The sequence below is a fragment of the Salvia splendens genome, chromosome 9 (assembly GCF_004379255.2).
Source record: "Salvia splendens isolate huo1 chromosome 9, SspV2, whole genome shotgun sequence".
NCBI lineage: Eukaryota > Viridiplantae > Streptophyta > Magnoliopsida > Lamiales > Lamiaceae > Salvia > Salvia splendens.
This window is the reverse complement of record NC_056040.1, coordinates 18,300,020-18,370,993: the sequence shown is the minus strand read 5'-3', so window position 1 is coordinate 18,370,993 and position 70,974 is coordinate 18,300,020. Positions and strand designations below refer to the sequence as shown.

The window sequence follows — 70,974 nt, the reverse complement described above, 5'->3', positions numbered from 1 at the left end:
ATCTACACAAACCATCAATCTCTCGGTTTTGACAAAATAAACAGAAAACGACCTACAGATTGTGGAGCGATCTAGGGTCTAACTACAGACCTTCAGAAGTTCTGATGGACGGAAACCACCAATCCATAGAAAACACCTCTCTGCGGGAGTCTTCCACATTCCCGATAAGATGTGAAACACCTCCGCCTTGGCTGCGTTACCTTTCAGCGTGAAGATCTCGTTGAAGTGTGCCACAGTGTTCTCCACAATTGTAACCAGCTGTGCATCACCCACATGCAAGTTTACAGCTGCCCTCAGCTCGTTTATCCTTCTGTTCTGCTCTTCCACCCACCTTGCATATTCCATATCGAAAGATAAGGTCCCTGCAACGACAGAAGCATAAGCAACTAATCCTCATCTAAGTTTTCATAACTCGGCCACAGAGAGAAATGTAGGAAGGGCCTCCATGGGAACAGAAATCACACCGTTTCCAGTTCCTGTGCTAGATTGTTCTCCATTACTTGAAACGATCACGCCATGCTGGCGTGCCTGCTGCACCTCCTGCTCCAGCTGAGTCAGCTTCAGACGGCTATTCTCCAGCTGCTGCACGTAGGCCTGAAATATACGTCAAAGGTTACCTTAATTTGCTCAAAAATAAAAACACCAGTTGAGATACATACATAACTCGAACATTAAAGGTAACCTACTTTCTTCCTCAGTCTGCTCTTCCTAGCAGCCTCTCGATTCTGAGCAAGCCTCCGCAATGTCTGGTGTTGTACCATAAGAAAAGGATCGATAAGATGATAATATATAAACTCGCAATGTCGGGTAAATAAAATCATTTTTACCTTCGATCTGTCACTGGAATCTCCGGCTCCAACATCCGCAGACTCAAACTGTACATGGAGCACAGATACATCAGTCAATTCAAGTACACATCTACAGATGAAAAAATAGAAAAGAAAGACAACTCACCTTGTTATTTTTATCATCAGGATCCATATCTGTTGAGGTTTCTGTGTGTGAACTCGAATCTGCCATGTTTGACTCTCTCCAGTTTTCATTCTGAGCTCCGGTTACAGACACTATATTTTTCTGCATGCCCTTCTGCAGTTGCCCTGCCCCGGATCGAAAGAAATTTGCGTTTGTTGAAGCACTAGACTGTACATACTTTTATCAGTCATAAAACATTACAAAGGCTATGAAAATCGAATGAAGTAAATAGAGACGCGATACTGAAGGAGATGCTTACCATATTGAATGCACCTGACTGATTATGATGATCCAGACTAGTCGCTTGGCTATTCAGAACTAGATTAAACACTTCCACCGCGTTAGAACAACCGCTTCCTAATAATGTGAAGCTTTACTAAATTTCTTTCCGTGCCAAAACGAGAAAGTTAGACTAGTTCATAGTTTCACACGATTTTACGTTCATTGTGCTCAAACGACCTAATAAAAAATGACGAGTACCTAATCTTTCTTGCAAAGTTAGAAAGGGCACACATGTACACACACAAACCAACTCTACAACCTGTGAAACTCACCATGGGTGGCATTACCGGCATCCCCTACACGAAATCCAATATACTGTTCGAGACCCCCCAAATCAGGCCACTTAGAAGTCTGTGTAGCGTTCGGCTCTCTACCTCTGCAAACACCAAGTTACACTCACATATAGGTACTAAACACACATAGAGCACAATAATGTTAAACTTCCATAACTCAAACACAAAAAGCACAATAATGTTGAATCCCACGAATCACAGAACACAACCAGATCATACGGTTCGAGACAAAATCCAGTAGAATTGAGACTTGAGAAGGAGGACCACTTCAATCAATATATAGTCTAATACCAATAAAGCAAATCCAAGAATAACTTCATCTGCAATAAATTCATTGAAGTAAAAACTCTCAACTACAAGTGCAGAGAAACAAAGGGCTCCACAAATTAAGCAAGCTGAATCCATTTCAACATTAAACACCATTTAACTAAGCATTGAAGATTTAACAAATTTCACCCCTCTCACAGTCTCACTTTCTTTAGTGCATTCATCTCTTTTTCTACCTACTTACTGCCCATCACCTTTACTTCTTAACCTACCCTCAACAGCTCTGATTTATTATCATAGCCCAATTCAGTTTTTACCAAGGGGGAAATTTCAAAGGTCCAACTTTGAAGATTGAATGAAAAATTCACATTTTCTGGATTAAATTTCATGAGAATTACCAAAGGATGGAGATAGACTTACATGGTATTGGAAACTGGTGCTTGGGAAATAAAGCTTGGCATCCCTGAACTTGCTCTACTATTTGCAGCACCCCCAATATTTACAGTTGCCCTAGCCATGAATACACCATCAACACCTTAAATCTCCCAAACCCATGTGTATTGACCTAATATAATCAAAGTTTCAGACCCAAATTGACCTAATAAAATCAAGATCTTATAGAGGCCTTTTCACAAACATCTTCAAGGCACGGATTACAGAATAAGGATAAATTTCAATGGTTGGATCTTTGGAGTTGGAGAAAAGGTAAACTGATGATTGACCAGGAAAATCGTATGACTTTGATTTTTGTCTACTAGAGAATTTGGTGGTGTTTAAAGAGTAATGTCTTTCAGCACGAAATTCAAGGGGACCAGCAGATTATTGTAATCAAGATTCCATTTTTCAAATGATACAACTTCAGAATCTGTTTATTTTAAGTTTTGTTGAAGTTAGGGAGGTGCCATTCCGATGATGTCATTTTCAACTGGAGAATGTTGTCCACTTTCCAAAATCCTCTCATCATTTTTGGCTATGCTTTTGTTGTTGCCCAACTTTTAATTTGTGAGTGGAGTGCAGAATTGTGGTGGAAACGAGTTCCCCTTTCTTGTTTTGGAATCTCTATTTGATAAAAATGTTTTAGCCTTTCTGTCGGTGACGTTCAGCGGTTCAGGGAAAGAAGATGAATCAAATCTAAATTCCTTCATTTTTTTCTTCTTTTATTTGGAAGCTTTCATTTGTGTATGTTATAATCTTCAATTGAGTGTTTTCAATAACCTTATAAATGTTGCGGCAAATTATAATTTGTTTTATTTAATTGATCATGTGTAACACAATTCATCATCCCCATTTTCAATATTTTTTAGAATTACAAATAAATTTTGAGATGCTAATTCATTTACATGAATCGAAATAGTGGACGCTCTTTAAGATTATTTTGTAACCAAATGAGGCCAATAGAGCTTGTTTTTCCACATAAATATGATTTCGTCCAAAATATGCCAAGCGAGAGAGAGCATTTATCAGTCATATTGGACTAAAAGATCTGGACAGTACGAGGTACAAGGATATACTCGCTGACGTCATGTATGCATATTACATTGCACAATACAATATGATAATCAAGAGAATATTTGTAATTGGAAGACTAATACATAGGTGACACTTAGGCCATTCACAACGCTGTAATTATACCGTCCCTTAACCATCCCTTAAAACACTATTTGTGGGTCCCACTGTACTTTATACTTCATACCTTAACTAAGGGACGGAACCTGCAACCCTCCGTCCCTTAGCCGTCACTTAAATTATTATTGCGTCAGCGTGACGAATCCCACTCGCGGGCCGGCGAGTGGGCGTCACGCATGGCGCAGGGGTGTGCCGTGTCGCCATGGCGCGTGGCGAGACAGCCCGTCTCTTGTCTCGCTGGGACGGGTCGCGGGACGGGCCGGTGTGCCGCAACGTGTCGCGCGAGCGTTCCGTCTCTCCGCGACGGAACACGGGACGGTGGCGCGCCGCGTAGTGGATGACCTTAGAGCTCCTAGACCAAAAACAAAACCCGAACTTGAAGTGCGCACACCACATTTCAAGATTACCGATAATTTATTCATTGATGTGCGGCCATTGAAGCCCACATACAAGTACAACAAGATTTAGTTTAAGAAATATAGGATTGATTTGTAGGAATATTTATATTTCTATATGTGAGCTATGTAGATATTGGTTTAATATTAAAGTTTAAGTTCATACTTAAAGTTGGATTCTAATATAAAAGACAATACCGTGATGGATCGGTTTCGATTAAAGAGTTAGAATCGGGTGTATTGATAACCCTCCTCTCTTACCTCTAATTCTATTATTATTATTATTATTATTATTATTATTATTATTATTATTATTATTATTATTATTATTATTATTATTATTATTATTATCATGGATATATAAAGAACTCATTACTATATATATATATATATATGATATGTACGTAAGGTATATAGTATGTATATATATATATATTAAAGTAATGGTAGTTAGTATATATGTATATACATTGCCGTCAGGGGCGGAGGGAGGGTGGGGCCAGGGGGCCCAATGGTCCCCCACTAATTCTTAAAAAAAATTCGGGGTATTTTAGTAATTTCACAATAATTATAATTTATAATAAATATAATATTAGAGATAGGTTTCAGCAAAATATATATGAATCGTGCCTCTTAATTTAGCGTATTCATTCTGTCATTCCAAGTCTGAAATCTGGTAAACTAGAACTAGGTATATTCAAAACTCAAATATAATTCAATTAATTTTTCTACATAGGTTGTTTTTTTGTTTGGCTGCAATAATAATTCAAAGGGGGAGAAAGAAGATAGCTTATGTAATTCAATGGCTACGGACTACGGTGGTTCTGTAGTTGGAATTTTATAACTCCAATTCTTTATTTGATGTGTGTGTTAATAGTTTTGCATACAGAAAATATCAAATATTTTGAACTTAATCAGTGTTGACTATTTTTGTAGGTATATGGATCGTTATTTCAAGAAACTTTCTTCCGTTGATTCTTCATCAGTTGAACCTTCACTTCTTCAACCTCAAGAATTATCGAATGAAGATAAAAGTAAGGTTGATTTAGAGAATCTTCCAAGTGATCCAGGAGAACGACCTGATATAATGAGTTATCTACCAAATTTAATAGAACAAGTTCGCAGAGCTTACTTACTTAAAGGTCCGTGTCAACCACGTAATCATGATTTTCGTCCTACAGTAGATGGAAATCGAAAACGTAAATTTGTCTCACATTGGTTTGATGAATTTAAGGATTGGTTGGAATATAGTGTTACAAAGGAAGCAGTTTTTTGTTTATATTGCTATCTTTTTTCAAGACTCCACGGAAATGGACAAGATGCTTTTGTATCAGGGGGATTTACGGTCTGGCGCAAGAAAGAAAGATTAAGAGATCATGTTGGAAACCATAAAAGTGCTCATAACAGGTGCAGATTAGCATGTGAGGATTTGATGAATCAAGCCCAACACATTGAGGTCTCTTTGGAATCAGTGGTCTTGCTCAAAAGATGGTTTCTACAAGGAAACATGAAGTTTTTCCAATGGTTTATTCATTAGTTAAGTTGTCATTGATCTTACCAGTTGCCACTGCATCAGTAGAAAGAGTCTTTTCAGCAATGAAGATCATCAAGACTTCTCTACGTAATAGCATGGGAGACCAACTATTGAATGATTGCTTAGTTCCTTACATCGAAAAGGATGTGTTTGTTAAAGTTACCAATGAAACTATTATGCAGCGGTTTCAGAAGATCAAGAATAGAAGACAAATGTTATGATGTGATTGCATTTGACTTTTACATTTTGAACCTTATAATTTAATTTATGTAATTTTTTTTTAAGTTTAATTTTGGACCCCCCATTATGAAATCTCTGGCTCCGCCACTGATTGCCGTGATTAAATTGAATGGCGGTTACTTATGAAAACCACCACCAAGTTAGTTATTCAATTTCAACCATTATGTCTTTTGATAAAAGAATCAGTTGGTGTATAATTGGAGTTATATATGAAGAGACACAATCTCTTATAGAGGCATGTGATTACTATATATATGTGTATCCATGCACATAAAAAGACACAAGAAAAGACATGCACAATACGTGAGTTGCATGACAGAAATCCACATGTCTCTCATATACAAAGTTCACGGTATTATGTATCTATATAGTATACATTAAAGTTGATTCTTTATCCATTAAAAGAATCATTAAAGGCTTGAGGTCAAAGAGGGGATAACATCAATTGGAGAATTCAGTCAAAGAAAGGACAAACATCAACCGCAGCTTTTAGGGGAAACATCAACTCGTGGAATTCCACCCTACATCAAATAAAAGCTATGGATGGAGGTTGGTAAATCATCTCTTTGATGTGGTATAGGTTATGATTGAATTAATACAAATCTAGAATGTGATTTCGTTATAGAAATCGGTAAAGCATCGAAAGATGGCTAACATGATTCAATCCCCGCAATGGCTTATTAGCACTTTTATCACTTGTAATTTCACTTATATAACTTTTTTATTTCAATATGCCAATTTTAATTTTAACAAAATTATTATTATTCAAGTATTCGCATATGAATTTTATTATGTAATAAAAATACGTAATTACAAAATTATATAAAATAAAAGGATGAGAGAGTGCCACGGTGAATAGTAATATACTTTGGTGGCGTTCGATTGCCTTGACTAATATCATGAGACTATCCATCTAGGATTAAGTTGTGGGATTATTTTAGTTGGATGGGGGAGGCTATGACTAATTATCATGAGACTATCCATCTAGGATTAAATTGAATGGTTCAATCTTATGAACCAAACACGATACATATTTAATCATGTGATTTAATCTTGCCAACCGAACACCCCATTTATGTATTAGTTTCAAGTGGTAAGGGGTCATAACTCATGAGCACATTCACAACGCATGGAGCTCTATTGAATCACTTACTTTGCATTATTTAAAGGTCTCACATGTAGTAGTACTATTCCCTCCGTTCCATAGCAGTGGAAGCATTTCTTTTCGATACGGAGATTAAGAAAAAATTATGTTAAGTGAGTTAAGTAAAGGAACAATAAAGTATGAAAGGAAAAAGTTAGAGAGATGAAGAGAGAGTAAAGTAAATGAGAAGAAATGTGTTGATTTTTACTAAAAAAAGAAATGACTCCATTATTATGGAACGTAACAAAATAGCAAAATGACTCCACTACTATGGAATGGAGGGAGTACAAGTGGGTTAGACCATCACAATCCAGGCTATGCCCACTTGGTAAGTGATTTTAGGTTGGAATAGGTTTTCATATTTTTAATACTAGGAGTATAATAATTTTACAAAAGCAAAAAAATTTAGTGACCCCTTTTATCATAGTAGTAGAAGCTTATAGATTCAGAATAAACTTCAAAATTACAAGTTCAATTATTTATAGCTTTATATATTTAAATTTTTAGCATTGAGCATCCCAATATTCTAACGGGTGTGGATCAGGGCTGCTCCCGAATTAACAAAAGACCCAATTGGAGTTTGCTATAACTAATGAGTCTGATCCGCGTCCATTTTGTTTCTATGATGGGCCCATCTTGGGCCAAATCATGACATGCCTGGGCTAAGTCAACACGACCCATTTGACACGCCTCAATTCCACAGTCCACAAACCTATCGTAATCTTATGAATATATTTAAATTTTTCTTATTTGCAGTTGTGTACTATTTTCAGTGGCGGACTCAGAAATATTTTCTGGGAGGGGCTTTACAGTAATTTTTTTTAATTAATACTCATTTCGTCCCATAAGAATAAGTACTATTTCCTTTTTAGCTCATCCCACAAGAATATACATTTTCTAATTTTGGAAACACTTTTCTCTCTAATGAATTGGGTTCTCCACTAACAATACTTTAATTATTTTTTCTTTCTATATCTCTTTTACTTTACTAATTTTGCATTAAAATCCATGCCGAATCCAAATTACATATTCTTTAGGGACGGAGGGAGTATATACTTCTTCTGTCATTTAAAAATAGAGATTTCTGCAGCGACACGAGTTTAATAGTGAAATTGATATAGTATGAAACATAAATTGATAAACTAGTTGAAATAGTATTAGTTGCAGTGGATGGAATCCATGCCATTAATAATATACTATATGATAAAAAGGTTATCAACATTTTAAAATGACTAATGAATCAAAAGATAAATATTTGAACTTACTATATTTAACTGTATTTAATAAGAGTAGTGAAAACATATAATCTTTTAGTCTCAACTAAGTTGAGTCGTATTCCTCAAATGTCCTAACTAAGTTGAGTCATTTCCTTTTCTAACAAAAAAATAAAATATTCAATCAGTCTTACTTTATTCCACCATCTACTTTACTTTTCATTTATATTTCCTACTTTATTCCTTATCTCATACTTTTAAACACAATTTCTTAATCTCCGTATCCAAAAGTTTTGTCTCAACTTAGTTAGGACAGATGGACTATTATTTTTTAATTACAGTGCAACAATTAAACATTTGTAAAACACTAAAACGTACTAATAAATGTAGAACACGTGGTATGGGTGTAGCCTATAGGTAGGGGACTTGACATTTGCAAATTTTACTATTATTATTAATTTAATTAGCCTTGATTATCTCATCATCTTCTTCAAGAAGCAACGATATCCATTTTTTAAAAAACTTTCTTCTGCAATTTCAAGTTTCAGCCCCTCCTTCTTATTCAATCTTTTACATTTTAGACTTCAGATACAGTAGTTTAGTGAGGGCTAAAGATATTTTTTCAGACATTTTAAAATTTTTTAAGTACAAAATATAAAAAAAATATAATTTGGGGAGGGCTTAAGCCCTGCCTCCCTTGATTGTGTGTCCGCCACTGACTATTTTATCTTAATAATATTCAAATGCAAATAATCGAATATACGAATTTTATTAAAATTAAAAAATTACATTTTTGATACAAAAAAAATCACCCTAAAGTGAATGTTAATGAAAGGGTTTATGGTTTAGGGTTCGAACCATAAAAAATGCGAATTTTTTATAAAAGTTATTGGGTTCGAACCCAGACATCTTGGAGAGAAATGAGAGTTTAAAGCTTTAACATGTAAGCTAACACAACATTTTTTATGTAATTATTTATTTATATTAAATAATGAATTGAAGTCGAAGAATACATCGTCGTATGCGAACATGGCGAGATCGGAGAGGTTAACGTGGCGACGTGACCTCCGCTGAACCATTTTTTCAAGCTGTGTTGCAAATGCTGAATAGCAAATAAATTTACAAAAATAATTGGCTGGATTGTGAATTGCAGAATTCAGGTGGAGTTTTCAATAATCAAGACGCGTGGAGTTTTTCACTTTTCAATTAACAATCAATAATCAATAATCAAGACGTGGGGTTTTTTTGTCAATAAAGAGGAGCACGTGCTTTTACTAACCACTCAATACAATTCAGATGTTTAAATTCTACTGGTATTTGGTTAATATTAAATGATGACAAAGTTGGTTTGTCCTTTTATGGAGTGTATATTGCGTTTCATAATCACCTATCAAAATATCCACCTAACATTTAGTAAATTCTATCGTCGATGAGTGCAACAACGAACATGATCTTTGCACTCAGTTTGATTCAAAAATATTTCTATAGTTAATATTCGAATTCATAAACAAGTCATTCATTCCATAATTTCCATTACCTAATTTACTATTCAACGTCTTAAGGTCATCCACAACGCTGTTCCTATACCGTTCCTAAACCGTCCTTAAACTACTATTTGAGGGCCCCACTGTACTATTTTACTCCATTCCTTAACTAAGGAACGGAACCTGCAACCCTCCATTCCTTAACCGTTCCTTAACCGTTCCTTAAATTACTATTCATTCAATTTCATTTTTTATTTTTATTTCCAACTCAATTCAATTAAAAAAACACACTTTAATAAAAAACACACACACTTTATTAAAAAACACACAACATTAAAACAAAGTTACAACTTAAACTTAAAAAAATTAAAAAGCACACAATTAAAATCCTAAAAAAATAAAAGTACACAATTTTAATAATTTCATCCGCCAAAATTTGTCCAAATGTGCTCAATTAGATCCTGTTGGAGTTGGGTGTGGGCGCTAGAGTCGCGTGTCCTTGCACGAACAGATAATCGTTCTTGTATAGACGGATGCGCTCCACTTCGAGGCGGACTACTTGCGGTTGAGCTTCCGGGGGATTCGGGGTCGAACCAATTTCCCGCCTCGGGTCCTTCGTCTTGGACAATCATGTTGTGCAAGATTATGCACGTATACATGATGTTGACCATGTTCTCTATGAACCACGTACGAGCGGGGGCTTTGATGATGTTGAAGCGCGATTGGAGAACCCCGAACGCCCTCTCCACATCCTTGTGAGCAGCCTCCTGCTTCTGCGCAAAAAGAGCATGCTTTGGGTTCGTAGACCCACTGCACGTCTTCACGAAGGTAGGCCACTTCGGGTAGATGCCATCGGCGAGATAGTACCCCATTTTATAAAGCCGGTTGTTGGCGACGAAGTTGATCGCCGGCGCTTTACCATCCAAAACTTCGGTCAAGAGGTCGGACTGTTGGAGCACGTTTACGTCGTTGTTCGACCCGGGGACCCCGAAGTACGCGTGCCAGATCCAAAGGCGGTAGTCGGCAACGGCCTCGAGTATAACGGTTGGGTGGGTGCCTTTGTGGCCGCTCGTGTAGGACCCCTTCCACGCCACCGGACAATTCTTCCATTGCCAGTGCATGCAATCGACGCTGCCGAGCATCCCGGGGAATCCGTGCACTGTTTCGTGAAGGTTGAGCAGGAACTGACAATCGGTCGTGCTTGGCCTCTGGAGAAATTCGTCGGTGAAGGCTGCCCGGACGCCTTGGCAGAATTTGAGCAAGCACATTCGCCCAGTGCTGTCTCCGATGTGGAGGTATTCGTCGAACATGTCGGCCGTTTGTTCAGTCGCAAGCTGGCGGATTGCTGCAGTACATTTCTGCAGCGTCGTGTGGCTGGGACGGCCGACCGCGTCGAACCCTTCCTGGAAGAACTCTTCCCGGGCTGCCAAAGTATTCGCGATGTGGAGAAATAACGGTTTCCCCATGCGGAAACGGCGACGGAAGTACGTATCTCCCCAAACCGGGTTATCGCAGAAGTAGTCGCGTACTAACCTTGCGGCGGCTTCCTCCCGGTTACGATGGATGTACGTACGGGAGCGTCGTTGGGGAGGCGCGGCTTCTTCCGCCTCCCGTCGTCGATCTTCTTCAAGTGATTGTGCCAATATTTGACGCATTTGTTCAAAAGGATCCATTAGTTTGATTAAATTTGGGAGAAGAAAAACAGAGTTGATTTGAGATGAAAATTGGGGTGGAAATAGAGAGGATTTGAGAGGAATAGATGTGTGTTTGTGAGTGGAATGAGTTTGAAATAGGAGTATTTATAGAGTAAATAAATTAAAAAAAATTAAAAAACGGATACAAAAAAACGGTCATAATACCGTTGCAAAAATATTTTTTTTTTATTAAATTCGAATTTTAAAAAAAAATTAATTATTGCGTAAAAAAACGAAACCCACTCGCGGGGCAGCGAGTGGGCTTCACGCGACGAATGGGAGGCCGCCACGTCGCCTCGGCGCGTGGCGGAACGGGTCGTGCCGCGTGCCGCGGCAACGACCCACGGCACGGCATAGGCACGGATCGGCGACGGTTCGGAGGCTGCAACGCTGGTCCTTGGCGGGACCGTTCCGGCGGCACGGCATCGGCACCGCAACGCTCCAGCGTTGCGGATGCCCTAACTCTACCGTCTAGATCTTTTATGCGTATAAAGGAGTCTTAATTAAAAAAAATTTGCTAAATGAATGACAATAAAAGACAGTCTTAGGTTGCGAAACCTTTACTTGAATTGTCTTTTTATACTACATACGTGATTTAGTGAGAGAAAATTGATAAAATTTGAAAAGAAAATCAAAATATTATCGGTTGAAGTATTAAACAAAAAGAAAAATGAAAAAAATAGCATGTAGTAGTATATTATAAACATAAAATATTATAAATGGATAGTAGCATTTACTCCATCCATTACTCTACTAGACAATATTTGAAACGACACGACTTTAATATGCAATTGTTAATGTAGGAGAGATGTAGAAAGAAAATGTAATTAGAGTATTGTTAGTGTAGAGAATATAACCTACCTCGTTAAAGAGAAAAAAATATTTTAATATAATTGGTTTTAAGGAATGTTCCAAAATGGTAAATGGAAAAAATTGGCTATTTTGAATATAGGCTTAAATAAAGCGATAAAGAGATATGCTATATATCCTAAGTACTTCATCTGTTCCATGTTAATAGAGTCATTATTCTGTTTTGGAAAATTATAAGATAATTAAGTTAATTTTATTTTTGGTAAAAAGTAACTCTCTCTTTTACTTTATTACTCCATCCGTCCTAGATAATTTGTCCCATTTTACTTTTTACCATTTTTTGTAATGGACCTCATATTCCACTAAATCATTTCTACTCACATTTCATTATAAAACTAATATATAAAAGTAGGACTCACATTCCACTAAATTTTTCAATTAACTTTTCATTATATTTCTTAAAACTCGTGCCCGATTAAAGTGAGACAAATTATCCGAGACGGAGGGAGTATTTCTCAATATATCTTACTTTTATTATATTTCTTAAAACTCGTGTCCGATTAAAGTGAAAAAAATTATCTGGGACGGAGGAAGTATTTTTCAATATCTCTTAGTTTATTCACTATTTATTTAAGACACTATTTTTAAATTTGTGCTAAAAAGAACTACTAAAAAGGTAGGGAGAACTACTAACGAATTATAAAAGGCTAGGTTGTATCAGTGTCATTGTGTGCTGGCAGGTGGGCCACGAGGCCAAAGCTGATTGACGGATGACGTCATTGACTACATCGACGGTGACGTCAGCAACACAAGTTCATTCGACAATTTTGCGCCATGTGGCACACACACTTACACATATAAGCTTGGGACCATTCGCAGTTCTCGATACTCCCTCTTTCTTTCACTCCATCCACAATAGGAATAGCTCAGCAATAGCTCAGCCATAGACTAGCGACAAACTCCTCCGGCCACATCATCAACACTAAAAATCCTCCTGCCACATCATCAAAACAAGCAAATAGCCCAACCATAGCCTAGCCACATCACTCAAAATTATATAAAACAAATAATTAACGATCACACAAAATACGGAATTAAATTTACCACACAGATACGGAAAAATTCAATAATAATATTAAAATTTAAAAAGTACATTAATTAAAAAAACACACTTCATTAAAATTAAAATAACATTACAACATCCTCATTAATGAGTTTGTCCCACATCGAAAGTGGAACATAAAACATTCACGGATGTCTCTATAAAAGAGAAACAACCAAGAATGAGTTTGTCCCACATCGAAAGTGGAACATAAAACATTCAAGGGTGTCTCTATAAAAGAGAAACAACCAAGAATGAGTTTGTCCCACATCGAAAATGGAACATAAAACATCCACGGATGTCTCTATAAAAGAGAAACAACCAAGAATGAGTTTCATAAAAAAAATATTAAATAAAAAAATTAAAAAATCCGCTGGGCGATGCGCTCGGCGTTCCGGAGCGCTGCAATAGAGCCGAGCGGATCGCCCAGCCCATCGCCTAGCGCCGCGAAACCGCCGAGCGCTCGGCGGTTTTTAATTCCAAAATCCTCTGGGCGGTTGCAATGGACCGCCTAGCGGACCGCCTAGCACCGGCGCTCGGCTAGGCGGTGCACTAAGCGCCATTGCGGATGGCCTAAAAACGATGTGTATTTTTATTTTAATTTATTACATAAAAATATTATTTTTTTCATTTATACCAGTTATTTCAATTTATTATTCATATAAGTCAAGTTATTTACTACTGATACAATTATTAAAATTCTATAATAATGTTGATCTTACTAGCCATTAATATTACTTTAATTCATGTGTTATATCATATGCTCATATTTTTATGGACGGAGGAAGTATAATACTCCACCCGTCCCACTCTAAGTGAACCATTTTCCTTTTTGGGACGTCTCACTCTAAATGATACTCCCTCCGTTCCATTAAATATGCAACATTTGTGAATTGGCACGTGTTTTTATGTAATGTTGTTTTGTGAGTTGATGAAAATAGAGTAAAGTAAGAAAGATGAAAAAGTAGAGATAAAGATATTTCCATTTTAAGAAATGTTTAATTTTAGTAGGACAAAGGGAGTACATTTCTAAAAATAGAAACATTATTCTCTCTACTTTTTCCATCTCTTTTACTTTACTCTCTCCATTTAACTCACAAAATAAAACTACATAAAATTTCGTGTCGGAATAAAAATATTCTACTTAGAGTGGGACGGAGGGAGTATTGTAATTATGAGTTAATTAAAAGAGAATAAAACAAGAAAGGAAAAAAAGTGGTAATGATGTTAAACTCAAATGTGATTATATACTACTCATTTCGTCCTAAGAAAGATGACCTCTTTCTTGGGCGGCATGGAATTTTATACAACTTTATTTTGTGTGTTAAGTGAAGAGAGTAAAGTAAAAGAGATGAAATAAAATAAAGATAAATATGAGTCATCTTCACTAGTATGAAAAGAATAGGACATGTTTTGGCATTGGAAAAAATTGTCATTTGATGAATTTTGAATTGTTGAATAATTTAATATGTTTGCCATATACTAAGAGGGATCTTCAGTCTATGTAAAAATTCTAATTAATTTAAGAGAAATGAAATGTAATCTATTTCAATTAATTTATACTAGAATATTTAAGAATTGGATTATTATTTCTTATATTGAATTTGAAATTTTTATTCTATTTCTTTGTTATTAAATTATATTACTACTTAATTAGCAAAATATAATGCATATATACACTAAATATTGGTAAGATTTTTATAGTTATTCATTTAATCATATGAAATATTGAAATAGGGGTCAAATAAACAAAAAAAATAGATAATAATATGGATTAACTGAGTGTGGTGAAATCAAATTAAATTGCAATCGATCGAATTAAAAGTTTTCAACTATAACCCAAAATATAGCTGGTCACTACTATTTTTGAAAGATTTATCCATGACCAACTAGCTAAGGGAAGTACCCAACCACAACATTTATATAAATATTTTTAAGCATGAAAATGACACGTATCAAAAAATGAAAAATTATGCAATGCTAAAATGCCAAAAAGTAAACATAGCAATAAATATAACAGCTCTAAGAGTATACTTCAAGTATCTCAAAACCCTACGCAGAGCTTTCCAATGTTTATTGCTTGGGTTGCTCGTAAATTGGCTCAGCTTATTCACCGTACACGCAAGATCTGGTCGGGTGCAGTTTGTGATAAACATCAAACTCCCTATGATCCTTGCATATTCTTCTTGGGCTACAAGCTCACCCGTGTGCTTACTCAAATGCACGTTGGGTTCCAATGGAGTCTTAGCTGGCTCACAATTGAACGAGTGAAATTTCTTTAGCACTTTCTCAATATAATGAGATTGTGTCAGAGCAATTCCCTCATGATTCCTTTTAATTTTGATTCCGAGAATCACATCAGCTAAACCCATATCTTTCATGTCGAAATTTCTCTTCAACATATTTTTAGTTTCGTTGATAATGACAATATTGCTGCCCATAATCAACATATCATCTACATAAAGACACACAATAATGTCATGATCTTTCATGTCTCCATCTCTAGCCTATATAAGGCATGGATTTGTAGATGGAAAAGACACCAACAACAAACATTCTCTCTTCCGATTGTTAGAAATAGTGGGAAGAAATTCCCAAGCCGTGTACAGGCGGTACTCTAACTAATACAATCGAAAGAAAACTTGCAACAAAAAGAGGAATGAAAATTACAACGGAAATAAAGCAAACCAAATTTATAAGTCGAGTCGAGGAAAGCCCTCTTTCCGCAAGACAAATTACGCCCCGGCTAGTGCTCACGGAATAGCGTATTGCCCCCAAAGTTAAAACGACTTCCTCCTAGCGTGTAGAAGCACCTCAAACCCGCTAGGCACCGGCGAACTTGATGGAGTTCCGAGAATCGAGCTAGACAATGCTCCTATATGTGAACTAGGATGTAGAGAGCTAGAGAAGAGAGAATGCTTGTTGTGGTGTTGGTATATTTCTCATCTCTCAAACCCACCTATTTATAGGATAGGAGAGATCACTTCAAAAGTCTTGGCATTAAGGATCCCCATAAACCACATGGAGGTTACCTTAAGTTGAAAAGCCAAAAGACTTAAGAAAATGAAAGGCTTTGAGACCCTTCCAATTTCTCACATTTTCCACATGATTCCAACAATCCCCCACATTGGTTAGAGCACTGCAAGCTCAAACCAACACAAGACGTGTATGCATGCATGCAGACTCTTTGCTCAGTTCTCGAGAAACAATATTGCATTTGGAATAGTAGCTTGGGGCTTTGAACTTTCCATAGTCAACACTATCGGGCATACCGACGGCCTGGTAGACGTGATGCCTTGAACCATTCCTCCTTGGTGTATACCGAATTACCTAGACAATAATATTGACACAATATTATTCACAAACTCATCAGTTCTCACGTTTGTGTCCTTTACTGGCCATGGAACACCACTTTGGACTCATAAGTGATTCACATGTTGAAGCGGCCCACACTTCTTCACTTACATATGTGATTCTTTTCCAGGTATCCTGCAATACTCATCCCCTCGAGGTTTCCAAGAATCATTAAAAGTCAAAACTTAGCCTCCTACCACATGCATGTTACAACACTCAATGCTTTTTAAAGAATGGGTGAAGATTAAAAATCTTCCGAGTGTTACAACTAGATTCATATAGCTTCATTTTCCCATTGAACCAAGCCCATGGGATCTCCAATCGTATGGTTGGGTTACCACTATAATCATCTTTTTAAGATGTGGTTTTCAGTCTCATTCCTTTTAGCAATTTATGCATTTGATCACGGTTTAAACCTTTTGGTAACGGATCCGCTAAGTTATCAACTGACCTTACATAGTCAACTGTGATAACACCACTTGTGATCAATTGTCTGACGGTATTATGTCGCCGACGAATATGTCGAGACTTACCGTTGTATAAGCCACTATGTGCTCTCCCTATAGCTGCTTGGCTATCACAGTATATCACTACTGTCGGTACTGGCTTCTTCCAACATGGAATACATTCTAGGAAATTTCTGATCCACTCGGCTTCTTCCCCTGCTTTATTCAATGCATAAACTCAAATTTCATGTTGGAACGAGCAATACAAGTCTGTTTTGTTGATTTCCACGAGACAGCACCACCCCCCACAGTGAACACATACCCACTTGTCGAAAATGAGTCTTTTGAATCAGAGATCCAATTTGCATCACAGTACCCTTCAAGTACTTGGGGATATCTTGTGTAATGCAACCCAAAGTTAATAGTATACTTTAAGTATCTCAAAACTCTACACAGAGCTTTCCAATGTTCCTTGCTTGGATTGCTCGTAAATCGGCTCAACTTGTTTACAGGACAAGCAAGATCAGGTCGAGTACAGTTTGTGATAAACATCAAACTTCCAATGACCTTTGCATACTCTTCTTGAGCTACAGGATCACCTGTGTGCTTACTCAAATGCACGTTGGGTTCTAATGGAGTTTTAGCTGGCTCACAATCGAACGAGTGAAATTTCTTTAGCACTTTCTCAATATAATGAGATTATGTCAGAGCAATTCCCTCATGATTCCTTTTAATTTTGATTCCGAGAATCACATCAGCTAAACCCATATCTTTCATGTCAAAATTTCTCTTCAACATATTTTTAGATTCATTGATAATGGCACTATTGCTGCCCATAATCAACATATCATCTACATAAAGACACACAATAACAAAACCGTTAACTGTGTTCTTAATGTAAACACACTTATCACACTCATTGATAGTGAACCCTTTTGACAACATCACATTGTCAAACTTCAAGTGCCATTGTAACGACGCTTGCTTCAACCCATATAATGATTTTACCAGTTTGCATACTTTATGCTCTTGCCCAGGCACAACAAACCCTTCGGGTTGTTCCATATATATTTCTTCTTCCAGATCACCATTCAGAAACGCAGTTTTCACATCCATTTGGTGAATCTCAAGATTGTGCAAAGCAGCTATCGCAAGAAGCACCCGAATGGACGTGATTCTCGTAACATGTGAATAGGTATCAAAAAAGTCATGCTCTTCTTTCAGCTTAAAGCCTTGGACAACTAGGCGAGCTTTGTACTTATCTATAGTACCGCCGGGCTTATATTTCCTTTTCAGAATCCACTTGCACCCTAAAGCCTTACAGCCTTCAGGCAAATCTACTAACACCCAAGTGTTATTTCTCATGATGGATTCAATTTCACTATTGATAGCTTCTTGCCACCACGCTGCATCTGGGCCAGACAAAGCTTCCGCCACTGACTTTGGTTCGTCATCCAACATAAAAGTTATGAAGTCGGGACCAAATATCTTAGCAACTTTAACCCTTTTACCACGTCTTGGTTCTATATCCTCAGGACTTGACCTCGTCATTTTTGGAGGATTAGAACTAGTGGATTCATCCATCATTCTTTCACTAGAACGATCCTCCTGCTTCTTGCAAGGGTACACATTCTCAAAGAATATAACATTTCTTGACTCAATTGTTGTTCCTTCAGCCTCGCCAAGCACAACTGACCTATGGACTAGGAAACGATATGCACTACTATTATGTGCATGGCCAATAAAGATGCAATCGACTGTTTTAGGGCCTATTGCAACTTGTTTCGGAGGAGGCACTTCTACCTTCGCTAAGCACCCCCACACTTTGAGGTATGAATACGAAGGTTTCTTGCCTTTCCACAACTCATAAGGAGTCACATCCCTATTTTTTAGTGGAATTTTGATCAGGATATGATTCGCTGTTAACACAGCCTCCCCCCACATGTTCTGGGGTAATCTTGAATTAATCAACAAAGCATTCATCATCTCTTTTAGTGTTCGATTTTTGCGTTCAGCAACACCATTTGATTGAGGAGAATATGGAGCTGTGGTTTGGTGAATTATTCCACTTGCATGACATAATTCTGCAAACGGCGCTACATACTCACCACTTCTATCACTTCGAACACACTTAATTCGACAATTAAGTTGATTTTCATCTTCATTTTTGAAGTCTTTGAACGCTTCAATTGCCTCATCTTTACTTCTTAATAAGTAATGGTAACAATACCTTATGCAATCATCTATAAACATGATGAATACTTTTTACCACCTCTTGTTTGCATAAATTTCAAATCACATACATATGTATGGATCAATTCAAGAGGTTTTGTGCTTCGCTCTACCGAATGGAACGGCAGTTTAGCCATTTTGGCTTCAACACACACTTCACATCTTTCTTGTGAGTTAAACTTACCTACTTTTAGTAAATTAAGATTTACTAATCTTTTTATAGCATTTAGATTTACATGTCTCAATCTATTATGCCATAAATAAGAGCTTTCAAGCAAATAAGAAGATGTGTCATCTTCCTTATTGCTTATTCCTTTTCCACGGTGAATGACCGTAACATTTAGCTCAAAAAGCCCATTCACTAGGTGACCTTCACCTATAAACTTTTCATACTTGGTCAATATAACATTTTCACACTCAAATTCTAGTGAAAATCCATGATTTACTAGAAGTGAGCCTGACACCAAATTATTTCGGATGTCTGGGACATGCAGTACATCCCTAAGGGTAAGAACTTTTCCAGATCCTAATTTTAGGAACACATTACCACACCAACCACCTTAGAAGAGGCTTGGTTTCCCATACGTACTTTTCTACCTCTAACAGATTTGTAGGTAGAAAAAACGCTTCTTTCAGAGCACACATGACATGTGACACCTGTATCAACAAACCATTCATTTGGATTGTTACCATGGTTCACATCGGAGACCATTACGACCACCTCGTGATCATTGTAGTTTATAACAACACGTTCAAATAATTTGCACAATATTGTCTCCACCAATAAGTACACAATTATATTGAACCATATATGCATTGGTATATTCAACAACCCATGCATCCCAATTACTACTACCAAGTCTAAATTGGTCTTGCTTGTCAAATGACAAACGATAAACACAATTCTCAAGGAATTAACCATTTCGTAGCTCATGACATTGGTACTGTTCGTTTCTTCATTCCAGCTTTGAAGCTCATGTTTTCTCCAACTTCAATTGATATAACCCTGTCTTAGAAGAGTACAATAATTTGTCTTGCGATTGTTAGAAATAGTGAGAAGAAATTCCCAAGCAGTGTATAGGCGGTACTCTAACTAATACAATCGAAAGAAAACTTGCAACAAAAAGAGGAATGAAAATTACTACGGAAATAAAGCAAGCCAAATTTATAAGTTGAGTCGAGGAAATCCCTCTTTCCGCAAGACAAATTACGCCCCGGCTAGTGCTCACGGAATAGCGTATTGCCCCCAAAGATAAAACGACCTCCTCCTAGCGTGTAAAAGCACCTCAAACCCGCTAGGCACCGGCGAACTTGATGGAGTTCCGAGAATCAAGCTAGACAATGCTCCTATATGTGAACTAGGATGTAGAGAGCTAGAGAAGATAGAATGCTTGTTGTGGTGTTGGTATGTTTCTCATCTCTCAAACTCACCTATTTATAGAATAGGAGAGACCACTTCAAAAGTCTTGGCATTAAGGATCCCCATAAACCACATGGAGGTTACCTTAAGTTGAAAAGCCAAAATACTTAAGAAAATAAAAGGCTTTGAGACCCTTCCAATTTCTGTATAAGACACCAATGCCAAAAAAATTGCAAACTAAACTAGTTACGTGAAAAAACTTTTGCATTTCAACAAATAGGGAAGAATATATTTCACGTTTTATTTTTATCACCCATTAACAGTGAGTTGCCTCTTCTTGCATTACGAGAATATGAAAATTTCACTATGAACATTTTAAAGATTACGATAATTAACAACCTATGGATTCCAAGAAATTTTGAGAATTTAGTAAAACAATATTGGATTCCTAACAAAATAGGAAATGGGTGAAACACTTAGAAAAATAGAATATTTTAGTTTGTATTTTAAATAAAAAATCTTATTATCTGAAAAATATGTGAAACCAATTAAATCATGCTAAGTGTCATCATTTGGTAAGTGGCCAAATTGTGTCCACCCTCTACCGCAGCGGTTCTGTCCAATATTTATATACTGATGTGTCAGTCACCATTTACTAGTAATATAAAAATTGAAATTATTTAATGATATTACTAGCCGTAATCAACATTTTGTAAATATGAAATGCCCACCCTTATAAATAAACAATTTTGGGTAATAATTAAACCTAACTAGTTAATTTTAATCAATTCTAGTGAACTATAGTAAAATTAAACTAAACCATGCACGTGAACCGAAATTAAAATAAAATGGACAGAAGAATACATATTTAACGATATTGTGGCGACTAATACTATTTAGAAAATTGTAAAAACTTGTTATTTGAATTATTTTTGTTATTAATTAGTTTGAAGTTTTGATCCCATTTACCTACAATAAATTTTAGGCAGACTCATGGACTTAAACTGTGTAACAAAAACTGTACTAGATCATTTAATGCCATTATAACAGCTATTTATACGTCACATAATATTGAAAATTTTGATGCAATACTATTTCAATACTATACTTGACATGTCGGCAGAGTAACTTGAACAATACCTTTACTAACCAATATTATTTGTTATATATATAGATAATACTACTATAAGACATGTCACTTTCTTCTTCAAGAAACTTGAGAAAAAGAAAGAAAAAAAGATAGGCAAGTCTCTTGACTTCATTTCTAGGTTTTCTATATATATAAACAAATCCCACTTCATTTCTTCATTTCAGAAAAATGGAAAGAATCCCAAAAAAGACAAACAAGAGCCCAAAGATAAAGAAAAGACAGCCACTTAAGGTTGTCTACATCACAAACCCTATCAAGTTCGAGGCAAGTGCCTTGGAGTTCCGGTCACTTGTGCAAGAACTCACCGGCCAAGATGCTGACGTGGAGGCGGTGAAGGCGGCCGCGGCGGAGGAGGGCAATGTTCATGCAGCCTCGGAGAAGGGACAAGTCACAAAGTTGGGGCAGTTTAGTGGTAAAGTGGATGAATGGGAGGAGTCCGACCCGGCGGCCGTCAGATCCGCCGTGTCGGACTACGATGACGTTGCGTCGCCGATGATGATTGAGGGGATTTCCCCAAACCTATTTGATATCCTTCAAAATCTAGATGCAATGTATTACTCCAAGTAAGATTCAGCTGCAATGTAATTATTTCTTGATTTATTTAATTTGGATATTTAAGTGTTTTATTGGAGTTTCCACTTGGATTTCATGTTGATTTGCTTTGGTTGTAGTGTAATTAAGAGGTTAATTTTCATAGTTAAACCCTGTTTTCAACCTAATTCATTTATTTTAAGCTCACGAGATATTTTGTTAATTAATATATAGTACTATCACAGAAAATAAAACAATTTCAACGTGTAGTAAACACATACCGATAGTATTCATATTCATAAATGTAGGTCCATCAACTCAAAAAAGTTCGCAAGTCATATATATTTATGTAGTATTAAACCATGTATTAATCACAATATACCAGGAAACTACAAATAAGTTGTTGATTTTGATCAATGTTTTAATTTATGGTTAATCTAGTCAAGTCAGTGAAGGGATCTTAAACCAATGAGCTGTGAACTTTGAAGAGATTAATTTCTAACTAATGGAAGATTAGTAGTATGAGTGTGCACAAAAATGGAGTCATCTTTTATCTTATTTATCCAAGTAGGAGTTTAACATCTTTTTCTTGTGACTCATTTTTTGTGGATAACTGGTGGCATATCAATTTTCACATCTTTTAGGAAGTCACACAGAATTTAGTCAAGATAAAGACGTGTGTGCAATTATTTTTTGAAATAATGATAATAACAATGAGTTTTACTTTGGCTTATTTTCCATAATTTACATGAAACAACGGCCAGGTGCAATCTGTAGGTATGGCGCTTCTTCTCCAATTAAATATCGGAGTCCAATCACTTAAATATTAGTGTGAGTGTGTCTGTTTTTGTTTATTTGTAATATTAATTTAAAAGATATATATATAGAGAGAGTAAACATTATATTGGGATTGAACACCAGATGCTATTATATGCAGCATAAAAAAATAACGATAGTTTGGTCAAGTCATCAAATACATTTTTCTTTTAAAACATTTTTCTTTATATTTATAAGATTGAAGCATGCTCAAATCATGAAAAAATGGTGAGCTAAGACTCCAAAAGTACAAACGAACCAGAGACACACCAAAAGAAAACTAAGAAATGCATAGGTTTGGGGGCTATTACAAACACCCCACAAACCTCACAAAACAAACAAAGACCTAAGGGCATCCACGGTGGGGATGACGATAGTCCGCCCGATGCATCGGGTGGACTATCGTCCGCCACTGTAGCCATGCGGACGATGGCACATCCATCGTCCGCGCCCTATGCTTCATCCGCATACGATAGGGCTTCAACCATGCATCGTCCGCGGTATCGTCCGTCCCACTGCGGGCGAGGCGAACGATACCGCGGACGATGCAACACGTTTTCCTTATTTTATTTTTTTTAATTCTTCAAAATTTTTATATATACACCACCATTCCTTTCACTCTTCAACATTTCACTCTTTCATTCATCATTCTCTATTTCACTTATATAAAATGAATCCCGGTAATTACCCAAGTCTGAATAGTTTGATGTTCAGTGGTGGTGCACGGTGGCCGGGTGCAGACTCTGAATACCGGCCCTTTGACTCCAACACCCAGTACGATCCCGATTTTAGTACGGATTCGTAAGGGCTGTCAGACATGGAGTTGGTGGCGGCCGCCAACCGGAGGACGTTGTTGGACACGCACCACGCCCTCATGCAGTGCCAGGACCCGGCCAAAGCCGAATACCTCAAGTGGATGATCGATGATCTGCGCCGCAAGCTGGGAATGAACTAGTAATGTAGGATTTAGTGAATTTTGTTTTTTATTTCTAACTCTTGTAAAAAAAATTTATTAGTAATGTAGGATTTGCCTTTAATCGTAGTGTTTTTTTTTATAATTTTGCATGACATATTTGAAAACATAAAAAATTAATTAATAAAATAGTAGTGAAACCTATAGGGCGGACGTTAGGGCGTCCCATTGCAGGTGGAAGGATATGAGGATAGAATGCTGATGTGGCGGAGCATAGGGCACCCTATAGGGCGGACTATAGGGCGCCCCATTGTGGATGCTCTAAGAAGCAAAGCACAGAGAGCATCAACAAACATGTGCAGTAAAAAGATGTCCCACCAACAAGAACAAGAGAAAGCCAAAGGCAGCAAAAGCAACTGCATTACCCAAAAGAAGGGTGAAAGAGTGAAAACATACACCGACACCTCCAATATGTCACTGAGGTATGCTTTTTCTTGGATTTTTTGGTTCTTTCAACCTTCTAATGTTGATAAAATCATCTACAACCTGATTAGGTGAAAAAGGAAAGGTCGAACATCAACCTCTGATCCACATACCAGCTGTCAAAATAGACGCTTCTTTTCCTTATTCCAACTAGGGTTGAGTTTCTGGAAAATCACTATGTTCCGAAGGTCCCATATCAACCATGAAAAGACATAAAATGTAGACGGCCACATCTTTTTATCAAACTTTCAGAAAGGAGAATTCATCCAGGTAAGTAAACACAACCTTAGCTTTCTTGAAAAATAATTTTCACAGTATGAGCAGTCTGTTAAATTAAAATTAGTAAAATATAAAAGAGAAAACGGAAAAGTGATTGAATTAGTATTAATAATAATGAGATACAAATCATTAGTGTGCAATGAATTCTTTCAAAAAATACCTACTAATTTGATGAGATGTATCAAAATGGCAAATGATTTTACTTTGAAATAAGAGTGAGTATTATTTTTCTCATGATACACGTGTCCCCAACTTTAGTACTATATGACATGATCTTCAAAATTTTAATAGTATCAACTTTTTTCTTGTAGAAACGAGAAAAAGATTAGAAGCAAGAAGTTCCCCCATCACGTTTTCTCCCTGATGCTCACATGTGTGGGTCATCAATTTGGATGTATGTTCATTTATTTCATCAATGGAATAATTGCATTTTATTAAATAGAAGATTAATCATAGAATGTATAATAGAGTTGTCATTTTATTTATTAGGCTCCTCAAAACCCTTCAATACAAATACTTGTTTTTTCTTTCCCTTTCCAAAATTATTCCATAATAACTAATATCTTTTATCAGTATGTGTATATAGTAGTATTGATTCTTTATATACGTTAGAATGTTTTTTATGATATACTTTGTACATGATCAATATATAGTTTAAATTAGCTCCTAATTATTTAAATATTATCATTTCTGATAACCCAATATGAAATCCTTTTACACCTAAAAACATGGCCTTGTAAATTACAATTAAAATTATTACGAAAGGTTATAAAATAAGCCAAAAATTAGTAGCTGGACAAAGTCAAAAGGTGACAAGTCTCAAATTCATTTCTCGATTTTTTCTTCAAGAGGGGCATTAATTTTGGGTGTGGAAAAACCCAATATGAAATCCTTTTACACCTAAAAACATCACAATCTATTTGCATCTTACTCTCAAAGTTCCTATGTTCTCCAGATTAAGGGAATTTTAAAATTAGAGAGAGAGAAACAAAACAAAACAAAACAAAACAAAACAAACAGGCACCAAGAATCAGCCTAAACAGCTAGATAATTGTTCTAACAAAAAATTCAGTATTAAAAATGTCAACTTGACCCCTTTCTTGGCAAAGTGTGGATCATGCCATCCTCACACCACTTTGAGAAACCTTTCTCGAGCGCCTCCCGCATCCACGCATGCCTGCAGCATCCGATTGCTTCTCCGACGGTTAGCCAGCTCCTCTGCCGATGGCTCTTCTCGGGCCACGAGTCGAGTTCCTCCTTCACGTGCAAGGCATACATAGCTGCTCGACACAGCCCTTCCGGGCTGTATTCATCCTGGAGTGTTTTGCTCTTGAAAGAGTAGCAACCAAGAAAATGCTGACAAAAGAACAAGCATGAGAGAGACAGAGAGACGTGTAGACTCCACAACAGATGGCATTGTTCTAAGCTTTCATTTAAGGTATAGTTCATAATTAAATTACACAAACAAATGCACTTATTCGTTCGATCGACGTGCTAGTTTGCTTAAATTAGGCAGGTTTTGATATAAAACTAAGTCATAGGAATGCAATCGAGCAAACAACAAAGACATAGATGTATATTTTACCACTAGATCGCCTCGAACTCCAGCCTCTTCCATGGCTTCCCTTTCGGCGGCCTCCTCAGCCGTTTCATCATTCTCCCACCCACCCTACAGAAAATGACAGTAGAATGAAAAGGCAGGGCATTATTAATATAAGGATTAATTCCTCGAAATAACGCAACATTTTACACGTACATGTCTCATTGTGCATTCATCTCATATGAAAAACATATGTCATCCAAACTCAAAGCTGTGTATATCACCACGTATCTCAACCATAACTAAACAAGACCCTTTAGTCTAAGTCATAAAAATGTCATGTGACCTCTGTCATATATCTAAGCACACTAAAATCATAAACACATTCAATCAAATATTAACCTTCGAGTTAAACTATCACATGTCTAACAACATAGATAGCCTAAGCTAAGAATTGCTGTAAGATACTTACTACTTTCTAGAATGAGATAATTACTGAGGGAAATGATGTTATACCCCTGACAAAGATAAAATGAAGAACATGAGTATCACTCTGTCGGCACTATTGTTCTAATAAAAGGAAAGATTAGCTTGAGGAGTAAATTAGAAAATCTCCAACGTTCAAATAGGTGTCGAACAAGGGAGTGGAATGTTCAAGAAACGCCTCATTGTTGTTATGAATGGAAAATGAGTGCAACCCTGAAATAGTTTACTCGAAACCTCGAGTTTTGCTATAAATAGGAGTTTGAACTAACTTCTGAAAGATGGAAAAAACTGAATACAAACTTGAAAAGAAAGTAAGAGAATGTCCCTCCTATCAGTATTTGAAAAGGTGAGCCTATTGGTCTTCCTGACTGGTCAAAATTGACAGATTAAAGAGATAAGAACAGGTTGTCTATTTCTACGAGGGAAATTTAGGTACTGAGGGAGAAAACAATTGTATTACAAACAGTGTTGTTAGGGTCGCGGGGCGAGCCGGGGCGATGAGGTCAAATCCGGGGCGCGGGGCGTTGGGGCGAGCGGGTCGAGAGACCCACGAATCGGGGCGTACCATTAGCCTAATTATGTTATATCTATACTTTTAATACAGGTTAATGAAATTCATTACCTGAAAATGACTTTTTGGTGTGAAGTACAATTTTTTAGATTATGTATTATTTATGTAGTACTAATATTTAAAGATAGTTAATCAATATAATGAATATTTTAACTGTAAAAAGACTAAAATGTTTACTGTTCTAACTTGGGGAGTGGGTAACAAAAAGAATTATGAGTAATAAATTAATTGCACTAACTATTGCATGAGAATCGATACAGGTTACTATTCTCTAACTTGAGTGGGTGAAAAAGAATTAATAATGTAGTTAGCGGAAAGACAAGTGTAAAAAAAAAATCAATTAATTAATGTAGAGAAAACATCGAAAAGTGGGTCGTAGAGATGAAGAGGCTGAGAAAACAATTAATTATTAGAAAAGAGGAAAAGGTAGGTTAAAGTAATGAATGCCTCGATTCTCTACCCATAAGAGCTCATCTCCATTTTCAAAACCCATAAAAAATTAGTCAACAAAGCAGGGAAAACCACTTCGGCTCCAGTCGCCGCCCCCCCGCCCCGTCGCCCCAACGGCGCCCCATGTATCTCGCTCGACTCACCCATGTCGGGGCGAAGCCGGCCACGACCTGAGCGCCCCGCGCTCCGGGCGCTCTCGGGTCGCGTTTTTGACAACACTGATTACAAACCACCCTGACGAAGTCCAAAAGCATTAAAAAAATTACTGGAGCATGCCTAACTTCAGTTATCATCAAAAATCAACACTATATACTTAATTCGTCTTATCCAGTCCCCATCTTCCTTTACGCCTTAGTTAGACCTTAAAAGTCACAGGTACAGCAAACCAAATTTCGGGTTTAAAACATTTATCTGAAGATGCTTCCTAGCCATGGTAATGCATGATCTATATCTTATCTCATTTTATCAGCAACAACATGCACTGCAACCAACAGCAAAGCAGTGGACAGAAAAAAAAAACATGCTTTATGCAGTGTGCATCCAGTGACATGGTTCAAAGATCCAACCTTTGGAAACAAAAGACCAGGTCCACCAGTCGAGTTGATCATTAATACTTCGATTATATTCTCATTTGTGCCACCATCATCATCTTTCATAGTCCTATGTCTGAAAGGAATACACCTGCGAAATCACGCTTCTGATCAGCAAGGATACAATATGGAGAATGCTCTTTTATATAAACTAACAAAACAAATTTATTAGATCAAGTACCAAGGTACATTGAGACAAGGGATCTCAGAATACAAAAACATACACAAGACTCCAAACAAGGCAATATGAAAGTTTCAAAATCTCTAGAAGTCAAAACCCACCAAGAAATCCCGAATCAGACCTTACCTAAACTTCCTCTAGAGATCCCCCACAATCTTTAGATTATCAGATTTTTTGCTAACCAAAGAGACTGATAAAATGCTTAAACAGTAAAACCCCCAGAAAGCATTCACTTTTCCTACTTCACTTCTCAGCCCATAGAAACAGAAGGAGAAGAATGTCAAACTTTTGCCGCCTTCTCCAAATTCAGAAAACATGTCTCCAATTCAAGATTTGCCATATAAGCAGGAAAAATTCATGTTTTACTGCTCCTTAAGGGAAATCATCTCTCAGGAAAAGAAACCAGTGCTAATAATAGATTGTAGTTGTCAAGTTTATGGAAGAAACAAACGGTCAATGAACAGTGAAGCATGGTATCTTTGATCATAAAGATTTCTGAGGTCAGAAAGATTAATATGCTCTTAATGTCGCCCATACATTTACGGAGGATTGAGGAAAATATTACTCCACTAGAAAGTATTCCTTTGTGAACCTAGACAAGAATGAGGCACAAAACCAGTGTGGAAGCTAAAATCAAATCTTGAGAGGTTTTCTCAAGCGATCAGAAAACACTTAGTTGCAGAACACCCAAAAATCGAATCAATTGGAAAAAGAAGCCCCAAGTAACAAAAGGAAGAAACAAAAGAATCTAAAAATCACACAAACAATTAAAAGGGGATAACTATAACTGATTTCACTACAAGTTCCCCAGCACCATTACCAACAGGGAGAAATAAAATATCCAGTAATCAGGCCAACTCAGAAACAACTTTCACATGCCATTTCATCAAAGATTGCACATTTCATTCTAATTAAGCAAAACCTAGCAGCCACAACCATCTAAAATGATCCAAGTAACAAGATCCTAATAAAAAAAATCACACATTCCTCAGTTTACAAAACTAACTCAAATTTCTCCACATTCCCCAATTGGAAACGTTTGGCATAATCCTTCATGCAAACAAACATGCACGCCTCATGAAAATTAAATATTTAAAATACACAAATTGAAAAATTGAAGAGAAAGAGATACCCAGCAATGAGACGGTAACCATCCTCGTAACGCTGCTGCTGCCGACCAGTTCGAGCCACCAATTCAGACATCTAATCCGGAAACGGAACAAATGATGAGAAATACCTAAAATTAAGTGTGTGTATGTATACGGCCCTGTATCTGCATATACGAATCAGAAGCTGCCCTCTCGATTGATGAAAACGAAGCAATAAATCATTACTCAAATTGGGCTCTAAAATATCTGCATTACTCCTCTTTCTTCACTCATTTTCAACCCAAGAAAGTCCCCGAATATTTTCGCACTATTTCATCAAGGGTTTCGAAAAAATCAATTTTTTTAGCGTTGGTTAATGGTGGAAGTGCAGAGACAGAAAAGGAAATGTTTTTGAGGAAATAATTTTGAGTAAATGTTGATGCGTGTGCGTCCAAATTCAAGAAAGGTCGGTTACAAAATTGATACCTAATAAATCAGAAAGTCTGGAATAGATAGATACACTCCACTCTATATGTATGTGTCCACTCTCTGTTTCTTTAGCTTGTGAATTTCTATATTTTTCTTATTTATTTAAAGTGCTTCTTCAACTTTAGTAAATTGGTAGCATTCTTACTTTAATTTTCTGACATAGAAATTCTAAAAATGTAAATTGAAAAAATTAATTAAAAATAGAGCTCTTATTTTAATATATTAATTTTATAATAAAATATGTTAATGGAATATATGGTTGATATTCATTTATAGTAAAAATAAAATGTAAAAAAAGTATTACTAACTCAAGAGTTATCACTTACTACAAATTCGGCAAGCAGTCTCATCATTTTGGCAAATAGCCTCATCATTTTGTAGAGTGAATATGTCCGGGTCATAAATCAATTTCTATTTTCAATTTTTTTCATAAAAAATTCAAATAAAAACACTAATCGAGAGCATTTAAATGCTCAAAATTGGGTACATGGAAATTATCCCTAATTGGAAATTATCCCACAATTTTTGAATAGACTACTCAGTTCACTGAAATATCAGCCATACATTCTCATACTCCCTCCGTCCCAAGATAAGTGAGCACAAACTTTTCGGCACGAAATTTAAGTAAATGGGGTTTTATTAGTAAAGTGTAAAGTAAATAAAGTAAGAGAGTTAATAAATTAGGGCATTCACAGTGGGGCGAACGATAGGCCGCCCGATACCTCGGGCGCGCCATCGTCCGCCACTATGGGTGCGCAGACGATGGACGATGCGTCGTCCTCGCCCTAAGCATAGTCCGCGGACGATGCAATACGTTTTTTTATTTTTTTTATTTTTTAAATTCAAAAATTGTGTTTATATAAATACCCCAACCCCACATTTTATTTGTAATCTTTCGATTCAGTTTTCCACTCTCAACTTACGCTATAAAATGGATTCCGGTGAATACTCAAGTCCTAATAACCCGATGTTTGGAGACGGTGCATGTTGGCCTGGTGCACAACTTGACGAATATCGGTCGTTCGACCCCAACACGCAGTACGATCCCGATTTCAGTACGAATTAGTACGGTCTCTCTGACATGGAGCCGTCTCCAACTCGCCGTGCCGCCCCTTCTCGTCGCGCCGCCTCCCCCTCCGCCGCTGCCGCCCCCGCCAGAAAGAAGCGGACCAAGTACAGGGCGTACAAGTTGCCACCTCCGGCAACGAATGAAGAGTACGCCCCCGGACGTACGAACTACCAACCGGATGAAACCCTCGTCTTAACGAGGTATTGGGTGGATATATAGGAGGATCCGATATTCACGAACAACCAAAAGCAGCTCGCGTACTAGGAGCGCATCGCCGAGCGCTACAATGAGGCGAAGCCGCCGACCACGTATAAGCGCCAAAGGGAGCAGCTCCGCAAGCACTGGGATCAGGTGAAGAAGCAAGTCAACCTGTTCGCGGCGGAGTACGAGAAGTGCTCGAGGGAGCAGAGAAGCGGCGAGAGCTTGAGCGATGTGCGCGATAGAGCGTTGTTGTTGTACCAGTCCCTGTACGGCGACTTCAAGCATTTCAACATCTGGGCGCTCTTGAGGGACAAGCAGAAGTTCCAAGGCGGGATTCTGCACACCGGTGCAACGAAGAGGACGAAGACCACCGACACTGGTGGTTACACGAGCAGTGAAAGCGGAACTCGTCCGGTGGACCTCAACCGGACGTACACGGAGGAAGAGAGTTCCGGCACACCAATGTCCTCCCGGCGTCCCATAGGCGTCAAGGCTGCGAAGAACAAGGGGAAGGCGAAGGCGACATCCTCTTCACAAGCCGCCCCCCCATGGCCGATCCCGACCTCGACCCCGACCCCGGCGACACTTGCCTACTCGGAGTTGGCAACAACCTCGATGGCGCGGACGTTGTTGGACACGCACAACGCCCTCATGAAGTGTACGGATCCGGTCAGAGCCGAATACCTCTAGGGGTTGATCGATGAGCTGCGACGGAAGTTGAGAATTTTGTAGAGTAGAACTTTTTTTTATTTCGAACCCGTGTAACTTTTTTTTAATCATTGTAGTATATGCCGTTTTTCATTTAATCGTTGTGTTTTTTAATTAGTTTGCATTTATATATTTGAAAACATTTAAATTAATTAACAAAACAATAGCAAAACCTATAGGGCGAGCCTTAGGGCGCCCCACTGCAGGTGGAACGGTAGGAGGATAAAATGCTGACGTAGCGGTGCATAGGGTGGGCTTTAGGGCGCCCCACTGCTGATGCCCTTAGAAAGAAAAAGTAAGAGAGAGAATACCAAAAAAGGAAATGAGTCACTTATCTTGGGACGTTCCAAAAAGGAATGTGAATCGTTTATCTTGGGATGGAGGGAGTATCAATTTGAAATTTCAAAAAAACTACAAATACTACTGCCAAATGTCAATATTACATCGCAATTGAAGGATCATATCGTTTTTATAATCTCACATTTCCTATTCATATTATAAAGTGAACATAGTAATGTTATCTCACACACGCACATGCTTTTCTAAATATTCTACTTTCATTTCCAACATTACATGAAATCGAGAACTCCAATTGAATATATAAATCATTGAAATTTAATGATGAGAATCGACCATGTAATATTATAATTGGAAAATCAAAATGTATTGTTTAGCATTAATTACTTTCTTTAGTTGTGATATTGTTGTAAAGATGGTAGCAATTGACTTGCGTCCTCAATCCAAATTCATTTTATTTTAAATAATTCAAAATGTGTTGCAGAACGATTTATATTGAGGGAGGCTATTAGAATTAGAAAATCAAAATGTATTGTTTAGGATTAATTAGTTCGTTTAGCATTTAGTTTTCAGCCTATATAAGGCTTCTCATTGCATTTTGTAGTTACCAATTAATAAAAATATAATCATTAAATATATTTCTCTCTCTTTTCTCTTCCCTCTCACATCGAGGGTTTTTGTAAAATCTTCATCCTCCTTCAATGGAGGTTTAAGAGGGTTTTTGTAAAATCTCTCTTTTCTCTTCCCTCTCACATCAAGGTTTAAGAGGGTTTCTGTAAAATCTCTCTTTTCTCTTGTAAAAATCATGGATTAAATATGCCCGGTCAATGGTTTTGACCAAAGAATAAATGTGACGAGACATTTAATTTTGTGAAATTAAATGATATAGCGTCGATCTACATTTTACGTAGATAAATGTAGTATATTCACTTTCTCAAATCCGATTTCCGGTTGAGTGAGAAATAGTGGATTAAAGTTGGGCATAATTAGCTTTTAATTAAAGCTTGGAGCATGTGCTTAGGGAATAATTAACTAGTGTTAATTATCCCACATTGGAAGATTAATACATCTTTAATGTGTTTAAATTAAGTGACTTTATGTTACTTAATAATTATAGTGGATCAAGATGGGTGAAAAAGCCCACACGCGCGCACACGCGCGCGCCGCCCGAGCCCGAGCCCGTGGGCCGCGGGCCGCGGGCCCGATCCCAATCCCGATCTTGATCTTGGACTTGGATCTGGATCTTGGCAATTGGTCTTTGGGCTTGGGGCTTGGCCCAAACTATTCTTTTTGGACCACCGTCGAGTCAGCAATCCAAGTGGCTTGACACGTCGTCAAGCGAGGCACAGTCACGGGTACGTGAGAAATCCACACGCTCCACACACGGATGGCACACTCCTGCCACACGCCTGTAACCGACGTCGGTTACGAATTGGCCATGATGAGCCTTCAATGGCTGGTTGACCCTGCATGGTGGCTTGGCCTATAAATAGGCTAGCCATACCACTGCATTAGGACACAACACATACAAGCATTCTCTGCATAAGCTCTCTCCCTCTCTCCGCATTGTCTTTCTGTCGAAGCTCTGCTCTCTCCTCCATCCAGTTCGTCGGAGCTCTAGTGATTGCGGTGCTGCATCAATAGAGACGTAGCCGTTTTACCTTTGGGGACGACACGCCAAACCGAAGAGCACTACCGGGGCGTATCTCGTCTTGCGGAAAGAGGCCTCCTCGACTCGGCTAAACTTAGTTCACGGTTCTTTGTTTCGAATTCCTACGTTGTAATTTCATTTAGTTCAGTTTCTCATTTTCTTTCTTTTGAGTTGTATTACGCCCGGTTTTGTTATCTCTTGTAATCACCAGAAACCAACATCTCTTCCCTCTCACATCAAGGGTTTCTATAAAATCTCCATCCTCTCAATCTCCATCCTCCTTTGAGAGGATGAAGATTTTACCGGGAGGTTTAACAGTTTTATATCATATTAGAAACGGGACACTCATTCCTTAAAAAGTCTTATAAGGAGAAGTGTTATCCACACTTATATAGATGAGCTAGTATCATCATCAAGTCGATGTGGGACAAGATTTAAGAGTTTTAACATGTAATTTCATTCTACTAACAAACTGATAGCGCTTGTGGTTCAAGTTTTTAATATAAACTTACATTATACAATTGGTAAAATTTGTCACTCAAAATACACCCAAAATATATAGCAAAATCAATAATCAAACTATAGCCATTGAAGGAATCAAATGTTACAACTTGAAAGGGAAGTTTGAAGCTAGTTTCCTCCAAAGAAGCCATAAAACAGACAAAAGTTTGTCTGAAAATCTGGTGAAGGCCTAATGGTTTATTGCATGCGATTTCAGCACTTATTAGCGAGGTCTAACAAAGCACTGTATGTCCCGATGATCCCACAGACGAGGCCTATCACGACAATGCAGCTGCTCAGCGCAATCTGCGAAGAAGACGAGCATCAAGAAACAGCATAAACAAGAGCCACAAAATGCTAAAAAATAGAAAGCAACATTTGCACAAGCCTAAAGATTTTCGATATGCCTACCTGCATTTTGGTGGCACTTTTCCTTCCAAGAATTTTCAAGAAGCATAGAGATGGCATCACCATAGCCTGAATCAAATTCCCAATATTTTTAAAAATCAAAGTGAAAAAATGGTGTAAAAGATCAAAATGAAGTTCAACTCCTCACCATGAGAACACTAAAGAGGGAGCCTATGAGAGACATCACGGTGCCTGCAAATACGAAAAAAAAACATCACAATCTGATGTTTTTCTCAATTGGAGATGCGTTGTGAGAGATATATTAAGGCCACCTACCGAAGAAGGGGATGAGGAAGGCGACTAGGAGAGAGGACAAGATGAGTGATGTTCGTATAAGGAGGAAGCACAAGTAAGTGTTAGAGATTCTTGATGGCAGCAGCTCCTCAATGCCTCTAGCCAGTGGATTCATTGTCAAGGCAATTTTATTTCTAGCTAAGGAAAATCTTGAAACATATCAAGCAAAAAGGAGTATGAAAAAAATATTTGCAAGTAGAAAAAAATATGTTTATAGTAAAAGGATATTTGGAGAATGGATTGATAACCTGTCAAAAGGATTATGAAAATCAAATCATGTTCAAATTTCATATTTCGTTCAATAACATCAAAACACACATGAATGGGAAGCTGAGAAGCATCTTACCGTTGTCCACAAAGCTACTTTGGAGCTTAATTTGTGTTGTGGTAGATTCAAAGTGATTTGCGCGTTTGTGCTCTGCCCGAACATGAGGAATCCCATCACTGCAGCGCTACCATAAACGGTAACACATAGAATGAAACTGCAGCCAAGAAATGATGAGATTGATGAGAAAAAAAAAGAGACGAGAATCTAATGCTTCTTTTAGTAAGTTTTAGTACCTTATGATCACTGCTTTCTTGAATTTGGTTTTATCAGCCATTGATTGGTATATATTGGGGAAAACCGAGTGGCCCGAGTAGCAGAAGCCGTATACACCAATGGAGAAAGGGATGCCACTCAAATCCAGCAATTTGCCACTGTGGTGAAAGCCAACTCCCTCTGTTGTACCAACAAATAGCAAGCACAGAACTACAACTGTCGTTGCAACGACTCCACTGGCTGCAAAAACCTTAAAAGATCATTCAAATAGTGGCTCCAGACAAAGAACAAGGTTTGTAGTTACTTTGCAATACCTGAAAGGTAAGAGAGAAATTGGAGATCTTTAAGAAGAAGAGTGGGAAAGACGATTAGCACAGCTACGGTTGCAAATAGATGCATTGTGTCAATCTTGAAGCCAAGTATATTCAAAGACACTCCTGAGAATATTGTTGAGAGATTATCCCCTTCCAAGATTAAGTAGTCCGTGCACGACATCTGCATCCGTGGTTTGTGTTAGAAACCGGTAAAAAATGATTGTCTGCAGAAGAGAAAGAGTACTTTTGCCCTTACATATAGCTCTGAGTACAATATAATCTGCAAGAAAACAAAAAAAACAAGATAGTTAGTTTTTTATAGTTCAAGTTTATATGAAAATGTGTAAAGATATCGACATACAGATATGAAGAGGCGACCCCATTTCCCAAACGCGGCCTCTCCCATGTCAGGAAAGGTGAGAATGCCTTGAGCACTTTCGAAGCAATGCTTCATGAGAATGGCCGTGTAGCAACAGATGAACGCGAAGAGGACTAGCACGAACAAGCTGGCCCAACCGCCTACTCTGACAGTGTAAGGCGTGGAGAGCAGCCCAACACCGGCCATCACATTCATACCTAAATCAAAGCGAATTCAAGCACATCATTGTTGGAAATAATGAGTTGGGGTCTCAAGGAGTGTTGGAAATAATAAAGTTGGAGTATCAAGACTATTGGAAAGAGACATCTTACAAGTTCAAGGAATATAACATTAATTCTGTTATAATTCCAAGTGTATAGTTCCTAGGAGTATTTATTTCTCTAGCATTATAAATAGGATGATCAAGTGTATTACAAAAAACACAATACAATACAATTCCTAGTTTTATCATGGTATCAAGAGCAGAAACGGTTCTGTGGTTCAATCGAACTCAGAATTAAATTCATCATTGTTCAAACCCTTCCCAAACCTTTCGACTACAGATCCGGCAGAAATCTCTCAAACCTACACCCAAAAACAGCCAAAATCAAGTGAGTATCAATCAACATGACAAACACCTTTGAAAACGTCTCAACTGGATTCAAGTTCGATGGGAGAAACTTCCCTGTTTGGGCAAGAATAATGCGAGTCAACATTGGCAGTCGAGGAAAACTCCATCATCTTGAAGGAGATGAAGATCCTCCAAAAACCGACGACCCAAAGTTCAAAACATGGCAGGAGGCAGATTTCACAGTGTTCTCATGGTTGATCCAGAATATGGATCAAAAATTGGTGATTCAATTCGCTCAACACCAGACAGCGAAGGAGATGTGGAAAAGCCTCAACACAACATTTGGAGTCAGGGCTGACCCTGTGCAGGTGTACGACCTCGAGATCAAGACAAACAAATTAGTTCAAGGAAATGAATCCCTCGAAAGCTACTGGAGCAATTTACAAAATCTGTGGGTGAACACGGATGCTCGAAAACCTTGCCCGTATGATTGTTGCGACAAAGGTATCAACATTTATAGAAAGGAACAAGAAATTAAACGGCTTTACCAATTTCTTGCCGGATTGGATGACAAATATGACAACCTCAGAAGAGAAATATTGAAGGATGAACCAAACGCTGAAACTGCCTTCGGCCTCATCAAACAAGAAGAAGCTCGGGCCGGAGTCTGGAAACCCTCAGATAGTACCACCAACGTCAACGCCGACATAGGCACCGGCTTCGGTGCTCGTCAGGGAGCCCCACCGCCTCAGTTCGGCGGTCAGAACAGAGCACCACAGCCACCGCCGCCCCATCGAGGACCACCTCCACCACCACAATCACGCAACAATTCCTCAAATCGGAGAGGAATCGACAAATCAAAATTGTATTGTACCCATTGTGGGATGACAAAGCATACCAAAGAAACATGCTTCAAATTGGTGGGATTTCCAGAATGGTGGGAGGATGGACACAAACTGAACCGAAATTCAACCGGCAAGGGAAGAATGGCGGTGGGGAGAGAAGAAGTCGCCGGCCTTGTCACTCCGACGGGCAGCCAAGGGGCTACTCACGCCGGAAACAAAGGCGGCGAACCGATGGAAATCTCGACCGGCGGTGGATGGTGGGGCGTGAACGGAGGAGGAATCGACCGAGAAGCTGAGGCGGCGGGAGGCTCTGCCTCATTTACGAGAGCAATTGAAGGTAAAGGGTTTGAGGATTTGACTTTGCCCTCAAACCCTTCCACTTTTCTTTTTTATAAATCTGCCCCCACCCTCTTACATGACAACCCACATACTTATAAAAAATCTCATGTTGACCCCCACACTAGCCTTAAATACCATAGTAACCCAATCTCAATCCAAAATCGTTTTTCCGTATTAAGAGATACCCCAGAAATTTCCATTGCATGTCAAGTCGCAAAAGTGGATGGAAAAAATGAAAAAGGGTGGATTTTTGATTGTGGGGCAACAGACACAATGTCATATGATAGGTCTGATTTTGGAGAGTTGACTAAATCGAAAAGGACTTATATTGAAACAGCCAGCGGGGAATTTATATCTGTTGAGGGGTCGGGAACCATTCAAATATCACCATCATTGAGAATCCCTAATTGTCTCTTTATGCCAGCTTTGTCTCAGAAATTGTTATCTGTCAGTCATGTTACACGAGAACTCAATTGTTCCCTTCTAATAAATCCAAAATTTTGTTGTCTACAGGATATCCGGACGGGGAAGACTATTGGGCGTGGCACTGAGTATCATGGGTTATACTATGTGGATGAGACGGTTCAAACTGGCAAAGGAATGTTGGCTCATGGAAATTCAGAACGGGAAGCTTGGTTATGGCATAGGCGGTTAGGGCATCCGTCTACTAGTTATTTAAGTATTATTTTTCCGCATCTAGATTTGAGTTCTGTTTTGCACTGTCAAACTTGTGTTTTGGCTAAAAGCCATCGAAAAACTTTCAGACCCAAAAACTCTAGAGTTGATAATGTTTTTTCCTTAATTCATTCTGATGTGTGGGGCCCATCTCCAGTTGTGGGGGGAAATGGTTTTCGATATTTTGTTTTATTTATTGATGATTGCACTCGCATGACATGGGTGTATTTTCTCAAAAATAAATCAGATGTTTTTTCCAAATTTTCAGACTTTTACACCATGATTCTTACCCAATTTCAAACAAAAATTAGAATCCTTAGGTCTGACAATGGGGGGGAATATGTTAATACTCAGATGAAAGAATTCTGCACCAATAATGGCCTCATCCATCAAACCTCTTGTGCCTACACCCCCGAACAGAATGGAGTTGCCGAAAGGAGAAACCGTATAATCCTTGAAATGACCCGAGCCATCATCCTAGATTCCAAAGTACCAAATTTTTTCTGGCCTGAAGCCGTGGCTACATCAATTTACACCCTCAATCGTCTCCCCACCAAAGCCCTTGGCCTTAAAAATCCTATCCAGATGTTATCCAGCATGACTACAATTCCTCCTGCCTTATCCCTCAAACCTCATATTTTTGGGTGTTCAGTGTTTGTTCATATTCCAAAACATGAGCGAACAAAACTATCCCCGTGTGCAACCAAATGTGTTTTTATTGGGTATGGTGTCAATCAGAAGGGGTACAGGTGTTATGATCCAAAAACTCGTCAAGTGATTACCACAATGAACTGCACCTTCTTAGAATCTGAGTTTTTCTATAACACCCAACTTACCAGTCAGGGGGAGAGGGAAATTACTAGTGTTGACTCGATAAGTTGGCTACTTATGCCGAATAACCATAATCCCACTGAAGGTCCACCAGAGCCAAATAATACTGCCGACGAACCTGTCTTAAACACATCTCAACCTGTGGTTCATGGTGGCGCTCCAATACCGCCCCCTCCGATATCTGAGGTAAACAATCATGTTGAAAACTTTGTTACTACTGCTGACCCTGTCATTACAGAAGAAAGAATGGAGGAAGTCATAGACGAAGATACGGGGCAGTATATCTTACCACCCCGAAGTAACCGTGGTGTTCCTCCCAAACGATACTCACCGGAGAGACCAAGTAAACAAGCAAAATATCTAGTAGGGAGTGTGGCAAAGGCAAATATGACAAGACTGGCAAGAGCTTTTGAGGCAGCCCTATATGGAGAAGAAGAAATCCCACAAACTGTGAAAGAAGCCCTGAAGATCAAACACTGGAGAGAAGCAATGATGGTAGAGTTGAGAGCTCTAGAAAGAAATAAGACATGGAAAAAGTGTCGGCTACCAAAAGGGAAGCGAATTGTGGGGTGCAGATGGGTCTTCACCATCAAACGAAGACCCGATGGAACCATCGAGAGGTACAAGGCTCGGCTCGTGGCTAAAGGCTACACTCAAACCTATGGAGTTGATTACTCCGAAACTTTCTCGCCAGTGGCAAAGATGAATACTGTTCGAGTTCTGCTTTCTATAGCAGCAAACAAGGATTGGCCCTTGTACCAGTTCGATGTTACTAATGCATTCTTGCATGGTGAATTAAAAAAAGAAGTTTACATGGAAGCTCCGCCAGGTTTCGAAGATGATTTTGAAGATGGAGAGGTTTGCCAATTGAAGAAAACCTTATATGGGTTGAAACAATCTCCAAGAGCTTGGTTCGGGAGATTTACAGAAGCCATGAAGAAGTACGATTACCTACAGAGTAATGCAGATCACACTCTATTCACGAAGAAGAGAGGAGATAAAATCACGTGCCTGATAATCTACGTTGATGATATGATCATCACAGGAGACGATTGTGAAGAAATAGAGCAACTTAAGAAGAATTTGGCAAGAGAGTTTGAAATGAAGGATTTGGGAGCACTCAAGTATTTTCTGGGAGTCGAAGTCCTAAGATCAAAGGAGGGGATCTTCATAAATCAAAAGAAGTATACATTAGATCTCCTAGCAGAAACTGGTATGATGGAATGCAAGTCGGCAGACACACCAATCGCTGTCAACCATGGACTTAAAATCACGGAAGGAGCTAATTTGGCAGATAAGGAAAGGTATCAAAGACTAGTTGGAAAATTGATTTATCTTTCACATACCAGACCTGATATAGCTTATGCTGTTAGCGTGATAAGCCAATTCATGCACCGACCTCAAGATGATCACCTTGAAGCAGCGTTGAGGGTTGTCAGATATCTCAAAGGGACTTTTGATCATGGGATAATGTTTAGACGTGGCAACCATCTTGAAATCCACGGCTATACCGACGCTGACTGGGCAGGAAATCCGATTGACAGAAAATCAACTTCAGGGTACTTCACATTTGTTGGGGGGAATCTAGTCACCTGGAAAAGTAAGAAGCAAAAGGTCGTGGCATTGTCAAGTGCAGAAGCTGAATTTAGAGGAATCAGGAATGGATTAACTGAAATCTTATGGCTCAGAAGATTGATGGATGAGCTTGGTCTTTTGTCACAGAAGACCTGTCAGATTTTTTGTGACAATAAAGCTGCAATCAGTATCGCAGAGAATCCAGTTCAACATGACCGAACAAAACACGTTGAGGTAGATAGACACTTCATTAAAAAGAATATTGAAGATGGAATTGTTGAGTTCCCATTTGTTAGGTCAAAAGAACAACTTGCAGATATTCTGACAAAAGCAGTTGGAGCAAAGGATTTTTCAGAAGCTCTTAGCAAGTTAAGTATCGGAAATCCCGTTACTTAACTTGAGGGGGAGTGTTGGAAATAATGAGTTGGGGTCTCAAGGAGTGTTGGAAATAATAAAGTTGGAGTATCAAGACTATTGGAAAGAGACATCTTACAAGTTCAAGGAATATAACATTAATTCTGTTATAATTCCAAGTGTATAGTTCCTAGGAGTATTTATTTCTCTAGCATTATAAATAGGATGATCAAGTGTATTACAAAAAACACAATACAATACAATTCCTAGTTTTATCAATCATATCAACAGAGAGTGCGTTCATGTTTGGAGTCACTACACTCACCGTTGAATACGGTCTGAAGAAGGCTGCATCCGTGGCCGAGAGAGACTTCGCCAGTCGTCGCCTGCTTGTGGAAGGAGGCCTTATCGGAGATAATCATCGAGTGTGCCCTCGACCTAGGAAGGTCTTCCACCACAATGTGAACCTTCTTGTAATCAGCAAGCAATGGGATTTTGCCATTTGATTCCAACAAGTTGTGGCTGCTGATTGCTGCAGATGTCCGAGGCCTTAGTATGCCAAAGCTTGGTGATGCAGATATTGAATATATGTCAACTGCTTCTCTGAAACAGGGGAGGCCTAATTGCTAGTTAAATACTTACTAAACAAATTAATCAAAGCAAACACAATTTAAATTAAGGTTGAATGGATAAACCTGAAGCTCTGAGGCCACTGCTGCGAGACTGCGGAGGAGGAGAGGGAGGCGGCGCCAGTGCGGTGGTCGTCGTCGATGCTGCTGCTGCTGCTGGCGGCATCGGAGGCTGTGTCTTCGACGTCGTATTCGGAGTCGTCCAAGAGATAGTCCGAGGAATCTCTAGTCATCTCCGGCGCCATTAGTCTGATTTGGTATGACTGAGTTGTTACAGCAGAATCAAAACTCCTCAAATCCTACACACACACACACACTGCATGCAATTATTAAGTGTGTGTGGGAATGGATTGGATTATTAACAATAAATTGAAATTATATACTTTCCTCCGTCCACGAAAAATAATCACATTTTGTCATTTTAGGATGTCACAAAAAATAGTCTCTATTTCATGCGAAAGTCTCTATTTCATGCTTTATCCACTTTTTTCTCCTCTCACATACTTTACCTACTTTTTTCTTCATATAGTTTTACTATCTTTTCTCTTTCTCTCTTACTTTATCAAATTTCTCACTAAAACATGTGTAATCCACAAATAGGACTATTTTTTTTTGAACGGAAGAGTATAATACTTCCCCGTCCTTAAAATAGACTACCATTTTTGGCCATCTTCCAAAATTATACCAAGTTTAAATATTGAAAGTTTTCAATCCTACACGCCACATCACACTCCTTTCATTATATTTTCCCTCTCTTATTTTTTTCTTATCTTTCTCTTATTTTACCAATTACTATATGTTAAGATCCGTATTATTTACAAGTTTATCTATTTTCTTGAGGATGGAGGGAGCAGTATACAATATGTATAAGGCTCACAAAAATCTATCTAATTATGTGATAATGCAAATTTGCAGAGCATTATACAAATGAAGTAACGTATATATGGGGGCTAAATATTCAGAATTTTAAAAATATACTTTTTTGACCTCATGATGAATACTATTGTACTATTGTAAAATTTCACAATTAAAAATTCGTTTGGTAGAGGCATTAGCCCTCCTTATTTAACTTCATTATTTAACACGTTGCAATTATCTCGACACTTATTTTACTTTTAACACAAATACCCTTAACTAGACATGCCCACGTTCATAAACCGGTGGTTCCGATTTTGAGAAATGTGGAACCGGAACCGAACCGTGAGGCTATTACACGGTTCCGGTTTCGGTTCGAAAACCGGCGGTTCCGGTTCCGAATCGTCGGTTTTCCGGCGTTTTTTTTTTTATTTTTCACGGTTCCGAACCACCGGTTTCCAACATTTTTCACGGTTCCGACTAGATTTTACGGTTTTCCGACGGTTTTTCACGGTTCCGGTTTGGAACAGTCCAGAACCGGCTGTTCCGGCACGGTTTCGGTTCGTAAAATTTGGAACTGGAATTGGCCCGCGGTTCAAAACCGGTGTTGTTCAAAATGATTGTTAACTGTGATACAAGGATACACTAACCGGCAATACAACCCAATGAAGAATGGAGAAATTAAACGGAATAAACTGAATTGAAATTTCAAAGAAGAATTCGAAAATAATAAACCGTAAAGATGTAAGCCGAGTCGAGGAGTCCTCTTTCCGCAAGACGAGATACGCCCCGGTAGTGCTCTCGGTTTGGCGTGTCATCCCCAAAGATAAAACGGCTTCGTCTTGTTCGTTGCAGCACCGCAGACGGAACAAGCTCCGGCGAACTAGATGATGGCGAGGGCAGAACTTCGACGGGAAGACAATGCAGAGAGAGGGAGAGAGCTATGCAAATGTGTTGTGTGTCTAATTGTGTGCAATGCATGAAGTGACTGCCTATTTATAGGCCATGTCCACCCGTAGGAGCATTGATGGAGTAAACAGCCATCATGTGTGCCATGATGGTTTGACTGTAACCACTGACTGGTGCACTAGCCAGTGGGAGCTGAAGAGACACGATGCACCTGGACATGCTACACGACGGGATACACCATGGACCGTCGGGGTCCAGCGGGGACCTTTTGACTCCCGTTGTGAGTCGGGGTCCAGCGGGGACCTTTTGTCTCCCGTTGTGCGTCGGGGTCCAGCGGGGACCTTTTGTCTCCCGTTGTGCGTCGGGGTCCAGCGGGAACCTTTTGTCTCCCGTCATGCGTCAGGGTCCAGCGGGACCATGACGTGGACCAGGACCCGTCGGGGATAGCATGGAGTTTGGAGTGGTCTAAAAAGAACAAGCGGGGCTCGAACCACGCTCAACGACCAGCTCCAAAGAACAGCCCAAAGACCAATTGCCAAGATCCAAGGCACAAGACACCCGGGGCACGGGACACGGGTTACTGTGCACGGGTCGCGGGCGGGTGGCGGCGGCGCGCACGTGTGCGCGCGTGTGGGCTCTGTCACCCGTCTTATTCCACGATAATTATTACACATAATAATTCATCTGATTAAATACTTCATCAAAGAAGTTTATCATCCCCGATGTGGGATAATTAACACTTAGTTAATTAATCCCTTAGTTTTTGTCATAGCTCATTTCTAGCTTTATTGTGACCAACTTTAATATATTATTTCTCACTCACCGGGAATCAGATTTGAGACAATGAATATACTACGGTCATCTACTCGTAATGTAGATCGACGTTATTGCATTTAATTTCACAAAATTAAATATCTTATAACATTTATTATTAGTCAAAGTCATTTGACCAATCACGATTCCAACAATCCCCCACATGAGTGGAAATTGTCAAATGTATATGTATGCAGACACAAGCTAAACCCTCAAGAGGTATGTAAGCATAAGGATAGGTAGTTTTTGGCTTTGAACCATCCATAGTCAACACCATCGGATACACAGGCGGACTAGTAGCGCGATGCTTTGAACTATTCCTCCACGGCGTGCACCGAGACAATGATGTTAACACTTAAACACCTCAACCTCATCCGTTCTCACGTTTTGTGTCCATTTCAGGCCTTGGACACCACTTTGGATTCATAATTGTATTGTTTGAAGCGGCCCCACTTCACACTTATATAGGTGAATCCTCGTTAAGTATCTTGCCATACTTTGCCTCCTTCAGAACTTCATCTCAACGAGATCCTTTTAGGGATCATTAAAAGTCATAGACTTAACCTCACCACTAGGCAAGTTTTTTCAACACTCTATTGCTCTCTAGGGAATAGATATAGATGAGTATTTCATACGAACTCTCATGGCTTAGTTTTCCAATTGAACCAAGTTCTTGGGATCTCCAGTCATCATGGTTGGGTTACCATTATGACAATTCTTTAGTTTGTGGATTTCAAACTCATTCCCTCTAGCAATTTATTCATTTGATCACGATTTAACCCTTTGATTAGCGGATCCGCTAGATTATCCAATGACTTTACGTAGTCAATTGTAATCACCCCTGTTGTGATCAAATGTCTCACGGTATTATGTCGTCGACGAATGTGTCGAGACTTACCATTGTACAAGCCATTGTTTGTCCTCCCAATAGCGGCTTGGCTATCACAGTGAATTAACACTAGAGGCACGAGCTTTGACCAACATGGAATATCTTCAAGGAAGTTTTTTAAGCCATTCGGCTTCTTCCGCGGCTTTATCTAAAGCTATGAATTCAGATTCCATAGTGGATCGGGCTATACATGTCTGTTTCGTGGATTTCCATGAGACAACATCACCCCAAATAGTAAAGACATATCCACTTGTTGAAAGTGAGTCTTTGTTATCGGATATCCAATTTGCATAGCAGTACCCTTCAAGTACCGGGGGTATCTCGAAAAGTGTAGCCCATGATTTTGAGTATACTTGAGATATCTCAAAACTCTTACAAGAGCTTTCCAATGCTCTTTGCTTGGATTGCTCGTGTAACGACTCAACTTGTTCACAATGCAAGCAATGTCAAGTCTATTGCAATTAGTCAAATGCATAATGCACTCATTGCCCCGTGCATAATCTTCTTATGCAGCGGGCTTGCCCTTGTTCTTGCTCAAGTGAACTTTGAGCTTTATAGGCGTCTTAGCCGGGATGCCATCATAGGCGTTGAATCTCTTTAGTACTTTCTCAATGAGATCGTGTCAAGATGATTCCTTTGAATTAGAATTTTTATTCCAAAAATCACATCAGCTAGACCCATATCTTTCATGTCAAAGTTTCTCTTTAACATGGTTTTCGTATAGTTAATCATTTAGGTGTTACTACCCATGATTAACATATCGTCAACGTAGAGACACACTATAACGTATCCATTATCAATGTTCTTAATGTAGACACATTTGTCACATTCGTTGATTTTAAATCAATTTGATAACATCACATTATCAAATTTCAAGTGTCATTGCAACGACGCTTGTTTCAATCCATAGAGGGATTTAACCGGTTTGCAAACCTTTCTCTCTTGTCCAGGTACTACAAAACTTTTAGGTTATTCCATATAGATTTCATATTAAATCACCATTTAAACTTGTTAACTGTTCCAACGGCCTTAAACTTGCTTTTAAGGACTCATTTGCATCCTAAAGGTTTAGCACCTTCAGGTAGATCAACCAACACCCAAGTGTGGTTTAACAAAATTGAATCAATTTCGCTTTGAACAGTTTGTCTTTAATGCAGCCTATCTGGGCCAGCAACGGCTACTTTTATTAATGTTAGTTCTTCATCCAACATAAAAGCATTATAGTCAGGACCAAATGTCTTTGGTGTACTGCCCCTACTACCACGTCTTAGTATTGTATCGTTTGGATCGGGCCTTGTCCGCTTGTGCGATTCTGGCTCTTCATCCGCTGATTAAGAACTAGTGGCTTCATCCTCAATTCACGTCTCAGAATTGGGTGCAATATTTTCCTTATCTTTGCGAGGAAATATATTTTTCAAGAAATATAACATTTCTTGACTCGATTGTTGTTCCCACGGTCACCGTCGGTATTTTAGACTTGTGGACAACAAATCGATATGCACTACTGATAAGTCGTATTCTAGGTCTAGGTTACTGGTCAGTATGATGTGCGTAATTGAATTAAATCTGCAAAAAACTAGTTGCTTAAGCGTGCAGGGTAAGCATTCTAGCCAGTAGGCAGAGTTTCAGACACTTCAAGTGAAAAGGGCGTCAGGACGATTACGTACTGACCAGTATACATGCAAATATGGCTCGAGATGGAGAAGGAGGATAGTTGGGACTGCTCAATCACAATTAAGGGCAAAGAAGTCATCTCACCGCAAGGTCTTACCCTAAAAATCAAGGGTAAGCCTCCCTATAAAAGGAAGCCACTTGGAGAAAGAAAGGGGATAATCAATCGAATCATCATCATCACTCTTAGGTAGAATTCTCTCGGAGTTCAGTCCTTCAGCCCAGTCCAGAATCTCGTTTCTCGCCACTGCCATGGTCACTCGAAGATTTAGATGTTCCCGGAATTCCAGATCGTCCGTTCCAGCCAGCAGAACCGTAGTTAGAGATATCATCGCCCGGAGTGGCAAAACACTTTTATTCGCTTTCGTAGTTTAATTTACTTGCTTTCTTTACGTTGGATCTTTGTTGCTTTTGGATATTTTCGGCTTTTGAAGTACTTGTTGAAGATCTGAACGTGTTTATGCTATGAAGTTGATTTCTGTTTCGGTTATTGTGTTGATTTATTTTCCTTCCTATTTCGCCTAGTTAGCTTAGATCTAAGGTTCCTTGGTGTTTTAAGTGCCGAAACTTTCCTTTCTTTGTTTCCGTCAAAATTCCTTTAGTTAAATGTGGAACTATTGATCGTGAGTGAATCGCTGCATGTGAAGTCTTGTTTGAGTTCGTTTTCGTTTTCCTGCTGACCAGTACGCGGAGTTGCATTTTCTGTGTTTTGATTTCAGATTTGGTGTTCTTATTTGTGGATCTGTGTTCGCGATTTGATAAACTGTGTTTCCGTGTTGAATCTGGAATTATTTTCTGATTTTGGTTTGTGTTGTTGAAGAAGATGATGTCCAAGTCTAATGTTGGGGACCACTTTGCTTTTTAGATGCTTTTTGCTTTTTGTCCTTTACTTTTTAGTTATAACCTGCAGATCTGTCAGCCTAGTCACCATGACTACCACTACCCTCTGAATATTCTGTCTAGCCCAAAATAGAATCCCGTACTTTCCAAATATTTTCTGTTACAAAAATGTCTCCCCATTTCCACGTACACAGCTGCACCCCTACACTCCTTTCCACATTCTAGTCAGTAGGAAATTACCTTTAAGTTCTTGCCTAGGTAGAGACTCAACCCGAGCGTGGTAGCTAACCAAACCATCCAGAATATCACCACAATAGTTTTAACGCACCATCTCTGTGGGATTCGACCCTTACCACCACTATACTGATCAGTAGAAGTGGGTTGAGGAATTTTTGAAACCAGGGTCTAGGCTTAGTTAGGATCTTATCCTGACCAGTAGGATATATCCTTGCTTGAACGACACCTAAGCACCCTGAGGAGAAATCCCCATCGTTTCAAATGGCGCCGTTGCCGGGGATTGATGGCGTTACTAGTTACTTTTGTGTGTGATACTTTGGCGTATATATTGTGCATAATCTTCTTTTCCTTTTCTTTCCATTTCAGTTTATGAGAAGCAATTCGGCTCCTGACCATGGGAGACCGAAGATACTTCAGCGAGGATCTATACTCGTAACCACTCGTTCTGGCTTGTCGACCACCTTGTCTGACCTAGGGACGAGTAGTGACGAGGAGAAGGGCACCATAGAGGGACCGATACCAGAAGAGATACCACTGTTGGAAGGCAACCCAAGGGAAATGGCCAACCAGGGAGATGAGGACCCGGAGATCGGGACGCTGAACGCGCATACTGAAGGAGAGCCCCCGCAAGCCATAGTCGTTACTCCAGGCCAAACCGCCTGCGATGTGAAGCCTCATGTGATCGCAATCCTGCCTACATACTGTGGGAAGAGCTATGAAGGGCCGTATGAGTTTCTTCATGAGTTTTGCAAAATTTGTAGGGCGCAGAGGAGACCGGCAGGAGCGACGGAGGATGATTATAGGTTGAAGGCTTTGCCATTTGTGCTAAAAGGGGAAGCTAACACCTGGTTCATGCGCCTGCCCCCCAACTCCATCGAGACTTGGGCCGATTTCAAGTCAGCATTTCTGGGCGAGTTTTTTCCGTCATCCAAGACAAGCGCGCTGAAGAGGGAAATAACTAATGTGAAGCAAGGGTATGATGAGCCCTTGAGTGATTATTGGGCAAGATACATGGGTCTTTTGGAATCGTGTCCCAACCATCGCATGGCGGACATTGAAGTACATCATACTTTCTACGAAGGCATGAACGCGGTAACCAAGGACCTGGCAAATTCATCGTCGGGAGGAAGCTTCACGCAATTGCGGGTTAGCGAAGCAAAGAGAGTCCTAAGGAAGCTACTGAATGCAAAGAAAGAGTATGACCATTCAAGGGAAGGATATAACCGAGAGCGGGCTGCTGTTGCCTCGGTTACTGATCAGGAAAATACACTGGAGCAGAAAATGGATTTGAAAATGGATGAGCTGAAGAAGTCACTTCTGAGTGCGATCGAGAAGAGCACTCCACCACCTCCCCCAGCTGGGAATTACAAGGGTGCAGATCAGGGAAATCAAGGACCGAACTATGATCAGCCTAATGACTTCGGGAATATGGAGCAAGTTAATGCTGCGGGGTACTTCAACTCTAGTGGGCATTGGATTCAAGGTAGGCAACGGGATGCACCATGGAGGGATCATCCAAACTTCCGATGGGGTGACGGGAGCCGAAATCAGAACCAAGGCCAGAGCCAGTATAACCCCCATCCGAACCAAAACCCTAACCGTGGACCAGCGAACCCAGACTACCAGCCCAACTGGTCAGGAAGAAACCAACATTCCCAAAACCAAAACCCACAGAACCCGAACCCTGTCTATGTGCCACCCCACCAGAGAAACTTCCAAAACTTCCAAAATCAGCCAAACCCAGGACCCCAAAACCATCAGAACCAAAATCAATTCCAAGGCCAGCACCAGAATCAATATCCTCAAGATCAGTACACCCCTCCTGCCCAGTATAACCAATACCCGCCTAATCAAGGCCAGCAAACCTCCCAGAACTATCAACACCAAGGGCCAAGTCACTTCCAAAACTCGAGCAGGTCAAGGAGATCCGTTGAAGACATGATGGGTGAAATGCTAGCATCACAACAGAGCATCAAAGGAGAATTGCAATCCCATAATGAGGTCGTGCAGGGGATGCAAAACGCCCAGAAGGAACATAAGGCGAACATGGATATGATGAATAGGCAGTTAGCTCAACTGGCCAGTTCGGTGGGTGATTTGAAGGGAAATGCAGGGAAACTCCCATCTACAGTCCAAATGCCCGAAAAGGCAAATGTGAGTAAGGTTACGTTGAGGTCGGGAACCACTTATGACGCGCCTCAACCGAAACAACCTGGTGGAGGATCTAATGGAATGATGGTAGGAGGTGATACCATTTCAGTGGATGAATTAGAGAGAACTATGCCTCGGATGAAGGATCCATTCTTCTTGGATGATACACCAAGTTTACGAGGTGAACCCGACACCCTACTGACCAGGAAGAAACCCCCTCAAGAGGTGGAACCCAGAATGGAGGCCCAGACCCAAGAACTACCCAAGAAAAACTCCAAGAAGGTTGCTGAAGAACCAGTAGAGAAAAAAAAAGGGGAGAAACCGTTCCCATTCCGATTTGTTACAAAGAGGAAGAAAGAGAACCCGGTTGACTACTTGTCGATTTTTGGGAAGTTGGATGTCACCATACCATTCCTCCAAGCCGTGAAGCTACCCCCTCTCGGGAAATTCATTAAGGACTTCATAGCCGGGAGAGCCCAGAAGGATGGCAAGATTATGGTGGAAGGAATAGCGTCAGCAATAGTGCAAGAGAAGTTACCACCCAAGAGAGCCGATCCAGGTATGTTCACTTTGCCTATAACTATAGGAGATGTGAAGGTCAAACATGCAATGTGTGATTTGGGGGCGTCCATAAATGTTATGCCATTGTCTATCTATAACCGATTTAAGGGAGTTAGATTGTCTAATACTAGGGTGTTGATCCAACTGGCTGATAGGTCGTGCATAAGTCCTGAGGGAGTTTTAGAAAACGTGTTAGTAAGAGTGCATGATTTTACCTATCCTGCTGATTTTTATGTGATCAAAATGAGTGAGCATGAAACTAGGGAATCTAGTGGAGTGTTGTTAGGAAGGCCATTTTTGAGAACGGCTAAGACAATAGTAGACATGGCCGAGGGGACAATTTGCATTGATTTCCATGGAGAGAAATTTACTTTTGATATCAATGAAGCCATGAAGAAACCGATTGATTCTGAAAATTTGTGTTATGTTGACGTGATTGACCCCCTTGTCCAAGATTTTCTTGAGACCGAACTATTGCAGGAGAAACTCCAAGCATTAGATGCTTATGAGCAGGCTGACGTCGAAGCCGCTGCATGGTGTGAAATGATCAGTAGCCAAGGGTTGACTGATGAAGAAATAGAAGCAGCAATCAAGGGATTCTGTCAGAAATCGGAGTTCACTGGAGCCGCAGGGGTTCAGCTACCAGCCAGTATAGAAGAACCATCGAAGGGAGGTTTAGAAAAAGAAGGAGAGATTGAGAAAAACCCTCTACCCGAAGACACACTTCCACCTCAAGTTGAGCTGAAGAAGTTGCCACCAAATTTGAAGTATGCCTTCCTTGGAGAGGAGAACTCTTATCCAGTGATCATCAGTAGCAGCCTCACGAAAGAACAAGAGGCTAGGCTACTGACCGTGCTGAGCAAGAACAAGAAGGCAATTGGATGGAGTCTTACAGATTTAGTGGGGATTAGCCCCGACGTCTGCATGCACCACATTAGGTTGGAGGAAGGAGCGAAGGCACATCGAGATGCTCAAAGGAAGGTAAACCCTAACATGCGAGAAGAGATATTGAAGGAGATCTTGAAGTTGTTGTCGCTAGGGATTATCTATTCAGTACCGGATAGTGAGTGGGTCAGCCCGATCCACATGGTCCCAAAGAAGTCGGGCATCCAAGTAGTTCAGAATGAGAGGAATGAACTGATCCCAACGAGGCTAGTCACGGGTTGGCGAATGTGCATCGATTACCGTAAGCTGAACAATGCGACCAGGAAGGACCATTTTCCCCTGCCGTTCATCGACCAAATGTTGGAGAGATTAGCTGGGAAGAAGTTTTTCTGCTTTCTAGATGGGTACAGCGGGTATTTCCAAATTTACGTAGATCCTGAGGACCAGGACAAGACTACTTTCACTTGCCCGTTTGGAACCTATGCATACCGTCGCATGCCCTTCGGCCTGTGCAACGCTCCAGGTACGTTTCAACGATGTATGATGAGCATATTTTCTGATTTGATTGAGGATTGCATAGAGATATTCATGGACGATTTTAAGGTTTACGGAGACTCGTTCGACTCTTGCCTTCACCATTTAGATATAGTTTTGGAGAGATGTCAAGCAAAGAGTTTGGTTTTGAACTTCGAAAAGTGTCATTTTATGGTCGCCGAAGGGATAGTTTTAGGACACGTGGTCTCAGAGAGAGGTATCCAAGTGGATCGAGCCAAAGTAGATGTTATATCCAAATTACCATTCCCTACTGATCAGAAGGGGATAAGGGGTTTTCTGGGGCACGCCGGATTTTATCGAAGATTTATCAAGGATTTCTCCAAGATCGCCCAGCCCCTTACTAGATTACTTCAGAATGACGTGGAATTCATCTTTGATGAGCAATGCAAGGCTGCTTTCAACCTTCTCAAGGAAAAGTTGATATCCGCACCTATCATAAGGGCTCCTGACTGGAACCTTCCGTTTGAAGTAATGTGCGACGCCAGCGATTTTGCGGTAGGAGCCGTGCTGGGTCAGAAGATCGACGGGAAGAGGTACGTAATTTTTTATGCGTCCAAGACTTTAAATCAAGCCCAGAGGAATTACGATACCACTGAAAAGGAGATGCTGGCAGTGGTGTATTCTTTCGAGAAGTTTAGGCCGTATTTGTTGGGATCTAAGGTCATAGTGTATACTGACCATGCGGCGATTAAGTATCTGATTGCCAAGAAGGAATCCAAACCACGCTTGATCCGATGGGTACTCTTGCTACAAGAATTTGACTGGGAGGTAGAAGATAAGCGAGGAGTCGAGAACAAAGTGGCGGACCATTTGAGCAGAATAGTGCAAGATGGAAACGGTGACGAAGTGCATGATAAATTTCCAGAGGAACATTTGTGTGAGGTGATTTTTGTGCCCAGAAAAATTGATTGGGAAGAAGTGTTCAAGCTTACTGGTCAGAATGATACAGCAAAAGGAAAAGAGAAGGTAGGGCAAGAGCCTTGGTACGCGGACCTGGCCAACTACCTGGTAACTGGAGAGCTTCCAGAAGTGCCAAGTGTTACCAAAGCCCAGAGAATGAAGATCAAGAGTGAAGCGAAATACTACTTTTGGGACGACCCCTATTTGTGGAGGATAGGGTCCGATCAAGTGATAAGGAGGTGCATTCCTGACTGGGATCAGCGGGATGTTTTGACCCACTGCCATTCGTTAGCATGCGGAGGACATTTCGGGTCCAAGAAGACGGCTAGGAAGATTTTGGATAGCGGCTTTTATTGGCCAACCCTCAACAAAGATGCGTACGAGTTTTGTAGAAGTTGTGAGCGTTGCCAACTAACCGGTGGAATATCTGCCCGGGATGAAATGCCACAGGTACCCGTAATAGTTTGCGAGTTATTCGACATATGGGGAATGGATTTCATGGGGCCTTTCCCTTCATCCTATGGGAATCTGTATATCCTAGTTGCTGTAGACTAAGTCTCCAAATGGGTGGAAGCCAAGGCCACAGGCACGTGTGAAGCCAAGGAAGTGGCCAAATTCTTAAAGAGTCATATCTTCAGCCGATTCGGTGTGCCCAGGGCGATCATATCCGATCAAGGTACACACTTCTGTAATCGCACAATTGAAGCTTTAATGAAGAAATACGGTGTGCACCATAGACTATCCAGCCCTTACCATCCGCAAGCAAATGGTCAAGCAGAAATCTCTAACCGCGAAATAAAGAAAATTTTGGAGAAGACGGTGAACACTTCTAGGAAGGATTGGAGTGTAAGGTTAGAGGATGCTCTCTGGGCGTATCGAACAGCCTACAAGACTCCCATAGGCATGTCCCCTTACCGGATTGTCTTTGGAAAGATGTGCCATTTACCAGTTGGAATCGAGCATCGAGCATACTGGGCAGTACAGAAAGTGAATATGGATGCTACAGCCTGTGAAGAGGAAAGGAAGCTGCAACTGCAGGAGCTTGAGGAACTTAGATTGGAGTCATTCGATTCCGCCATGTGGTACAAAGAACGAACTAAATTATGGCATGATCGAAATCTGAGGACTAAGGAGCTCCATGTTGGCCAGAAAGTACTACTCTTCCAGTCAAGATTGAAGCTTATGCCAGGGAAACTCAAGTCCAAATGGACAGGACCTTACATCATAACTGCACTCCGGTCCAACGGGGCAGTAGAAATTTCAGGGAGTTTTTCTAACTCTGAACCTTTCATAGTAAATGGGCATAGGTTGAAAATATTCAGGGATAATAGCGAGGTGGGTGTAGTGGATGAAATTCCACTACAGCCACTTACATCGGTTTCATACTGATCAGTAAGATAGGAATTTGGAATTCCGCGCGGCCAGTTTCCCTTTGAATAGTATGCATATACTGGCCAAGTTGAATTCCAAATTACCTAAGAAAGTTGTAAATATTGTAAATACGTAATTAATATTTGCACGCTAGATAATTCCTAAAAATCCAAAAAATATTTTCGGGCCTTAATTTTAATTTGAAGTGCGCATTGACCAAAGGATTGCTTGTCTGGTGCTATTTCAAAATGTTATTTAAGTGCCCATTTAAATTAGTCTCCTTTTTTAGGCAAGTAGAGGAGGAATTGTGGAAAGGACGAAAATTTGAATTAAAGCTTGTGCAGCTTTTGCAGGGTGACAGCAAGAGAAATGGCGCGTGAGCAGAGGGAAAAGACGCGCGGACCAATCAGAGGCCGGCAACCTCAACCGCCCTTCCCGTCTGAAACGTCGCGACCGGCTACCCTTGATAACCGGTTACAACCACCTGCAACTACTCTCTCTCACCCGAATTAAACTTACCGTCCCAACACTTTTCCCTCACAAACCCTCATTTTCAATTCGCTTTCAAGAAATCCTTGTCCATCTCTCTCGCGGAAACATCATTCTCAACCCTACCTTTTCACCATTAAATCGCAGATTTCCACTCATGGGGAAGAAAGCTTTCGCCCGGAAAATCAAACCGCGCCACCAAGAAACCCAGGAGGCGCAACCACAGCAAAATCCACCGCCACCAGCACCGACCGCTCAGCCACCACCTATGATTTCCATGGATGCCATGATGGCATTTCTTCGTCAACAGGACCCTACTCGGGACTGGACGGCGGCATTAACTGGTTTTGATCAAATGGAGGGCGTAGGAACCACACCCAGTGAACTCCCGTCTGCGCCGGACTGTCATGCAGCAGATTCAGTGCCGAATTCGGCAGAGCTCGACGCTATCACCGCACATTACGACTCCGACTCTGAGGAGCGTACGAAAAAGTCGAGTCAAGGCAAGACAACTCCGGAGGGGAGCGAAGGAACAGAGAAAACGCCCGAAGCGGAGCCGGTAGTTCAAGAAGTGAGAAGGCCGGAAATAGATTTGAATGAATCGGCCAGAAAACAAGGCCTAATGACAGACGAAGAATTTGACTCGATTCTGAACAGGGTCAACCAGAGAGAAGAGGACACTGCACCAATGGCTGAGGGTCTAGACCTCGCATTGGGGGCAGTAGGAAACAGGGAGAAAGCCACATCAGGAAACATACCGGAAGGCCGACCTTTCCAGTTGGTAGAAGGGGAAGGAGAAGCACCAAGTAAAGAAAAAGAGCCAGTAGATCCCCGAGTAGAAGTAGGGGATGGTAGAATGCAGGTAGGAGAGGAGGAAACAGCTGCAGAAACCAATGAACCAGAACCGGTGACACCTCCGGTAGTGAAGCCTAAGCCCATAAAGCTGGAACTGGTGGTGAAAGCAGACCCCAAGGCAGACTCGCCCAAACCGCAGAGAATTTCGCAGAGATGCTTGGGAAGGTGGGCAGCTAGTAGGGATCAGCCGAACACAGAGGCAGATCCCGTAGAAATCTTGAGTGAAGCTGAGGAGGAAGCCAGGTACCAGATAGAAAGAAAAAGGAAAGGAAAAGCCGTTGTGAAGAACAAGCCGAGTACCAAAAAACCGCGTACCGTGAACACAGGCATCGTGATCACTGAGGCTGACTAGAGGACCCCATCAAACCGGCAAACGCAGAGTGACAGTGAATATGAAATCAGTGAAGAATCTGAATCCGATAGCGATACGACCATGGAAGATGAGGAGTACAAGGAGCAGCAACTCCCTAACGATCATCGGGAACTATTGCATCCACCTGCAGAACCACTCCGATATAAGCGTTGGACGGTGGAGCTCACAGATGACGTGGTGGAGGGGATGCAATTTTTTGACTCCAAGGAGCTCCAATCCATCTATCGCACCAAGAACGCAAAAGGCAAGAAGGTTAAGTGTGGAAAGGTAATTCATCTCCCCTCGTTAGATGAATTGAAGGTTCGGGAATCGTTTCTCGCCCTTTTCCACGAATTGGGTTTTGAATGGCTGTTAAGGAATGAGAATTTGAATGTTCCGGTCGATTTGGCCAAAGAATTTTTCGCGACCTTTCGATTCAAGGTCACAACGGATTTGGATGTAGAGTGCATCAGTTTCAGAATATTTGGAGGAGAGATTAGGATGAATCTGATTGAATGGACTGTTCGGCTAGGGATATGCAGTTTGGAGGAGGCCATAGGGCCCGAGTGGAGAGATAGGGAGCGGGGGATTCCCCGCAGGCATGTGGACTTTGAGCCCCAGGTAGCTTGGGAAGAGCTTACTCACCCCGGGGCAGGACAGTTTCAGTCCACTATCTCCCGATCTATCCATCTCAACGATCCTAATCTACGCCTGGTTCAACTCTTCTTGGGTTACAACCTTTTAGGACAGTCGAATTCGGCAGTCCGGACATCGATGACGGAATTGTATCTTATGTGGTGTGCCAAGAGAGGCAAGAAGTTGCACTTAGGGTTCTGGACTGCATACACATGTCACCTCATCGCTACCCACCCAGCACGGAATATTTCCCTCTGCCATATATTGGGAATCTTTGTGAGAAACAACGTCACCGTTTCAGAGGACACAGACTTAACCCCCTTGACGATGGTGGACGCCCCAGGATTGTTTGATACCCCCCTATTTGTCCGGACGAATGCGGTATACATGAGGCAAGGCGTGCCACACTTCTACGCGATGGGAGAGGAAGCTACACCCACTACTCGGTTGGCAGCAGCTCATGAAGCACCGGCACACGACCAGAGACAAGAGGGGATGGAAAAAACTGTGGAGAAGATAGCGGAGGGAAGCAGACAGATAAGGGCAGAAATGATCGGATTGGCATCGGACCAGGAACAGCGTCAAGCCAGAATGGAGAAGGAAATGGATGAAGTTAGAGAGGAGAATAAGCAATTGAAAGCAGAGATGGTCAAGCTAGCGGCAGCGATGGAAAGGATGTTGGAGAAATCTGCAGAGCAGAAGACATTGGCTCAAAAGCAAGACGCTATGGAGACGTTAGTGACTACTTTGGGAGAGGAAAACCATCGATTGATCACGGAGATGGGCCGGATGGCATCCGTGATAGATGTGTTGTTGGAAGAAGTGACCAGCCGGAAGAAAGAACAAGCTACAGGAACAAGCGGCCATGGAGGCCAGGACGATGAGACCCACCGACCAGAGACAATGATAGACGAGCCCGAGGAAGAGAACGCCGAGGTGCCGGCAGCAGCCGAGGAACCGGCGAAGGAGAGTGAGGATCACACTGGAACGGAAGAGGAACCCCTGGAAAAGCAGCCTACACCACCTGCCCCACGGAGGAGCAGGAGACTTCGCTAAGACCACCCCCATCTGACCAGTTAGTTTTTCTTTTTATTTTCTCATTTTTTAGCTTTTCGTTTTTAATTGTGTTTTGTGTGTCTAGGTAGTATAATTTCTGTTTGTGCACAAACCCCGTTCATAACACTTAGCCTATTCTATAGTCTAAGTGTGAGAAGTTAAGGGTTTGTCTTTTGACGCATGTGTTGTGTTTTCTGTTTTTCGTAAGCATGATTGACGCACACTTAGTCCGTTGCACGGCCTAAGTGTGAGGAGTTTTGTATATATATGTGTTTTGTTGGTTGCTGTTTAGGTTTTCAAAATCTCACACTTAGCCTATTCCATAGTCTAAGTGTGAGAAGTTTTAGTTTTAATTTGTTGTTTTTGTCTGTTTGTCTATGTGTTCATCATACTGGCCATTACCTTTTCCACTTCACAGCCCTATCTGAGGGCAGACACTTGTGAAGTGGGAGGGGGGACGCAATGACCAGTATGATGAGTATGTGTATATGTGTAGTTTTTGTGTTCGTGCTTGTGTTAGTGTCCTGTTAGGTTTAGTTTTTTTTATTTTGCGTGTTGATTGGGCTTAAAACTCAACCGTCTTGAGCTGACGGTGAAGGGAACTGAGGGAGATAAGACGTGCTGGAAAACCGAAACCACCCTCCCTAGTACCTCCTAGTCAGGATAGATGATGTGAGTATGAGAGAAAAGCCCATACTTAGAGCCAAGCGCGAAAGCCCTCTTAAAATGTGAGTTATAAGCTTTAAGTGGAACCACTTTCCACATATATGGAAAAGAAAGAGAGGCTGCCACAAATTGCCTAGGAGGAAGTGACCACGGGTAGCAAAGACTGAAGGCAGTAGGAAACCCCCATCTAAAAAAAAAAAAAAAACCACCCTTAGAACCTTTTTTCCTAACTCTTTTACCCAGATAAATACCCCTAGCCACTGGGACTGTGTGTGTGCAAAGCGTGAGGCGAATGAAGCCTACTGGCCAGAAAGATGTACAAGAAAGCAGACTCCAGCTGGGCAAGAAGGTTCGGAAGGAAATCGACCAGGGAGTTATCCCGGGTCCACAAAAAGGAAAAAAAGAGGGAGAAGAAGAAGGAATAAGGGTGGCGAAGCCACAAAAAAAAAAAAAAAAAAAAGATTGTGGAGAAAAATGGTCAGAAACTTGACCACAAAAAAAGAGAAGGAATAAGGGTGGCAAAGCCACAAGATGATACTGAACAGTTGGAGACCCAAGCCAGAAGCGCCAGCTAAAAAGCAACTGATCAAAATCCTACAGCACACAGTTCTCCCGCATTAATAAATTAGAAATTTTGAAAACTTAGAGCCTTAGGAACATCTACCCCAAAACGCTGCAACCCAATAGCCCCATTACAAGCCTTTAAGTCCTTCAGTAGCTGCACGTGAGATCTAAGTCCGAAGCAAGTGTGGTTGAGCATATTGAGATAATGCGGTCCTAACATTCCTGGTGAGGTATGAGAGACCGAGTGAATCTAGTGTTTGGCCGAGAGTTTGGGCGATCTTGACAAACGGATGTACTGACCAGGAAGGAATGGGGGTGGCAGGAGTTCAAGGCTGTCTAAGGCCGGATTGCACCAGATCCCGAGGTAAGGGATGGTTGAAAATATAGCCCAAATCTTTGTGTTTGTGTGTTTGTGTGTCTTTTTCTGTGTGTGACCAAGTGTTTTTCTTTGCGTCGAGTCTAGTTTAGGTAGAGTCAGTCAGGGGGGTAACCAGGCTAGAATTCGACTTATTCGTTTTTGTTTGTTCTTCACGCTTGAGGACAAGCATGTGGTAAGTGTGAGCAGTTTGATAAGTCGTATTCTAGGCCTAGGTTACTGGTCAGTATGATGTGCGTAATTGAATTAAATCTTCAAAAAACTAGTTGCTTAAGCGTGCAGGGTAAGCATTCTAGCCAGTAGGCAGAGTTTCAGACACTTCAAGTGAAAAGGGCGTCAGGACGATTACGTACTGACCAGTATACATGCAAATATGGCTCGAGATGGAGAAGGAGGATAGCTGGGACTGCTCAATCACAATTAAGGGCAAAGAAGTCATCTCACCGCAAGGTCTTACCCTAAAAATCAAGGGTAAGCCTCCCTATAAAAGGAAGCCACTTGGAGAAAGAAAGGGGATAATCAATCGAATCATCATCATCACTCTTAGGTAGAATTCTCTCGGAGTTCAGTCCTTCAGCCCAGTCTAGAATCTCATTTCTCGCCACTGCCATGGTCACTTGAAGATTTAGATGTTTCCGGAATTCCAGATCGTCCGTTCCAGCCAGCAGAACCGTAGTTAGAGATATCATCGCCCGGAGTGGCAAAACACTTTTATTCGCTTTCGTAGTTTAATTTACTTGCTTTCTTTACGTTGGATCTTTGTTGCTTTTGGATATTTTCTGCTTTTGAAGTACTTGTTGAAGATCTGAACGTGTTTATGCTATGAAGTTGATTTCTGTTTCGGTTATTGTGTTGATTTATTTTCCTTCCTATTTCGCCTAGTTAGCTTAGATCTAAGGTTCCTTGGTGTTTTAAGTGCCGAAACTTTCCTTTCTTTGTTTCCGTCAAAATTCCTTTAGTTAAATGTGGAACTATTGATCGTGAGTGAATCGCTGCATGTGAAGTCTTGTTTGAGTTCGTTTTCGTTTTCCTGCTGACCAGTACGCGGAGTTGCATTTTCTGTGTTTTGATTTCAGATTTGGTGTTCTTATTTGTGGATCTGTGTTCGCGATTTGATAAACTGTGTTTCCGTGTTGAATCTGGAATTATTTTCTGATTTTGGTTTGTGTTGTTGAAGAAGATGATGTCCAAGTCTAATGTTGGGGACCACTTTGCTTTTTAGATGCTTTTTGCTTTTTGTCCTTTACTTTTAAGTTATAACCTGCAGATCTGTCAGCCTAGTCACCATGACTACCACTACCCTCTGAATATTCTGTCTAGCTCAAAATAGAATCCCGTACTTTCCAAATATTTTCTGTTACAAAAATGTCTCCCCATTTCCACGTACACAGCTGCACCCCTACACTCCTTTCCCCATTCTAGTCAGTAGGAAATTACCTTTAAGTTCTTGCCTAGGTAGAGACTCAACCCGAGCGTGGTAGCTAACCAAACCATCCAGAATATCACCACAATAGTTTTAACGCACCATCTCTGTGGGATTCGACCCTTACTACCACTATACTGATCAGTAGAAGTGGGTTGAGGAATTTTTGAAACCAGGGTCTAGGCTTAGTTAGGATCTCTATCCTGACCAGTAGGATATATCCTTGCTTGAACGACACCTAAGCACCCTGAGGAGAAATCCCCATCGTTTCAACTACTAATAAGTGCATACCCAATAAAGATTCAATCAACCGTTTTAGGACTAATTGTAACTTCTTTGGGCAGTGGAACCATCACCTTTACCAAACACCCCCACACTTTGAGGTATTTGTAGGATGACTTCCCTCTCTTCCACAACTCATAAGGAGTGACATCCTTACTTTTGAGTGGGATTTTGTTTAGGATGTAGTTGACTGTCAAAACAATTTTCACCCACATGTTCTGGGGCATCCCTGAGTTAATCAATAACGCATTCGTCATCTATTTAAGATTTTGATTCTTGCGTTCTGCAACACGATTAGATTGTGGTGAATATGGAGCAATCATTTGATGAGTTATACCACATGCGTTGCATAATTCGTCAAACAGGGCTATGTATTCGCCTCCTCTATCACTTCGAATCATTTTGATTTACAATCCAAGTTGATTCTCGACTTCGTTCTTATAATTTTTTTTGAACACTTCAATTGCTTCATCTTTACTTCTTAAAAGATAAAGATAGCAATATCTTGTGCAATCATCTATGAACGTGATAAATTACTTTATACCACTTCTAGTTTGCACGAATTTTCAATAACATACAACAATGTGAATTTTCAAAGGGTTTCATGTTTCATTAAATATAATGAAACGATAATCTAGTCATTTTCGCCTCAAGACAAATCTCACATTTGTTTTGGGTATTGACTTCTTTCGTATTTAGTAAATTCAAGTTTACTAAACTTTTATAGCATTAGGATTCACATGTCCTAATCTATAATGCTACAAATAGGAGGAAGTATTTGCATTTTCATTATTAGCCAATGGCCTTTCAAATACGGCGAATAGCCGATACACTTAGTTTTAAAAAAAGGACCCTCGGTTATATAACATTTTTCGATGGATTTTCCAAACTTATATACAAAGAACCTATCGGATTCAAATACAAGGTAAAAACCCCTATTTACAAGTATTGATCCAGAAACTATGTTCTTGCATATGTCCGAGACATGTAGCACTTTCTTAGAGTGATTGTCACGTCGGACGTCATCTTGAGGACCATATCTCCAAAGTCGACACATTTGGACGAGGCTTGGTTCCCCATGTCGAGCTTCCTCCCCTCAACAGTCTTGTAAGTGTAGAACTTCTATCGGCACACACGTAGGCAGTGACGCCCGTGTCGATGTACCAACCACCTTTGTTCTCGACGTGGTTGACTTCTTCAGTTACCACGGTGGCTATGTTGCCTTTGGCATGTTTGATAAATTTGGCTACACCAAGCTTCTTGGTTGGAGGCTTCATCTTTCTCCCGACATCTGTACGGGTGCCAAATGTCTCCCGACATCTCCCATGGAATGGGCGGGGCCAAATGTCTCCCGACATTTTTTTAAGACACGGACGGGTGCCGAACGTCTCCCGATATTTTCTAAGGGACCGACGTATGTCTTATGTCTCCCGACATTTGCTAAGGCACGAACGGGAACCAAATGTCTCCCTATGTCTCCTGACTAACGGGAGACCGACGGGTGTAAAATTTGTCCAGCCATTTCACATGGGATGTAAGGATGCAAAACGTCTACTGACATTTCCTAAGGCACGGATGGGAGCCCAGGTCTCCCGACGAATAGGAGACCGACGGGTGCAAAATTTGCTCCCGACATTTCCAAATGCACTAACGGAACGAAACATCTCCCATGTCTTGAAGGCAGAACGGGTGAGAAATGTCTCCCGTCATTTCCCATGCCACGGACGAGAGTCGAATGTCCCTCATGCCTCCCGACGAACAGGAGACGTCCCTTGGGACCTAACGTGCGCCAATTGTCTTCCAACATTTTCTAAGGCACGGGCGGGAGCAAAACGTCTCCCATGTCTCCCGACGAACGAGAGACGTCCATTGAGACCAATGGGACACGCCCAACGACCCTATGTCCTATCAATGAGAACGACGGGAGACGTCCCGTAGGACTTCCCTGTCATTGGTCATTCATGAGGTCTCTGCCCCACATTGAAGTCAGTCGTGTTGATCCCAACGACATCAACTCTCGTGTTGGACCCGACGGTCCCAGCACTCAATCCATAAGAGGATTCTATGGAGCCACTAAACGTGGAACCACTAGTTCTCGTGTTGGCCCCGAAGGACTCAACACTTGATCCGTTAGAGGATCTAAAGGAACCACTAATAATGGAACCATCGGTTTGCGTGTTGGCCCCGAAGGCCCCAACACTCGTGTTGATCTCAAAGGACTCAACACACAATCCATTGGAGGATCTTGCGGAACCACAAAAAGTGGAACCGTCTTTCTTCGTGTTGGTCCCGAAGGCCCCAACACCCGTGTTGACCTCGAAAGGTCCAACACTCGATATCCCATGGAACCACTTAATGTGGAACCATCAGTGCCACCAAAGGTGGATGCACCAAACGGGTTAGTAATCGTTCAAGGCGCTTGGGTAATCAATGGTAATGATGTGGACTCGACGGGAGTCGTGGTCATGGCGGGGACCCGACGGGGACCAAGCGGGGAACAGTGGGCACGTCGGTGTTGGAGTCGGGGAAAGCGACGATGAGGAACGCAGCAACGGGTTCCATCTCCACGCTAAGGTATTAGTTTCGAAAGTTTTAGATTCAATTTAAAGTCCAAACTCCCTCTTCAACGTCAAGTATATCTCGTCTTGCGATTGTTGTTCAAAATGATTGTTAACTGTGATACAAGGATACACTAACTGGGCTATACAACCCAATGAAGAATGGAGAAATTAAACGAAATAAACTGAATTGAAATTACAAAGAAGAATTCGAAAACAATAAACGGTAAAGATGTAAGCCGAGTCGAGGAGTCCTATTTCCGTAAGACGAGATACGCCCCGGTAGTACTCTCGGTTTGGCGTGTCGTCCCCAAAGATAAAATGGCTTCGTCTTGTTCGTTGCAGCACCGCAGACGGAACAAGCTCCGGCGAACTAGATGATGGCGAGGGCAGAACTTCGACGGGAAGACAATACAGAGAGAGGGAGAGAGCTATGCAAATGTGTTGTGTGCCTAATTGTGTGCAATGCATGAAGTGACTGCCTATTTATAGGCCAAGTCCACCCGCAGGAGCATTGATGGAGTAAACAACCATCATGTGTGTCATGATGGTTTAACTGTAACAGCCGGGGGTTACTGACTGGTGCACTACCCAGTGGGAGCTGAAGAGACACGATGCACCTGGACATGCTACACGACGGGATACACCATGGACCGTCGGGGTCCAGCGGGGACCTTTTGACTCCCGTTGTGAGTCGGGGTCCAGCGGGGACCTTTTGTCTCCCGTTGTGCGTCGGGGTCCAGCGGGAACCTTTTGTCTCCCGTCATGCGTCGGGGTCCAGCGGGACCATGACGTGGACCAGGACCCGTCGGGGATAGCGTGGAGTTTGGAGTGGTCTAAAAAGAACAAGCGGGGCTCGAACCACGCTCAACGACCAGCTCCAAAGAACAGTCCAAAGACCACCCAAAGACCATATGCCAAGATCCAAGGCACAAGGCACCCGGCACCCGGGGCACGGGTTACGGTGCACGGGTCACGGGCTGGCGGCGGCGGCGCGCGCGTGTTGGCTCTGTCACCCGTCTTATTCCACGATAATTATTACACATAATAATTCATCTGATTAAATACTTCATCAAAGAAGTTTATCATCCCCGATGTGGGATAATTAACATTTAGTTAATTAATCCCTTAGTTTTTCTCATAGCTCATTTCTAGCTTTATTGTGACCAACTTTAATACTATATTATTTCTCACTCACCGGGAATCGGATTTGAGACAATGAATATACTACGGTCATCTACTCGTAATGTAGATCGACATTATTGCATTTAATTTCACAAAATTAAATGTCTTATAGCATTTATTATTAGTCAAAGTCATTTGACCAATCATGATTCCAACAATCGGAACCGGAACCGGCATATTTTGCGGAACCGAAACCGCGGTTAACCGCCGGAACCGAAAACCTTGGGCATCTCTACCCTTAACTAGTCATATTTTTTCATCATTCGGGCATTGACTAAAAAATGTCTCATATTTAGGTAATTAGCATTTAATTTTAATTTTGAAAATAAAATGTCCCACAAAAATTTTCGACAATTATAATATTGACATGATAGTCTTAAATACTTGCCGCATATAACTTACTCCATGATATTGGCTGTAGGTGAAATTTCATCCCAACGAAAAAAATAAAACATATTCATAAACATAAGAAATGAGGAAAGAAAGAGATGGGGTCGATCTCCCAAAAATGGAAGCAATTCATCATCAAAGAAATGAGGAAACAAAGACAAATATAATGGGTGTAAATTAAAGTCAACTATGGTAAGAAAAGTGAAAAGCATATATACTTAAAATTGGGTTTAAATTTCCCTATTTTTGTTGCCACATATATTTAAAAGTGGGTTTGAATTTGGTGTAGAAGGTTGGAGATAACCTAAGATAATTATAAAAATTAAAATTTTTATTTTTAAATTCATATTTCAAACATTCTAAAAGTATAGAAATTCGATGTTAATTATTGGAGTTGGGGACGGCCATTTAATTGCATGTGACTGCTAGTGTTGGCTATTTAGATGCATGTGGCTATGCATCTACTACTACTATATATGCATATGTGAAAAATAAAGGAGCATGGTATGTATATATCAATTAATTAAATGTAAGAGGCATATATCAAGACAACAATATGGAAATGCAACCACATAACTCTAACGAAATTGACATGACCTTATTAAGGTCAAAATTAGATTTATATGTGAAAAGCCGAGAAAAAAAATGCCTCTTTGTGGTCGTGTGGAGCCATTTTCATATTTATAAAAACCAAATATATCAATTTTATCATATGGGAAATGGAAACTAAAATGAAATTCAAAGTTTTAACGCATGCCATTTATTTATTTATTTCTAAAATTCCCATATATTGTGTGAAAGACTTAGCCTCGGATTCTTCAATTGCTTTCTATTCTTTTTCTTCATTTTGCAATTTTAATTCACAAAGACAATACATATGATATAACAACTACATGCCGATTACATAATTTAATGTGAATTTCATAAATTCGGAGTACTACTAATAATTTAGTTTTGCTTACAAAAATATCACATTCCCTTTATGGTGGTCCATAACTCCATGCTTGCAACTTGCAACTTGGGAGCAAAAATGGATTGATCGGTTTGTCACATTACGAATGCGTAGCATCTGTACAAAAAATGGAATGCCAAAAGATTAAAATCCAAAAAATGGATTTAATTATTTTAATAAAATTAATAACTACTAGTAATAGCCATTATTACTTTTTAGTATACTTTGAATATACTACTTTAATTAAGAATTTACTTTGAATATCAACTATTGTATTCGAAATTAAAATTGCATGCCATCATAATTTTCAAATACTACTGACTACACACACTTTATAGAATGAAAAAGGTAATTTATACCTAATTATAATGTGTAGTCAAAATTCGTGCCACCTAATTAGTCCTCTAATCCTTCTCGGATGCCCCACAGTAGTATATACTTTCTATTACTAAAATAACCTTATTTCATGTTTGTGAAAGATAATATATAAAGTAGTAAAAAATAAAGGAAATAGAATAATTGCATATAAATTACACGTAACAAATAACTTTAAATTCATGAGTGATTAGGGTCCTATGAGGCACACTCCTGTCCATCTAAAATATGTGCATTAAAGTAATTTACATGTCATTTTCATTACTACAAAATTGTCTACATATCAAGTAGGAGTACAACATATTTTTAAAAATTCAATTATTATTGATTGGTTTATCTGTTAAACAAAATAGAAAACAGATGTTTTGTTTATACACAATTTTATAGAGTATACATATGTCGTACATGGATTTTGGATCTAATCTCAAATACATAGGTAATGTGCCCATTCACATGTTATATTACAAGCATGAATTATATGGTTCCTGCAACTTTACTTTTATGACAATTGTATTTTTTTAGTTTATTTCTCATATCATTTCATGGCAACACGCTATATTCATTGACAATAACAACATTTTAGTCACAGCTGCAACACCATTTTTGTGATAGCTGCATAAAAAAATTACAATTCAGATCAAATCAAATTGAGAATTAGATTTGAGCATGTGAGGGGAATTTTTTCCATCAAATAGTATTGTCACATTTAGCGTTTTATGCCAAAAAATTATTTTTATATTGAGAAAAGGACACTATTGCAATTTGAACCCAGTTTAGAGTAAAATGATACAAAATATAGTCTATTAGGGTTCCATAAAATTGCCAAAAATATATAGATATGCCTATTTTTATATTTTAGTCCGTCCCATAAAAATAAGCATTTCTATATAATTTTGATAATTTTTTCTCTAATAAAGTAGGCCTCAGCTTATATTAAGTTATTAACAATACTTTAATTATTTTTTCATTATATTTCCATCATAGCGAATTGTACATTAAAATTTGAATTATCACAAAATATACTATTTATGGAACAGATGAAGTATTTTATATTAGGAAAAATGGCCAAAAGAACTATTATTATAAAGTTTGGTCAAATTCTGATTTATCACGTAACTTTAAAATATTGTCAATTTTAACTTTGATGATTTTTAAAATTATCCCATATAATTGAATTTAAAAAAACTGAGCATGACGTGAACATAAAAAATGTATGATATGGATGCCGGAATTGAGCATACATTTTGAGTTTTTGAAATATTGATATATTAATTTAATTCTAAAGTTCAAATCATACACTCAGACAATCAATGTAACGCAGATTACATAAAATTCCGATTGACAATCTATTGTCAATATTATAATTGCGTTAAATACATAAAGTTGCAATTTGAGAATCGATTGTCAATATTATAATGCGTTATATACATAATTTGCCAATTATATTTAATCTGCGGTACATTCTTATCTTGAGTTGATGTAATTGGAACTCTAGAACAAATTTAATAAAAATGTTTTACGTGGTTGTAATTTTGACAAAAATTGAACAATACTTCAACTGCAATCCAATAATTATTCCTTTCATTAGCCATCAAAACAAAAACTCCAAAGAGAGATATACTTTGCTTGTAGTGGTGTAAAAACATCTTATTTCTCACTCTTTCTTCATACTAACCTCATCAACAAGACCCCCCAAAATCTAAAACAAACCCTTCCACTTTTCATTTCTCTCCCTAAACCAGACGATAAAAATCAATTCTTGCCAAGTTCTTCAGCAGAAAATGGGGCAGTCCCTCAACAAATCAGGTAATCATATAGCTCCCGGAATTCAATGAAAATACAGTAGTATAATTCTTGTTGTGCAGGAAGTGAAGAGAAGGAGAAGGAAATCGAGCCCGTGATCCTCAATCACTACGACAAATACTTCAGCAACACCAAGGATTGGAACTACGCAGATTTCTACCATGCTGTTTGCCAAATAGTCGAGTAATTATCTTCATACTTACCATTTTCGAAATTTAATGATGGATAAAAACAGTCTCTGAATGCTTATAAACGTCACTTTTCCTACAGAGAAATTAACAGAACTATAGGCCGACCTCAGTTTAAGGTGCAAGAGAAAAGCAAGCTCCAACAAACCTATAATGCAAGCTAACTCCTAATTTTTTTACCTATTTATTCTGATGTTTTAAGGCAAACAATAGTCACTTTCCTATAACATCTCAGACAAGTCGTTCTTCTGTTCCAGAAACACAGGGGAGGCGAGGGGACACCGTTGAAAAAGGAACAGTTTCAGAAGATCTTGAAAGAAGTGATTCTTGACACAGGGGTTACCAACATAGGAGGAGCAAAGGATATGTTCTTTTACCTGTATGGAGTGCCAGCTGCAGCCTTGTTCTTAAAGCAACGTCTGGCTCCGAAACTTATCCCAAATGAAGTTCTCATCCCTGTTGTCACTTCCGCTACAGTCTTCCTTCTCGCAAAGCTCAACAAACTATAGTAATTCCAACAGTTTCATCTTATCACATTGTATTTCTCAAGCAGCTATGTTCGTGAATCTTAGTCGGAAATAGAGTCTGTGTCCGACACAATGAACAGGGTGCTTCAAGACCATTCATGGTACCATCACAATCAAAAGACATTAAGACATAAAGGAAAGAGATAGGTATTAAATTATCAATGAGCCCAAAAACAAACCATGGAGTGACATAAACAGACATTTAATTAGTAACATTACAATGTACTTGACAATGACAGAAAAAACAATCACCTAAGAATATTAGGTCTTGATTCTGTAATAAAACCATCAACCACACAGGTCGAAATACCTTATTGCGTTTATCAGGGCATTCTTATTTAAACTATCAACCATGAAAAACTTCAATTATGAAAGAAAAATCTCTACGAATCGTCAAATCCCACTTCAGAGCATTTGTTGACATACTGACGACTCCAAAGACTAATATTAAAAACTTTTAGATTTTCAAACTTTCATCATGGCAGACACCACACGGAATGCTTCAGATGAAAGAACTTCACCAGCCACAAAGGTAAAAGGATTTGCTAGAACTTCTACAAATTCCCATCCAGGCCATCCACCACAATCCAAATATCCCTGAAGGCTTATCCAAATGATCCGACCAGAGAATGCATTCAAGCTTATACGATTTCCACGCGCATTACTCACTGAATTATAAGCTCCATTCAAACCATCTGCCAAACTTGACACAAGCTGCAAGAAAATAAAAAAAAAAGGTCATTCCACATAACCTCAAACGGAGAATGCAGAGAAAAGGTTCTATAGTTGGGGAGAGGTGGAGAGAAAGACCTCTTGGAAAGCAGGTGCCTGCAACGCTCCAGACCAACAATGTTCCATTAAAACTTAATAACATTGCCCATTTCCAAACATTGACGGACGAAATGTAGCACCCAAGAACATTTGATGCTGCAGCAATTTGGAAATCACCATAATGTGTAAGAAACCAAACTCAGTAAGATACTAGAGTGAAACCCTTATGCCTAAGATTAATTTGGTAATACTGACATTTTTTAGTAATGAGATATTCAAGGACCCCGCATATAGGTATATACTCCCTCCGTATTCAAAAAATAGAAACATTTGAAACGGCATGGGTTTGAAGGTACCACTGATAAAGTAAGTGAAAGAATTGGTAAAGTAAGAGAGAGGAAAAGAAAAATGAGTAAAGTAAGAGAGAGGAAGAGAAAAAGTAGTGAAAGTAGAGTTAGTGGATTGTGGGGTCCATGTCCTAAAATAGAAAGATTCTAATGTTTCTATTTTTAAGGAACGGCCCTAAATGGAAATAGTTGATATTTTTAAAAAACGGAGGGAGTATAAAAATAAACATGCATGCCACAAGGAATAGACATTACCTTTGCCATCTATGCTTCCTTAATCATCTCACACAAAGAAACGACTTTCCCAAAGTGACTGTCCTTGATACTGCTGCTGTGGCAAGCCAAGTTGTTGGTTTCCTTTCTGA

The 70,974-nt window shown here is 39.9% G+C and overlaps 6 protein-coding genes across 15 annotated transcripts in view; 2 read left to right on the top strand and 4 right to left on the bottom strand.

Moving 5' to 3' along the window:
* Positions 1 to 2,757, bottom strand: part of LOC121748996 (transcription factor HBP-1b(c38)-like) — a 3,483-nt gene extending 726 nt beyond the window's left edge. Inside the window, exons 1-10 of one of the 3 annotated variants that reach the window (XM_042143604.1) lie at positions 2,413 to 2,757; positions 2,235 to 2,324; positions 1,527 to 1,630; positions 1,232 to 1,329; positions 955 to 1,140; positions 828 to 875; positions 687 to 746; positions 465 to 594; positions 91 to 362; positions 1 to 2 (exon numbers count right to left, since the gene is read on the bottom strand). The exon at positions 1 to 2 is cut by the window's left edge and continues 229 nt beyond it. In XM_042143604.1, coding sequence (XP_041999538.1) covers positions 1 to 2; positions 91 to 362; positions 465 to 594; positions 687 to 746; positions 828 to 875; positions 955 to 1,140; positions 1,232 to 1,329; positions 1,527 to 1,630; positions 2,235 to 2,275 — 941 coding nt within the window. In that variant the 5' untranslated portion in view covers positions 2,276 to 2,324; positions 2,413 to 2,757. Of the gene's footprint in view, positions 3 to 90; positions 363 to 464; positions 595 to 686; positions 747 to 827; positions 876 to 954; positions 1,141 to 1,231; positions 1,330 to 1,526; positions 1,631 to 2,234 lie in introns of all 3 variants that reach the window. The other 2 variants (XM_042143602.1, XM_042143603.1) reach the window with 2 other exon arrangements.
* Positions 2,758 to 21,665: 18,908 nt separating this feature from the next.
* On the top strand, positions 21,666 to 25,148 carry LOC121747932. Of its 6 annotated transcripts, none has more exons than XR_006039381.1 (5): positions 21,666 to 22,162; positions 23,661 to 23,905; positions 24,067 to 24,341; positions 24,414 to 24,612; positions 24,933 to 25,148. XR_006039381.1 is itself a non-coding variant. In XM_042142096.1 (2 exons), the coding sequence occupies exons 1-2, from the start codon at positions 21,768 to 21,770 to the stop codon at positions 23,749 to 23,751; spliced, it is 498 nt and encodes a 165-aa protein (XP_041998030.1). In that variant the 5' UTR covers positions 21,666 to 21,767; the 3' UTR covers positions 23,752 to 24,016. The 6 variants fall into 6 exon arrangements, 2 of the variants coding, with proteins under 2 accessions (XP_041998030.1, XP_041998031.1); XR_006039382.1 differs by adding an exon at positions 22,895 to 22,961 and having other exon boundaries at positions 24,414 to 25,148; XR_006039380.1 differs by having other exon boundaries at positions 24,414 to 25,148.
* A 272-nt stretch (positions 25,149 to 25,420) lies between these two features.
* Positions 25,421 to 30,023, bottom strand: LOC121746425 (nudix hydrolase 16, mitochondrial-like). Its single transcript, XM_042140253.1, has 4 exons — positions 29,572 to 30,023; positions 28,235 to 28,349; positions 26,207 to 26,290; positions 25,421 to 25,977 (listed from the first exon to the last, which is right to left on the bottom strand). Exons 1-4 carry the CDS (start codon positions 29,640 to 29,642, stop codon positions 25,705 to 25,707), a joined length of 543 nt encoding a protein of 180 aa, XP_041996187.1. The 5' UTR covers positions 29,643 to 30,023; the 3' UTR covers positions 25,421 to 25,704.
* Positions 30,024 to 34,418: 4,395 nt separating this feature from the next.
* Positions 34,419 to 42,511, bottom strand: LOC121747736 (amino acid transporter AVT1A-like). The gene is made up of 12 exons (XM_042141835.1): positions 42,244 to 42,511; positions 41,874 to 42,151; positions 36,362 to 36,576; positions 36,257 to 36,280; positions 36,001 to 36,181; positions 35,707 to 35,926; positions 35,492 to 35,627; positions 35,374 to 35,393; positions 35,128 to 35,273; positions 35,000 to 35,043; positions 34,855 to 34,920; positions 34,419 to 34,749 (listed from the first exon to the last, which is right to left on the bottom strand). The coding sequence occupies exons 1-12, from the start codon at positions 42,420 to 42,422 to the stop codon at positions 34,657 to 34,659; spliced, it is 1,602 nt and encodes a 533-aa protein (XP_041997769.1). The 5' UTR covers positions 42,423 to 42,511; the 3' UTR covers positions 34,419 to 34,656.
* Positions 42,512 to 68,451: 25,940 nt separating this feature from the next.
* Positions 68,452 to 69,586, top strand: LOC121747765. Of its 2 annotated transcripts, none has more exons than XM_042141865.1 (4): positions 68,452 to 68,779; positions 68,839 to 68,959; positions 69,047 to 69,083; positions 69,222 to 69,586. In XM_042141865.1, the coding sequence occupies exons 1-4, from the start codon at positions 68,755 to 68,757 to the stop codon at positions 69,471 to 69,473; spliced, it is 435 nt and encodes a 144-aa protein (XP_041997799.1). In that variant the 5' UTR covers positions 68,452 to 68,754; the 3' UTR covers positions 69,474 to 69,586. The 2 variants fall into 2 exon arrangements, with proteins under 2 accessions (XP_041997799.1, XP_041997797.1); XM_042141863.1 differs by having other exon boundaries at positions 68,460 to 68,779; positions 69,047 to 69,119.
* A 91-nt stretch (positions 69,587 to 69,677) lies between these two features.
* Positions 69,678 to 70,974, bottom strand: part of LOC121747764 (protein SMG7-like) — a 6,432-nt gene continuing 5,135 nt past the window's right edge. For both annotated transcript variants that reach the window (XM_042141862.1, XM_042141861.1), the window contains exons 6-8: positions 70,865 to 70,974; positions 70,302 to 70,418; positions 69,678 to 70,205 (exon numbers count right to left, since the gene is read on the bottom strand). The exon at positions 70,865 to 70,974 is cut by the window's right edge and continues 1,842 nt beyond it. In XM_042141862.1, coding sequence (XP_041997796.1) covers positions 70,893 to 70,974 — 82 coding nt within the window. In that variant the 3' untranslated portion in view covers positions 69,678 to 70,205; positions 70,302 to 70,418; positions 70,865 to 70,892. The remainder of the gene's footprint in view (positions 70,206 to 70,301; positions 70,419 to 70,864) is intronic.

Coding starts and splice junctions, on each gene's coding strand:
- LOC121747932 (XM_042142096.1), top strand. CDS start 21,768: ATGGAAAGAATCCCAAAAAAGACAAACAAGAGCCCAAAGATAAAGAAA. Junction 22,163..23,648: donor GATGCAATGTATTACTCCAA/GTAAGATTCAGC, acceptor AAGTCTGAATAG/TTTGATGTTCAGTGGTGGTG.
- LOC121746425 (XM_042140253.1), bottom strand. CDS start 29,642: ATGTCTGAATTGGTGGCTCGAACTGGTCGGCAGCAGCAGCGTTACGAG. Junction 26,291..28,234: donor CTGGTCTTTTGTTTCCAAAG/GTTGGATCTTTG, acceptor CATTTTCTGTAG/GGTGGGTGGGAGAATGATGA. Junction 25,978..26,206: donor GAGTTCGAGGCGATCTAGTG/GTAAAATATACA, acceptor TTCTTTTGTCAG/CATTTTCTTGGTTGCTACTC.
- LOC121747736 (XM_042141835.1), bottom strand. CDS start 42,422: ATGGCGCCGGAGATGACTAGAGATTCCTCGGACTATCTCTTGGACGAC. Junction 36,182..36,256: donor TATTGTACTCAGAGCTATAT/GTAAGGGCAAAA, acceptor CCACGGATGCAG/ATGTCGTGCACGGACTACTT. Junction 35,927..36,000: donor ATTTCTCTCTTACCTTTCAG/GTATTGCAAAGT, acceptor AGGTTTTTGCAG/CCAGTGGAGTCGTTGCAACG.
- LOC121747765 (XM_042141863.1), top strand. CDS start 68,755: ATGGGGCAGTCCCTCAACAAATCAG. Junction 68,960..69,046: donor GCTGTTTGCCAAATAGTCGA/GTAATTATCTTC, acceptor CTTTTCCTACAG/AGAAATTAACAGAACTATAG. Junction 69,120..69,221: donor AGCTCCAACAAACCTATAAT/GCAAGCTAACTC, acceptor CTTCTGTTCCAG/AAACACAGGGGAGGCGAGGG.